This window comes from Ambystoma mexicanum, chromosome 6q (genome assembly GCF_040938575.1).
Source record: "Ambystoma mexicanum isolate Mex_15411 chromosome 6q, UKY_AmexF1_1, whole genome shotgun sequence".
Taxonomy (NCBI): domain Eukaryota; kingdom Metazoa; phylum Chordata; class Amphibia; order Caudata; family Ambystomatidae; genus Ambystoma; species Ambystoma mexicanum.
The window spans coordinates 1,617,546,448-1,617,618,536 of NC_090937.1; the positions used below are offsets into that span (position 1 = coordinate 1,617,546,448).

The 72,089-nt window shown below is 48.8% G+C and overlaps 1 protein-coding gene across 1 annotated transcript; it reads right to left on the reverse strand.

Annotated features, from left to right (window-relative positions):
• Positions 1–10,387: 10,387 nt before the first annotated feature.
• LOC138516914 (kazal-type serine protease inhibitor domain-containing protein 1-like) lies at positions 10,388–50,237 on the reverse strand. The gene is made up of 4 exons (XM_069632371.1): positions 49,455–50,237; positions 30,904–31,064; positions 14,464–14,611; positions 10,388–12,921 (listed from the first exon to the last, which is right to left on the reverse strand). Exons 1-4 carry the CDS (start codon positions 49,936–49,938, stop codon positions 12,791–12,793), a joined length of 924 nt encoding a protein of 307 aa, XP_069488472.1. The 5' UTR covers positions 49,939–50,237; the 3' UTR covers positions 10,388–12,790.
• Between the last annotated feature and the right edge of the window lie 21,852 nt (positions 50,238–72,089).

Sequence of the window (72,089 nt, forward strand, 5' to 3'; positions counted from 1 at the left end):
AGAGAGGCCGGGACTGTGCAGGAGGTAAAGGAGGTGTTGATGATGGAGGTGAAGATGGGGAGTAATGGTTTAACACATTCTTTAATGAGTGAAGCTGGGCAGGCATCTTCTTTGCAACAGGAGGGCTAGAGGCCTTTGATGTTGGCAATGCTGGTAGTGTTATCCCATTAGAAGTGGAAAGGGGGATAGCCAGCGAGTGGTAGGTGTAAGTGGGGTGGAAGGGTCTTCTGTTTGGTTTTGATTTTTTCTTGTAGTTGTGTGATTTTGCCTATGAGCGTGTCTTGGATGCTACTACAGCATGCATTATCTTTGAGGATAGAGAGAGGAGGGGAAATGGGGGTCTTTAATTCCTTGAGGATGGAAGAGAGTTTGTGGGAGCTGGAAGTGGCTTTGGTTATTCTCTCATTGTAGGGGGCAGCTTTGGATGTGATGATGGCTTGTTTGTAGTCACGGGAGGTGCTGGAGAGGAGAGCGTTGTTGGCTGTATTGGGCTATTTACGCCACATGACTTCTGCTTCTCTTTTAGATGCTCTGATGGAACAGAGTTTTGGTGTAAACCGAGAGTTGAAGTTTGCTGTTTTTAGCTTTCTTGGCTGTGAGGGGAGGCAAGTGGTTAATGGTCGTGAGTAGTAGGGATTTGGAGTGGTCCACTAGGGTTGTGATTTCTGATGTGGGAGGGATAGGTTGGTCAAGCTGGGTATCAGGTGATCACTGGTGAGGCTGTGTGAGCCTCGGGCCAAGATGGTGGCAGGGCTAGCTACTGGTTTGGAGGGTGCAACAGGGGTGGGTATGGAGAAGCTGTTTGTGGAGTGGATGGACCATGAGCATTGGAGGTTGGAGAGGATCTCGATATTGGTATTTTGATCAATAATCCAATCTAGGGTGCAGCCATGGGTGTGTGTGGGATGTAAAATGTGTTGAGTGCAGCCTAAGACTTCCAAGCTGGATGACAGGTGGGTGGCGTCAGGATCCGACAGGTCGCTAAAACCTAAGTTCAGGTCCACAAGGAGGTTTGACATAATAAATTGGGTGATGTCCTCTTCGAAGGTAAAAGTTGGGCCTGGTGGCCGGTAACTTAGGTGAATCGTAGTTGATGCGGTATGTGAGCAAGTGAGTTTGGCTGAGTGGAGTTCGCGATTAGGGGATGCTGTGGATTTGATAGCATGTAACGGGAGTGAGTCTTTGAAGATCGGGGCAAATCTCCTGCCTTCCTTTGTGTCTGGAACATCCACCTCCCCAATTGCGCTACCATGCCACCCATTCCTTCCTTTCTGACTTGAATGCCCACATCCCCCATTGTGCTACCATGCCGCCAATTCCTTCCTTTCTGTCTTGAACGCACATCTCACCCTTTGCGCTACCATACCGTCCATTCCTTCTTTTCTGTCTTGATCCCCCGCCTCCCTATTTGTGTTATCATGGTGCCCATTCCTTCATTTTTTTCTTGAGCCTCCACCTGGTCCATTGCGCTACCATGCCACCCATTTCTTCCCTTCTGTCTTGAGCTCCCACATCCTCCATTGTACTACCATGCCGCCCATTCTTTCCTTTCTAACTTGAACGCCCACCTCCTCTATTGCGCTACAAAGCCGACCCATTCATTTTTTTCTGCCTTGAACGCCCACAAACCGTGGGCACTACCACGACGCCTATTACTTACTTTCTGTCTTGGATGTCTACCACCTCTAGGGCACTATTATGCCGCTCTTTACTTTCTTCTATCTTTTGCACCACATCTTCGATTGCGCTACCATGCCGCCCATTCATTCCTTTCTGTCTTGAACTCCCACCTCCCCAATTGAGGTACCATGTCTCCCACTCACTCCTTCCTTTCTATCTTGATCTCCAACCTCCACCCTTGTGCAGCTATGCTGCCCAGTCCTTCCTTTCTCCCCTGAATCCCACCTCCCCATTGCACATGCATCAACAAATTGTCTACAATAACCTCCAGCAGGCCCACCAGAGCTGTCAACACAAACTGCCTGCTGGTACCAAGATTCAAATCCTCCAAAATTGGCGGCAACAGCTTCCCTGTGAAGGCTGCTAAACTCTGGAACTCATTGCCACACGAGCTGAGAGCCGATCAACCCTACCCACTTTTCAGAAAACCTCATCTCCCACCTCAACCTGACCGAAGACTAGTCACAATTCTATCCACTGCACATTAGTACACCTTACCTCCCTAGACTGTAAACTACTGTATATTGCAATGTAAATAACTTTTCTTTTAAAATTTACTACCCGCATATTCTCGGCCCCACCTCCCAATATTGCAAACTTTGTATACCACTGTACACTATGATGTAAATAACCTTTTCTTTGAAATCTATTTCTTGCACATGCTGAGCCCTACCTATTTTGTATTGTACGTGTCAATGTATTCTGTCTGCCACTGTGTAACCTTGTAAGCCTTGCATATCCTTTGCGACGCCCTGCTACTTCCGGGTCTGGTGCACATTATAAATTCAATAAACAAACAAACAAACAAACAAACAAACTACCATGCCGCCCAATCCTTCCTTTCTGTCTTGAACGCCCACCTCCTCTAGTGCGCTACCATGACACCCATTCATTACTTTATGTCTTGGACATCTACCACCTCTAGTGCACTAATGTGCCGCCCTTCACTTACTTTCTATCTTTAGCCCCCACCTCCCCCATTGATCTACCATGCCCCACACTCCTTTCTTTCTTTCTTGAGCCCCCACTTCCCCATTGTGCTGCCATGCCACCCGTTCCTTCCTTTCTGTCTTGAACCCCATCGCCCCCATTGTGCTAACATTCCACCCATTCCTTCCTTTCTGTCTTGAACCCCCACCCCCTCTATTGCGCTACCATGCCGCTCATTCCGTCCTTTCTGTATTTCAGCACTCAAATACCCCATTGTGCAACCATGTCGCCAATTGCTTACTTTCTGACTTGAATGCCTATCACCTCCATTGCACTACCATGCCGCCAATTACCTTCATCCAGTCTTGAATGCCCACCTACCACATTGTGCTACCATGCCAACCATTCCTTCTTTGCTGCCTTGAACGCCCACACCCCCCATCATCCATTGGACTAACATCCCGCCCATTTCTTCCTTTCTGTCTTGAATGCCCACCTCCTCCATTGTGTTACCATGCTGCCCCTTCCTTCTTTCATATCTTGAACCTCCACCTCCCCCATTGTTCTACAATGCCACCCATTCCTTCCTTTATTTTTTGATCTCCCACCTCCTCCATTGTGCTGCCATACTGTTCATTCCGTCCTTTCTGCCTTGAACCCCCACCTCCCTCATTGTGCTATCTGTGTGAAACCTGAGGGTATTCTCCCAAGTGGATCCCGGGAATCCCTTATTCAGGTGGCCTGGGAAGAACTGGCCCTATCAGGTCCTAACCCTGGGGTTAGACAAGTGAGGGAGGAACATCTGGTTAGGGGAACCCGGGGTTTTGCTCTGGGGAATGCCCCAGGTGAGACGCAGTATTATACCGAAGTTGAAGGCGAGGAGGACGAAATGCCTGAGGCTTCTGCAGGCTGTATCACATCTACCGCCCTTCCACCCAATGAATCTCTCTTACCTAGAGTCAACGACCCCTCTGTATATAGTAAATCCCCCAGAAACCCAAACCCCATTGCACTTGGAAATGATATCTCCCAGAATCCCTCTTTTCCTGTGTCCTATCTGAATACTCCCAGTCATTCTCCCTCCCGTCCCTCTGATTATTAATTCCCGAACTCCCAGTCTGCTTTGACGAAACACTACCATTCCCACAATCCCTCTTATTCATCTCACCTACCCTACAAACTCACTTTTCTGAGTTAATCAACCACCCCCTTCCTTATGACACCTTTCCCCCATCCTAACCGTAGATATCTGTAGACTCTACCACTTCCTTTTTCTCACATGAACACATTCTCACACTATAGCAGACAATGGACTAACACCAGAGCCGTTTACCTGACATGTCCCAACACACGGGTCAGGCAAAGTCATGTAATTGACAATAAACATGCAAACTTAACAGCCCTTTACCTTCCCACAGGGATAAAAGGCAGAGCACAAAAGCACCCTTTGAGCAAGGCCAACGCACGAGGAGACAGCTACATGAAACCAGCAATTCAAACCGAGGAGAAAGGTGGAGAGACTTGGAGGGATGACTAAGCGGGAACTACCCTTGCCCTTTTTAACTCGGACCCGAAAAAGCCTCAAGAAGGGAAATCATAAGACTGGAAGTTACAGCTGGCGTGAGGAACAGCCGTTTTCAACGGTACACAGGGGCCTCCTGCATTGTTAATGCAGGCCGAGAGGCAAGATGGCTACTGTGGTACTATCCTTTGATCATCAATGCCAACGGGTTCAACACGGCCAGTGATTCGGAGGAAGCTGATAGCAAACCAAACTGTGTTTAGCCCAAGGTAGCAAGTAGCAACATTTTTTTAACAAAAGGAATTTGAAATAGGAAAAACTTGTGTGTGTGTCTGAACTTTAATGAAAGCCCAGCTGAGGTCCAGGTGCAGAGCTGTCCAGTGCCACTTGGGCGCTCATTCGAAAGCCACTTACCGGGACCTGTTTTGAAAATACAAGAACCAGAAGACCCAAGAAAAGGGTGGCGTGCGGCGTCAGAGCGGTCCTATAAGGGTCACATCAAATCCTGTGCACAATTGTAAGTCTCTGACCAGTTGCCATAGGAAAGCTGGGGGAAGGGAAGCCCTCCTTTCTGATGAAAATGAGCAATACATGAACTGTGTTAGAAATACACGAACTGTTAGAAATACATGAACTGCGTTAAAGAAAGGTTGTAGTTATCCTGACAGAGGGAGGCCAAAACTTCAAGGTGGAGACTAATACACCGGTGAACATTGTGTTGACAAGAATATACCCGATCCAGGGTTGTCCACAGTGTGAAAATGTTCAAAAGGACATTAAGGGCCTCATTACACGGATGGCGGTAGGGATTTACCGGTACCGGTAAAATACTGGTACCGGTAAATCCTTACCGCCTTACTACGAGGTCCCTTTGCGGGTTGGGGGATTTAACGCCTGCTTTTTGCAGGCGTTAAAATCCAACCCGCTAAGGGACCTCGGAGCTAATTACGGCACCGCAATTTTGCGGTGCCGTAATTAGCGTCTTCCCCATTCCCATAGAGCCCTATGGGGCAGAAATGGGAATGGGGAAGGGCAATGGTGGAAGGGGGATTTACCGCCCCTCCAACCTTGGAATGGGGCGGTAAATCCCCTTTCCGCCAAGGCAGTGCCGGTATTTTACCGGCATGAGCCATGGCGCTAATAGCGCCATGGCTCACCGCCTACCGTGTAATGAGGCCCTAAGACTCTAGAAAATTGCAAGCTGCACTTGAAAAGCCGTAGTGAACCCAACTGAGGGAGGCCGAGTTGCAAGGAGGATCCAAGCCCAGCGGAGGGAGATCCTGGGGGTGAGGAGCAATTGTCCAAAGGTGCAAGATCACCAAGTGAACTTTTTATTTGTTTTGTCATTTTGAATGAACAGGCCATCTGGGGCAAGATAAGTTTGCAGGAAAGAGACTTGGCCTTTGATATCATTGAACGGGAACTGTGAACCTCGTGCTGATGAGGACAAGGAGGGTGCTGTGCTCAGAAGTCCTGCCTTGTCCCGTGCTTAAAACGCAGGGGAAGGGAGACCCAGCCTTACCATCCTGATCTATCATTTTGTGAACACTTCTTTCTTTTCTGGTGAACATTATACCACACCCATTTTGGTAATTTAGCAGTAAGTATTGGCAATAGGTTTATTTTAGTATGGCCACTTTTTATTTGACAAGACACCAGTAGGACTGGTTTATTATTATTTGGTGGTCGTAGATTGCTCCCATCTTAGATTTAGGTTTAGATTAGGCGTTTATCTCACCCTTTCTAAAGTTCAATAAAGACCCTTGAACTCTGTCTGTCTTCACTGTTGCCACCATGGGTTCGCTACATATCATGCTGCAAATTGCTTCCTTTCTGCCTTGCACCGCCAACTCCTCCATTGCGTTACTACGCCACCAAATCCTTCCTTCCTGTCTTGAAACCCCACCTCCCTCATTGTGCTATCATGCTGCCCATTCCTTCCTTTGTTTTTGAGCCCCCAACTGCTCCATTACGCTACCATGCCCCCCATTCCTTCCTTTCTCTCTTGAACGCCCACCACATCTATTGCGCTATTATGTGCCCCTTCCTTCCTTTTTGTCTTGAACACCTATCTCCTGCATTGCGTTACCTTATTGCCCATTACTTTATTTCTATCTTGAGCCCCCACCTCTCTCATTGCGCTACCATGTCACCCATTCCTTCCTTTCTATCTTGAGCCCCCACCTCTCTCATTGCGCTACCATGCCATCCATTCCTTCCTTTCTGTCCTGAACCCCACCTCCCCCATTGCGCTACCATGCCATCCATTCCTTCCTTTCTGTCCTGAACCCTCCCCCATTGCGCTACCATGCCATCCATTCCTTCCTTTCTGTCCTGAACCCTCCCCCATTGTGCTACCATGCCATCCATTCCTTCCTTTCTGTCCTGAACCCTCCCCCATTGTGCTACCATGCCATCCATTCCTTCCTTTCTGTCCTGAACCCCCACCCCCCCATTGCGCTACCATGCCATCCATTCCTTCCTTTCTGTCCTGATCCCCACCTCCCCCATTGCACCACCATGCCACCCTTTCCTACTTTTCTGTCTTGAACCACCACTTCCCCCACACTAAACCAACATGCCAGGATGGTAAAGTGACAAAGTTACTAACTCACTGCAATTTGTTATGTAATGAAACAGAAGTCACACATAAGTTGCGCTGATAACGTGGGCATCTTCTTATATACGGTTTGCTATAAGGCCCAGGTTGTTAGCCTTCCCCAGTGATAAGCAGCACTCAATACTGATCAGTAGGACACAAAAGAAGCAGGTAACTTACAAATCTAGGGAGGCGCTGGCAAGCACAGCCTAACAACCACTGAATCTTACCAACTTTAGAGTTGCCCAGCCATATTCACAGCTTGCACTGAGGGTTCACACCTTTTGGGGAGGAGCACACCATGGGGGGAGGAGGGGCCAACTTTTGAAAGTCATTAGAAAGAAGGGAGACAGGGCTTTTTTAAATATCAGATGCCCTCAAGGCGCTGAGCAATGGTAGGCACCTTGGAGGAGAAGGGGAATAATTGTAGGCACTCCGTGATTATTGAATAGTGGAATTTATAAGGTTTGGCAGATGCTGTGCCATGGCTATACTCACGGAAAGAGGGGTGGTTGTGATACCTCTGAAAACTCTGCCAGGAAGACCTTTTGTTGAGAAGTCCCTACATCCCCAGGGGCTTTGCCTTGAATAATTGTGCTCCAACATGTATGGACTCTACAGTATTGTGCTGTGCTCTTGATTTGTGTTACCTGTACATTCTAGAGAATGTTATCCAGGTATGAAGTCCACATCTGGACTATGACGTCCAGTATTGAAGTCCTATTTACAGCTTCATTTAAACCATCTATTCTGTAGAGTTTTCGACCTTTCACCCTGTCCCTGCTCTTTGAACTGATATAGACATCCACATTTCCATAAAAAGCATTGAGGACAAGGGAATGAAAGGGTTTCAACGGTATCAGCTGGCCTACCCACCTAATGCTCACCTTAATAAGAGGATGTACTTCAGAACAAACACATCTTGGAACCGAGGAGCATCTTCAGAAATAGAATTCATCTGCCTCCTGCTCTAAGTAGCTACAAGGTGTGAGTGAGGAGTGCAGATTAGTGCTATATAAATGTAATTCATGATGGCCCTGCCATTAGGCAACAGCTGTCACTCATTCTGTCATGCACAGAGCTCTGACCTGACTAATGTACTACTCTATGCAGGAGCTATGTTATGTTAAAGGATATTTATACCACGTACTATCACCACTGTAATGTTCCCCTGGCGCTAGGTGCAGGAATGATTTCCTACTGTCAGCAGGGGCAGAGTCCTTGCACACCCTTATGTGTGCCCTATTTCTGCAGCCAGTAGTTGGCACATAGCAGCACAGCCAATATATAGCCATGAGAGAGAGTCTCTAATGTGGACGCTCCTCTCATGTATTTGTATGGGCTGCACAGGCAGCGGGGCTTGGGTATGAACAAAGCCAATGAACTTCTTTCCCTGGTTCCTTCTTCCTGTTTCTGCACGCCCACAGAAGAAGGTGTGGGGCAGCACTGGGGGTCACACTGCAGGGTCAGGCCTCAACAAAAGGTAAGTGTCGAAAGAAATATGTTGGTGTGATTGAGTCTTGTGTGAAGTGTTCCTGTGTGAAAGTAAACATGCATATGAGCATTGGGTGAATGTGAGTACGTGTGTCTATACACAAGAGGTTGTGTCTATTTGTTTATGTGTCGGCAGATGTAATAGTGAGTCGTTGCAGCCCTCCTGAGTCTTTAAAGAACAGCAAATGCGGACTGTTTCAGGTGGGGTGGGGCGCACAGGAAGCCGGGGCTGGCTGTTCAATGGGTGGATTAGGAACAGCTATCTCAGACGTGTCTCCTTTCACTGGCATTATGGACAAAACCAGCATGAATGGGTTATTATATGGTCGCAATGGCATATGTTGGTGCTGCAGCTAGGGCATGTTTTCTACAGCGGAATCACTGTTATTATGAGAAAAGTCACTATATGCATGTTGTACATAACAATAATGGATTATATGGGCAAAACCAGAACGGACAAGTGTTCTTAAAGTGGCATTACTGGCATATGAACAAAGCCATCATGAGTATGTTCTTACATAGTACTACTGGGTTAAAAGGGTGCAACCAGCATGAACATGTTTGCTTCCATTAGCATTACTGGAAAATGGGCACAGCCAACATGATTTTGTTCTTAGGTGGGAGAACTGCCATTTGTGGCCTCAACCAGCATGAACCTGTTCTCTTACAGTGATATTACTGGCGCTATGGTGAAAGCAGGCATATATGCATTCTTGCGTAGTAAATCTGGCATATATTGACTCCACAGAATTAACTACATTTCCTTACAGTGGCATTAGTCTATTATGGAAACAGACAACATCCATGTTTTCTTACAAGTCATTGCTGTCATATATTGACCTTGCCAGCATGGGCATGTCTTCTCACAGTGCCATTATGGGCAAAGCAAACATGAATGTATTCTTACATTCAAATACCAGCATATAGGCGCATATCTATCAAGAAAATGTGTTCCTACAGTAAAATTACTAGCATTATGAACAAAGCCATTAAGCTGTGTTTGTACAGAGAATAGTGACATATATAGGCACAGATAAAATGGACATGATTTGGCATTAATAGCATTATGGGCAGGCTAATAGGGCTGTGATCTTATGTGGGTATGGTGACATATATTGTCATAGTCTGCATGGACTCAGTCTTCTTGCAGTACCATTGGTGCTATGGGCAACGCCAACAGGAATGTGTTCTTCCATGGCATTGCTGGCATGTATACTCACAACCAGCATGGACTATTTTTACTATGAAAATACTGTTATTGCAGCAATGTGGCAATGTGTTGGAAAATGCTCGTAATTTTTTATGATCTGGGATCTACTTGATTTTTTGTGCTGCCCTATAAACTGGACTATACATGGTATGGGTTCTTCCACTTTTTCCACAAACGTGCATTAAAACACACCATTTTAACCCATTATTTATGTAAATTCCCCTGGGGCAAAGGCCAGTCCCCTGATCATTTGGTTAGGCTTGCTTGGTCGTTCACGCACATTTGTGGCAAACAGTAGTGCCCCTCCAATGAAAAATATCACCAGCCATCATTTCTCCTTAGTCAACCAATGGAATATCAATTTCTAGCCAAAGATAGAATGTGGAGATATCTATACTTCAAACAGTTTCCCAGCCTCGTTCTCTCTTGGGTTGTCCACTGTTCAAGCCCTCTTTGCCAGCTTTGGATTGGAGGCTGTTGCTGTTGTTGCTATACCTTAAGATGTATCTTGTAATGTTGGACACTGATTGCTATTGGATGAAGTGTATCACAGCAGGTAATAATGGCATACAGTTCCTCAATGTGCTTAACACTGAAACTCTAGCCATCTCCTATTCCTCTCTAAGGAATGGACATCTCTTGTAGATGCTGATGACTGGCCTTGAGCTCTTCCATTCCCTTCCAGGGTCTTCTGGAGGTTCTGCACCTTTGGACTTGAGCTCTCCTCTTTCCTGGCTGACACCCCCTCTCCCCACCCCATTTTTCCCCGGGACGGAACTGGAAAAGATCCTCAACACATTAGGAGCAAAGCAAATTTGTTTGGCAACTGAAGCTAATTCCAAGTACCTCTCTTCCACTTGTAGTCAACAGTCTTGTTTTTATTGTTCACTGTGCTGTGTAATTAACTTTTCCTCTCTTCCCCATTTCCCCAAGAAATAAATATTCTCAGTCATAAAAATGAAAAGCATTTTATTTACAAATGTATAGTTCGTCACAAAGTACTTCGACCCCTCTTCCTAGGTGCAAGTTCCGTCTCTTGCACTTCCGCTCCCAGCTCAGAGACTCCACCGCAAGTTTGGTCCTTTTTTAGCAGGCACAGGTCTCCAATAGTTACGACCCCATCACGCACGCCCTGCTGTACCGCCATCTTAGAATTCCCTGTGCTCGGTGAAGATTGATCAGCGCTTTGTAAACCTCTTAACCCGAAGCGGCCACCGGCAATCAACGGCATTGAAACGGTGAGACGCCTGAGCTCTTGGCTACATGAGCATGAATATACTCCACTCAGAATTCCTCAGCTCATCAACCTAGAGTGGCGGCCATGATAACCGGGAGCTCTCCTGGAGACGTCCCTCCATTCACACATAGCCAGGCCGCTAGGATTCATGGACATGGTCGGACAACAAGCACATCATTCACAATGCCCTCTGCCTGGTGCAATCCAAACACTTTGCTACATTGTGATGGGGGTGGCACATTGTGAAGTGATGAAAGTGACATATTTCATATTGCTCGTCCGCACATTTCTAGACACTCATTTTGGGCATATAACATAACACGCGTGCGTGTAGAGCACACTTTGACCTGTAGAGAGGCATCTTGGTGCTAGTGTGAGATAACAGGTGTTTATTGCATACCGGAACTGCGGCAGGTAGAGATAAAAGAATCTGTACAGGAGGATATGCAGGAAATAACTGGTATACCTGAAATTATAAATGATGTTTCCAGAGCTGAGGATGGAGTATATCTCCCTTCATCGACCTTACTCAGTTTACTCCAGAACTGTATAGCGGTGTTGCCCTGTCCCCTTTATTTTAACAGCGTACATGGCTCTTAGCCTACAGGGTTATCTACCGGAAGCCTCTGGTATCTAAACAACCTCCCCATACCACTACACTGGCACATTTTAGCAGAAGTCACCCTGTACTGCCCCCACCCCATCAGTCGCTCGATTTCCCGAAGGTGGGCTGGAGGAACTTTCTTATTGGGAGAGAGATAGTGGAGTGGCGTCCATTGCATCGGCTTATTTTCAGTAGGGAAACCCCAAAAAAATCTTTGGAATCATTCAAATAACCAAAACGATTTTCACATTCAGTGACAGCAAAATATATGAATTTAGCGGCCTGCAGTGATTAAAAAAACACTACACGAGCAGCATGCACAGCAGTTTATCACACAGTACAAGCCCTGCAAGGATCAGCTGACACACGACCAGTAAGGCTGGGGTTCAGGTCGGTCTGATGGACAACGGGGAAACATATAAGAATGTCTTCACTCTTCTTGGGTGTACAGTCCTTTTTCATGTTGACCGCAGGTGTGGCTATGATATCTTTCCTTGCACCATCTTTAACGCTCTCTGCCAGGTGGAGCGGGGCACATATTCTCAGTCTCCCAGTCTATGGCACACCGCCAACAGTTCCCAAGACATCTTTCCTTGGTCTTCACTGGTCTGACCACTTTCTTCCTGTACCTTCATTCCAATCTGTCATTTCCTCTCTGACACACTTTGAGGACAATAGTTTTGCTCGTCCAAGTGAACAGCATTCTCCTCCTGTTGGATGGACCCGTCAGCTTTCCTGCACCCAGGAAGAGTGATATATCTCGGTTTTCATTCAAAGTCTGCGTCTCACATATTTTTTGCATCTCTGGAGCGGTCCGCCACCCTCGCTCATTTTACACAAATATGCATTCCACTAATTATGTATTGTTTCCTAGAAAACTGGGACAATGACACAATGGCATCCAGATTGTGTGTATTTCCAGCAATTTAAATAATAGCCCAAGATATTTTTGTAGCCCTGTACCTGAGCAGAGTACACTGCCAAGCATTAGTGGGTCCCAACTGATAACTGAAAGAAGAGGCAACTGTCGAATCACAATTGGGCTTAGACAGCAGTGCATTCCACTTGGCCCGGGTGGAGAAGTCATGAGCAACACCGCTGGGCATGATGGACTGGTGAAAGGAAGACCGCTTGCTCTGGTGTTGGGTTGTGTAGCTTGGTGGCCATAGGATACTTTGTTTGCCGTGGCAAGGGGTTGATACAAATAGTGTTTCAATTAAACCAAAAACTTCAGCGATTGACAAAGTCGGTATCTGGTGCCGGAGCAGCACAAGACAATGCTTAGAGTCACAAAGTGTTTAATATCACACAAAAAATATAATTATTACTGGAATGTAGCAGAAAGTTGAAAATGGATAAGGTGGTGGGGAGGGGATTTCAGGATCCAAGTACCGCGAGGGGTTTGCACATTTTTCCAGCCGTAAATTGCTGTTCGAAGCAGGCAGACCATGGGTGGGTCTGACATTCAGAAAACAGCGGAACCGTTGTCTGTTGTCTCTGTCGATGACAAGGACTCAATCTCTATCCAGAGTTCCTTGCTCAAAAGAAAAACTTGTCGAGCCTTCCTCCTGCTCGCTGTCCTCGTCATCAGAGACGCCGTAAACACCGACCCGGTAGGCCTGGACCTCAGCAGCCAATGGGGAATCTATAATCAAAGAAAGGGAGAAGAAAGGAAAACCAGTCAAAACTTGAGGCAAGTAGTCAACCATCCCTGGGTCTGATACCAAAGGAAACCCCTTACGAACAGTCGTATTCCCGCCGAACAAGTTTATTAAAACCACTAATACTGCCCTTGTTGGTCCCACATACTCTGCTGGAGGCATAAGACAGTAACCATTTCAGCATCAGCCATGAAGAATGCCACCCACATGTTCTTCATTATTAAGAGAAAGGAGCCTTTGAGATGTGTGAGTGTGGTGCCCTGATTGGCGGGTGATCATGCAAACTTTCTTTATGTTCCTGCTTTCATCCTCGGGAGGATAGCTCAGGGGCAACGTGCTTGCCTTGGAAGCAAGACGACATGGAGCAACACGGGTTCGATCCGGGGTCCACGCTTAGAAACCTCTGGGTATTAAGCACGTTAAAAATAACCTATCATATCATATATCCTCGTGGGCCAGGATCTGCTTCTTATCTCCAGCCGCTTGGATTGGAGGGAAGGGCAGGGTATACTTTGAGTTCCCTTCTGGGAATTCTAATGTGTAAAAGATGAGGAGACCCTGAAACTTTAGGCCCCCATAGCATACATGTTGTGAGGTGCCTTTTAGGGGCCCCACATCCGTCCACATGAAGGTTGTGATCAAGAACTAACATCTAATTGATCATGCAAGCAGAGAGGCCCTCTATATAGGACCAAAAGTGTGTGGACAGATCTCTCGAGGATGGCATGGTCAATGAGTCTTCCATCTTCATGGATTGGAGGGATTTTCTCAGTTCTGTTGAGGGAGTGGATCTGGCCAGTGTAGATGTTACAGAAGATGGCATTGCATCTGTGTCACACTTCTTAAGCCATTTGGATAGATGCGTCCACCCTAATAACAAAGCGCCACCAATGGCGACAATGTAACTATAATGTACCACTCCACTGGCCGCAGGCGTGACCACCCGCACACATCAGTATACAGCAAGGACTATGACAACATTCGGTCCTGCTGTTCACATGAATTATCTGCCTACTTACACCAGACTACGCCTCAGCACCTCTGACAGCAGAATGCAGCACAGACCTACGACCAATTCGTGCACGCTGAACACATAGCGATTCTCTTGCACTGACAGCACCCCACTCCTCTCAGCACCCATCCACATGCCTGACAGCATGGGTTGCTTTCTCTGCCGGTCCCGGGCCAGCCCTGTTAGGCTTTTTTTGGCCAAATGCACACACACATCCTAATCATAGACCATGACCTCGAACACTCTGAACTTCTGTCCCTGAGAGCGTTCTCACTAACAGCTCATTGAGACTATAATAATGGTAAAATGGCGCTATACAAATGACAAGTACAATACAGTATATAATATCAGGGAACCCAGCTCATATCTGGTCAACACTTGGCACCCGACGGCTAAGACTAAGCCAGGTTGGCTGGCATTTTGGCAACATTTTCTTGTAGGCAAATCAGTAAAGGAAAAATGACAGTTCAATTAAAAACTGGACTTATTTGTCTTCCAGGTACAGCCTGCTTACCTAGTGGCACCACTCGCAGGCGGGCGGACGACGAGGTCTCCCCAAACTGGTTGCGGGTATAGCAGGTGTACAGACCCTCGTCCTCTTTCTGAAGGGTCCTGATCTGGAGCCAGCTGGTGATCTCATAGCGCTGTGGCCCTCCGCGAGACTTGTGGGGAGAAATAGAAACATGGGTCATGATGGGAGGCACAGCCAATGAAACAGCTGGATGGTGAGGAGGGCGGGATGCCGCACAACCAATGACAGGGTATGCTTAGATGCACGTGTTCTTTCAACACAAAGGTAATGCCTTTTTATTTCTGATAACCTATTACCGGAGGGACGGACTCATGCAAACCATGTAAAATCACGTAACAGGTCCATGAACTCACATCCACAGCAACATTACATAGTGTAAGAGAAAAAAAGAACATTCCTTTGATTACAAGTGTATGAGCAGATGTCATTCCTCAGACAGCATCATTTCTTTAACTCAACTCTATTTTTAGCTGAGCAGCTACTCATGAGAAATCCCATCACCTAATAACACAGGCCCGAGAACAGATGGCATCTAATATAAAAGAAAGTCCGCTTGAGATCCCATATTTGGTGAGGGAGGATAGCTCCGGGGCAACGCGTTTGTCTTGGAAGCAAGACAAACGCAGCGGAACACAGGTTCGAATCCCGATCCCGGGCTTAGAAATCAAACTCTGGGATTAAGCGCGTTACAAAGGAACAATTATAATTATGTATAAAATGATAGTTGTGAGAGGACAACTTATACAGGCAATGATTCACGTGAGGTGAAAACGTATGGGCAAGAGAATTTATATGATACTAGGGTAGAAGCCTATGTACACAGGCCAAAGTGCAGATTTTCATTAACACAATAGGACCACTATATATTCTAAGGCAACAGCTCCCTCTATCAGTGACAGCAGGCAAAGCTATGCAAATTGGCATTGTCTCTATATATCCTAAGGCAACAGCTCCCTCTAGCGGTGACAGCAGGCAAAGCTATGCAAATTGGCATTGTCTCTATCGTAAAGCAACAGCTCCCTCTAGCGGTGACAACAGGCGAAGCTACTGCGTCGGACAAACATACATCTGGCCTTTTATTATATTGTTAGATGGCACCTTAAACAAGAGATGATCACCTTTACATGGGATGATCTAAGTGAGATGGCTTTTCATACAATGCTATCTATCATGACAAGGCACCCTATGCAAGAGGGAACGCACACCTTATGCACGATGCGTTCCACATGAGAAGACACATTTACCTATGGGACTATGGGCCTCATTAAAGAGTCTGGCGGTAACCATGCCGGAAATTCCGGCAGGTTACCGCCGGACTCGTATTACCATTCTGCCTCCGTGATTGCCGGAATTACCGGGGCATTACAACCCTGGAGACCCGGTAATTCCAGAGGCGGAATTCTGTTAATCCCCATTCCCATGGAGTCCAATAGGACTCCATGGGAATGGGGAAGTGGAAACACCGGCACCATGCTGTAATGGTGCCGGTGTTTCCATGTCCGCCTGCAGGCGGGTGGTGTTAAACCTGCCAGGTCAGACCTGGCGGGAGTGACACCTCCCGCCTGCAGGACTCTGAATCAGCCAATCCGGAAACAACGGTGGCGGCGGATTTACCACCACCTTTCTTTCCGGACCGGCTGACTCATAATGAGGCTCTATGCACTAGTAACTCCATGCGAGATGGCATCTTATATACAAGACTGTACATGAGATGATATCTAATGCACAAAATATCCCAGGTGATATGATATATTATACAAGAGCTACAATATCTTCGACACGAAATAGGGCTTTTATATTACGCTTCATGCGGAGCGAGTCCAGCCTCTGAGCATGGACAGGGTATCGAACCAATGCTGTTCAGTGTTGGCTTGCCTCCAAGACAGGCGCTTTGCCCCTGAACCATCCTCCTGGCTGAGACACTCCATGTGAGGTGTCAACTGTCATGAGGCTGACAGCGCGGACTAAGAAAGTGGTCAAAAATGTTACTTTTATTCCAACCATTTACTATGAACAAAGCCAACAGAAAAGGACGGGCGAAACGTTGTCAGTAAAAGGAAATGTATTCTCACCAATAAAACAACAAAATGAAGTCCCGCTAGGATGGGCTTCTGCCCACCAGTGGCATCAGGCGGTTGCCCTGGCCCTGCCCTTCTAGCCTTAGTTCATAGAGTACCCTGGGAGAACGGGGGGTGGTTACGGGGCCTTTCTTCACTCAACTGTTGCAGGCTCCCTGGGTTCCTACGCTCTCTTCTATGGGAGTCCCTTTTCGCTGGCAGCTGCCAGTGCCAGGCGCCTTTGCTCAGGGAGGTTTGTCCCAGCCCTTTGGTCGCACCTCTCTGTGGGGGTCTCACACACCACCCTAGTGGCAATCCTAAGGCAGAGTGATTGTAGAAGGCAGGGAGTGCTAAGGAGAGGGGGTCTGTGTGTGCATTTGCACCTGCAGGATGGGCCTCCCCTTGATCCACTCTAACCCCTCAGTAATCTCCTTGATGCTCTCTCATACCGCCTCCCACCATCTGGGCCTCTCTGTGCCCAGCCTGGGCCACCAGGACATATCTGCTCCTGGCTGGATACATAGGCCCTGGCAGCTCTCTCTCTCTCTCTCTGTCTCTCTCTCTCTAATGTCTCGATGGGTTCGGCCTCACTCCCAGAGTGTAGAATTGCCTTTTCCTTTGGTTTACTCTTGATGACTCCTCCTCCTTTGCCTCTTTGGTTTGACACTTCTTCCTTCCTCATCCTCGCCACTGGTCATCCTGTCTTCTGCTTCCCTTATGTCTGGGTGCTCAGTTCCTCCTTAGGATGTAGCCTCTTCCTCTTCCTTCTGCCCATCAAATATTATTCCTCCAAGCACCTCTTTCCTCTCCTTTCCCATTAATAAGCTCCTCCTCCCGATGTCGGCTCCTCCACCAATCCTTATACCTCCAACCACCTCTTACACAAGCCTCTTTCTTCTCCCAACCTAAGATCTTCCTCCAGGTGACACCTCATCCATCAAGAATGTTTCCGCTAACTACCTCTTAGGCGCACCTCCTCCCAAGGACTGAGGTTACACCTGCAGCAATCCACGTAATGGACGGAAAGCCACGTGACTCAAATTCAGCAGTTCCCATTGGTCTGGTTTTGCTAAGCCTCAGCCTTCTCCAGCATCAGAGATGTGCTCATTAGGCTGTCATTTTCGACCGTCTTTGCATATTTGCACAAATCAGGGGTCATTTATGCAAGTTCTAACGTACATCCTGAAACACTTGCGTATAGGCGCTTTATAAATGCCATATCATATCATATTCACAAACTGGATGCACTTTAAAACAGACTTAAAGCAAAGGAGGTCCTCAGTGCTTCTTTGGGAAAGACACATGGATATGCACGATGCATGCTAGGGTCATTCATGGCCCTGTTCTGTATGTTTTAAGTGCAACAACAGTGGCATCAACCACTTTTGCCACTTTGGCATTTCTATCCCTCAAACAGGGATAGAACTGTTTTTTTCTTTGCTAAGATTATTTTCAATGATGGGCCCTTCAATGGCCTTTCATTGTGAATTGTGCTCTCATCTCCCAGCGGGTGCTGGGAACCTGTAATACATGGTATTCTTTGGAAAACGAAGGAGACAAATAGAACCAATGAGGGTTCATAAATACTTTGCAAAAAATAAAAGAGCACGTTGTGACTATAAGACTGTGCACACATCTTTATACTTGCCAAATATGTCTGTAATACAATGTGTGTATGCTTGAATTACTAAGTACACAATGCACACTGGGCTTGGTTCTCATTTCATTTATCACAATACACATCCTAACATTTTGTCTGTGACAATGTATCAACTCTATTAATCCGGACAGCATAAGGCTTTCTATATGGGGAGAAACTTGCGGTGAGGTCTGGCACTCAATCGGGCCCTCAGGCTGGCTTGCTTCTTGTCTTGCGCAAATTTTGGAAGGGGAAGGTTGAGTCTCAGTGTGAGATTGCTGAGTAACAAAATTTCAAGATGGCCCTCATTACGAGTGTGCCGGTAACCTGCCGGTGCTACTGACGGGTTACCGGCAGACTCGCGTTACCTCTTCCGGCACCCAATATCCCGCTGTTACCAGGATATTACCGGTGCCGGCAACGGCGGTAAGTTCCCATTCTGGATTTGCCCCTATCCCCGGCACCGGTAGTAACGGTGCCGGGGATAGGGGCGATTCTTTGCGGGTAGGAACCTGAACTCCCGGCAGGTCAGGCCTGCCGGAGTTCACTGCCCCTACCGGCAAATTCGGAGTATGCTGGTCCGGGAACAATGCCGTATCTGGTATTACCGACCATTTTACAGGAATTTTTTCTGGACCGGCATACTCGTAATGAGGGCTAAAGTCTGTAAAGCGCTCCGTTGCTTCCGGGAGCTAGGTCCTTGCTCAATAAATACCCTAATAATAATAATAATAATAATAATAATAATAATAATAATAATAACCGGACCTGTGGTCCATGGGTTAGTGGCCCTATAGAAAATGCAGATAGATGGATAGATCTTGGACACAACTTATTCGATTGAAAAAAAGCCATTTCAGGCACTATATACTGAGTTGATGCTTTCTTCGATATCCAATCAATCTACTCATCGGGGCATGCGCCACTTTCATTTCTTTTCAGAACAATTGCTGAATTCGGATGTACGTTAAACAGGTAGACAGAGAGAAGTGTGTGGTGTGGGCGCCATCAAGCGGTTGATTTTCAGTAGTGCTGTTAAAAGATACCTCAAATAAAGTGAGCGTCAGCCGTTTGTAACATTAAGCTGGGAGAAAATGGGGTGCGGATTTCAATGGGTTAAGTGCCACTTTACCGTAAAGAGATAAAAACTTTATTCGTATAACGTACATTTTTTCTAAGCGTGGTGGAAAAGTATCTTCTCAAATAGCTCACAATTCCTTTTTGCTTATTTTTTAACTGTGGTCTGTGTCTGGCTAGCGTTGTATTTATTATTTTATAAGCACAACGAAATGTATTATGAGGGGTTAGGGGGAGTGGGGGCGGTGGGGGTGGGGGGGTGTTGAAGCCCGGTTAGCTCAATGGCGTTGCGCGCCTCGCTCTGGTGCACCCGTATATGGACACTATTTCTCCAGGGTAAACACCGCGCACAAGCACTCTTGCACTAGTGAAAACTTTCCGTCAAATGGCCCAGATCCTTCTAAACTAGTTGTCTGTAATGTCCGCCGACTTCCACCTAGAAGGAGAGAGCCCCCTTTGACACGTACTTGTAAAAAACACATTCTTACTTTCGTTTGCACACAAGAATCAACAAATAAAACTCGACTTTGCAGAAAGGATTCTATTCATCACGTAAGGGTGCTTGATTTGCTTGGGTTTGTTGTTTCTTCATCTTGTATAGTATAGGTGTTTTAACTAAATAGATGTGCGATTGTGAAGCTCTCCGATGCACCTTAGCGCCTTCGTTGACAATTTAAAAGAACAATAGTAACGAAAAGTGTATGAATGCATTGATGAAGTTCTTATAGGGTAGTATGTAAAACATAGGTGCACTTTCACACTTAAGGAATACATTAATTAGAGCCTTGTAACGAGCAGCTGTTCCATTTAATCGATTTTAGCGCTCTCGCCACAGCCTTCCTTGGTTAGGGGTGGAGATGGGGACATGAGAAAGGGTTTACCCATTAAGGCCAGTTTGCTGGCACCCCGTGTAACAGCAGGGAGCAGTTTTCACAGTGTAGGTCCCTGATGGTCACAGCCTCACCTCCATCCAGGGATGTACACAACTCCTGGATTGCAAATTGAATGGAGCCTGTGGGGGCCTAGACTTCCCTTACTGCAGTGGCGCGTGGGGGCGTATTCTGGAATGCAATTGCGGGTGAGAGTGGAGCCACTTGGTCATTGAGGGGAGGAGGTTGAGCCCCTGTTAGGTGAGGAAGAATGGGGTGCACTTGGGGGTCTGGAACACTACCAACCTGAATGCCCACATGCCACAGTGGTAGTGTATGCGAGTCGGGTGCCAGAATAAGACAGAGCTGTTCTCCGACCATACTGGTCCCAAACATTTTAAGATGACGGTGGAGAGATTTTCCTCTTAGTTGAGGGCCAATGATCGGGGTTTACCGAACAGGGCTTAAACGGTAGTTGCACAGAGGCGGGGAGAACAGCACTGGGTGTTTGGCCAGTCTACATGGGTCTCCTCGTCCCACCTCGACGTTCTTTGGGTGTCGGGTGGATAGCCAGGACCACTCCCCCGCGTGGAAGTATTGGATGGGTTTGGGAATATCTTGTGATGACATGAATTCTCTTCTGTTGCAGTGCAATGCCTTTCAAAATGAGAAATGTGTCTTGTCTCTCCTATTGGCCATGCACTGTTCCATGGTGGTTATGATATGATATGATATGGCATTTATAACGCGCCTAAAGACAAGTGTTTCAAGGAGCGACGAGGCAAGGGAGGGGTAATAGAGGGAAGACAAAGACAACGATCCTGCTAGGCCAGGTGTTATTCAGATCGCGCAAGTGCAGGGGAGGGGGGAAGGGATGGTTCAGTACATGGGCATAGATAACAACAATAAGTAAGTAATGGCTAGCAAGTGGCAAGTGCAAGGGTAAGTGCAGACATCAGGTGTCAAGTGCTGGTAGGAGACTGTAGGGATACAGAAACAGTCCCCAAGTGTGGGGGTTGCCAGGCGGGCAGTGCAGGGGTGTGACGCCGGTGGGGGAGGGACCCAGGCCCGAGATCACAGGGGGTCCAGGTAACCAGTGCAGTTCCAGCAGCAGCCAGGAGGTCAGCAGGGGAGAGGAGGAGAAAAAGCAGAAGCAAAGATAAAGGTTTTAAGGTGCTTCCCGAACCGGAGATGGTTCTCCTCAAGTTTCAGAGAGGCAGGGAGGCTGTTCCAGAGGGAGGCCCCGGCTGAAGAAAGAAATCTACCACCAACTCGTTGCTTGGAGAATCGACTCACCCTGAGGGAGTTGGAGGCGGATGAGTGAAGAGCTCGAGAAGGAAGATATTTAGGAAGAAAGAGTTGAAGGTATTGAGGCCCCGGGCCCCAGAAGGCCTTGTGGACAATGCAAAGGGTTTTGAACTTAATCCTTGCAGCCACAGGGAGCTAGTTCAGGGATTTCAGTCCTGGAGAGATACGATCCCCGGGCTTGAGGCCAAGGACAAGTCTTGCAGTCCTGTTTTGGATGAATTGCAAAGGGCGGAGAGTAGAGGCAGGAAGATTTAGAAAGAGGCTGTTGGAATAGTCCAGCCTAGAGAGAACCAGAGCTCTGGAGACAGTGAGCTTCTGGGGAAAGGAGAGGAAAGGAAGAATACCTCTGTGGAAGTGCAGTTGGTAGTGTGACTTCTTAGAGACGTCGGATATGTGAGGAGAGAAGGCGAGTGTGGAGTCGAAGATGACCCCAATGTTTTTAGCCTTGCAATTGGGAGCAGGAAGAGGGCCAAGAGAGGCTAGCCAGAGAGCTGCAGGGAGGGAGGGAGAGGGTGTGCCGATGAGTAGAATCGAGGTCTTACTGGCATTAAGGCAGAGGTCATTGGCGGCACACCACTCCTGGGTGGCAGACAGACAGTCAAAGATGAGGAAGGAGAGGAGGAGGCCGAGGGTAGCCTGAAAATGAGCTGGGTGTCATCCGCATAGCACTGAAAGTTGCTAGCCCAGCAGTCTTCAAGAGCTGCGAGCAGGAGGGCTCCCTCTGTCACAGGAGACTTGCGTGAGCAAATCGGAAGCCTCACATTACTGTGACAAGCTGTGCAAATGTGTATTAGCGTCTTGTGATTGACAGACATCCTCTGTGAGGATGAGTAGTGTGACAAATGAAAGGAGCAGAGACCCTCTGCTGATTACCTGCTCAGAAGGGTTTCACGCTGAATCACTACCGCAGACAAGTGTTAAGTATAACATTCCAGGTTCAGTACTTCTGGGAGCTATGTAGCCTCTGCTTCTACCCTGGCAGAACCCTGGTAGCCTAAAACCAACATCGGGAGTTCTTTTACCTCCCCAGTCCAACAGGTGCCTTCCAAATATGCTAATATGACATTAACTTTGAGTGTTGAGAATGTAACTAAAGAGGAATTAGGACACATTTAAATATCATAGAATATTTCATAATGGGCAGACAGTTAAAGTTTGCCTCTGATGTGGAAGTTAGATTTGCAATGCGCTGTTTACTCACTCCTGGTTCCCCAGCGGTAGCTCCTGCCTACTGGGTGATGCCAGACACCCAGGAGCTGGCTTTAGCTTCTGTGTACTCATTCCTGGTTCCCCAGCGGTAGCTCCTGCCTACTGGGTGATGCCCGACACCCAGGAGCTGGCTCTAGCTGGAGCTGGCTCTAGCTCCTGTGTACTCCCTCCTGGTTCCCCAGCGGAAGCTCCTGCCTACTGGGTGATGCCCGACACCCAGGAGCTGGATCTAGCTCCTGTGTACTCGCTCCTGGTTCCCCAGCGGAAACTCCTGCCTACTGGGTGATGCCCGACACCCAGGAGCTGGCTTTAGCTCTTGTGTACTCGCTCCTGGTTCCCCAGCAGTAGCTCCTGCCTACTGGGTGATGCCAGACACCCAGGAGCTGGCTCTAGCTCCTGTGTACTCCCTCCTGGTTCCCCAGCGGAAGCTCCTGCCTACTGGGCGATGCCCGACACCCAGGAGCTGGCTCTAGCTCCTGTGTACTCACTCCTGGTTCCCCAACGCAAGCTCCTGTCTACTGGGCGATGCTCGACACCCAGGAGCTGGCTCTAGCTCCTGTGTACTCGCTCCTGGTTCCCCTGCGGTAGCTCCTGCCTACTGGGCGATGCCCGACACCCAGGAGCTGGCTCTAGCTCCTGTGTACTCGCTCCTGGTTCCCCAGCGGTAGCTCCTGCCTACTGGGTGATGCCCGACACCCAGGAGCTGGCTCTAGCTCCTGTGTACTCACTGCTGGTTCCACAGCGGTAGCTCCTGCCTACACCAGATGCCAGACACCCAGGAGCTGGTTCTAGCTCCTGTGTACTCGCTCCTGGTTCCCGTGCAGTAGCTCCTGCCTAATTGGTGATGCCCGACACCCAGGAGCTGGCTTTAGCTCCTGTGTACTCGCTCCTGGTTCCCCAGCAGTAGCTCCTGCCTACTGGGTGATGCCAGACACCCAGGAGCTGGCTCTAGCTCCTGTGTACTCCCTCCTGGTTCCCCAGCGGAAGCTCCTGCCTACTGGGCGATGCCCGACACCCAGGAGCTGGCTCTAGCTCCTGTGTACTCGCTCCTGGTTCCCCAACGCAAGCTCCTGTCTACTGGGCGATGCCCGACACCCAGGAGCTGGCTCTAGCTCCTGTGTACTCGCTCCTGGTTCCCCTGCGGTAGCTCCTGCCTACTGGGCGATGCCCGACACCCAGGAGCTGGCTCTAGCTCCTGTGTACTCGCTCCTGGTTCCCCAGCGGTAGCTCCTGCCTACTGGGTGATGCCCGACACCCAGGAGCTGGCTCTAGCTCCTGTGTACTCGCTCCTGGTTCCCCAGCGGAAACTCCTGCCTACTGGGTGATGCCAGACACCCAGGAGCTGGCTCTAGCTCCTGTGTACTCGCTCCTGGTTCCCCTGCGGTAGCTCCTGCCTACTGGGTGATGCCCGACACCCAGGAGCTGGCTCTAGCTCCTGTGTACTCGCTCCTGGTTCCCCTGCGGTAGCTCCTGCCTACTGGGTGATCCCCGACACCCAGGAGCTGGCTTTAGCTCCTGTGTACTCGCTCCTGGTTCCCCAGCGGTAGCTCCTGCCTACTGGGTGATGCCCAACACCCAGGAGCTGGATATAATAGGTCTTCCTCATCGACCCTTAATTTCTAACCCTGCATTCTGTGGTCATTCTTAGGTTCCCATAATGCTCTTTGTTTTTATGCAAATTGCCAGGATTGTGTTGCTCGTAGTGATCTGCCTCTGCTCGACCTGGGCTGGGGCTCCACCCCTTAAACCACCCACATCACTCTGACAACCTGATCTCTTCCCTGCCGCAAAAGAATAGGGGCGGTGGGTTGCCAGGGTACATTTCTTCCATTACCAGCAAGGTTTTTGGGGAACGATGTGCTCAGATATTTAGGAATCAGGAGGTATTGGTTGGAGGGGTCACCACTGATCAGCTTTGTGGATTGGGTGAGAACAAGTTAATAATAACTCATATTTTTGGGGCTTTAGTGGTCTGGGAGACGGCTCTACTGGAGTAGTAAGTAGAGGAGGACGGGGATTTCTCCTAAAATGCTCCAATCTATGCACAAAAAAACGTGAGGAAAGGGTAACCAGGGATTGCTGTCCGAGCATTAGAGCAGAAACAAAATGCACACATTCGCAAACGCAAATTGCTTTGCCTGCCAATGATATGATATGATATGATAGGTTATTTATATAGCGCCTATACACAATGTGTTTCAAAGCGCTTCAAGGCAAGGGAGGGAACAAGGAAAAATACAATGACATGCTTACAGGCCATGAACAATAAGGATGTGAAATGAACTATCGTACTCGGCCCGACCACATTTCAGATAGTGCAAGAGCTAAGACATAGATAAGGAAGGGAGAGTGGGAAGGAAATGGAAACAGACAGGTGACTACCATACTAGGCCTGACGTCATTTCTGGTAGAGCCGGAGAAAAACAAAGGGTGAGGGAGAGGGGTGGAGAAAGGGAGGGGAGGAACAAAACAAGCGACTATCATACTAGACCTGACGACATTTCAGATAGTGCTGAAGGAGTGGTGGGGAGGAAAAAAACAGTAATGGGAGGGTGGAGGAAACAGACGAGGTTGCTATCATATTAGGTCCAGCGACAATTCTGATAGAGTAAGTGCACAGAAGAAAGTAAGGGGAAGAGGGGAGGAGATAGGAGAAGGGAGAGGAGGGGAGAACAGAGAGTAAACAGTCAAAAAGAGTGGAGAAGCAGGAGGGGAGAGTGAAATCAATTGCAGAAGTCAGGAGTAACACAATGTTGCAAGCCAGGATACAAGATGAAGATGGGAACAGCATGATTCAGGGCCACCATGAGTACAAGATGCAAAGGAAGTCCAGCATGAGAGTTGAGAACAAGTGACGCACCGTGAATGAATGAAGTCCATAAAAGTCAAATCCAGCATTGGCCACAAGAAGGTGATGGTGAAACCAGAATGTATCAGGACAGACTCCTGCAGAAGTAACGTTCCCCATACCATACATAACAGTATGGGGAGTTCTGCCAACTCAACACAAATAAGTGAGGGCTCATACCCCCGACTTCAGTTTCAAAATTATCTCACTCACAATCGTGAGGAGATCAACCGACAAATAGGCACACACTCACACAGACCCTCAACCCCCTACCGTGATGTAGTAGGCCATACTTGGCTGTGGTTGACCATCTAGTTCATATAAATGTTGGGATGGGAGGGGGGGAAAGGGAAGTTCCAATCCTACATTCAACTGTTGTGTTCATTTGGACATCAGGAAAAATGCTTTTGTTGGCACCCATTTGTGCTCTGTAGTCATCCCAAAAGCTATGGAGCTCTATCGCAGAGGCCCAGGTGAGTTTCAGCAAACAGTGCAAGAGGTTTACCTGTCTATGTGGCGTAGGGCAGGCGACTAACACAACAGGGTCTGCAGTTGTGTGAAGCTGGTCTTGGCAGGGGATGCATTAACCAACTGAGCTGCCTCTAATGTAGGCTGCATTCATATACCGTGGCGTGTTATGAAGTACAGAAACACCTCACGCACACAGTTCCCTAACAATGCGTTCCCCGTGTGCAACAGTACTAGCCACCAAACTGTCCATTTTCTGCTCGCCACTATCCCTCTCACGGGATCCATGTAGCGCCACACCATCGGTTTAACATGCGCTATAAAAACCTCTGTAGCACATACAATTATGTAAATGTGTGGCCACGGCTCGTGGATGTATATTGTTAGGTAGGGAGAAGCAGCAAGCAGTCCCTGCTATGTGGGTAACTCCAAACCCTTGATACATACATGTGAAGTTCCGCCATGACTGTGTGGGCAGCTCATCCAGAGGGACGAGTGATTGCTTTCAACTGGCCTCATGTCATGGGTGCGGTGCCAATTCCTTATAGTCTAGGCCAGGGTTCTGCGTCCTGTGGCTCCCCAGGTAGTTTGGACTACAACTCCCACGAGCTATAACCAGTATGGTTAATGGTTATGGATCATGGGAGTTGTAGTCCAAAACTTCAGAAGAGCCACAGGTTGCAGAGTCTAGGCTACTTAGCCTTCAGCACATTGCCTGCTAGGATGTATACTTTAGTGCTTTCCATTACACGCTAAAGAGTCAGGATTGGATGAAGTTGTCCCTCATGACATGAGCCACTCTGGGAACTATGTTATGTTAAGGGACATTTCCATAATGCCCAAGTCCCACAGCAGCGGCCTCAAATCACTTTCGGGTGACTGAAGTTCAGCAGACGCTCGTTTGAAAATGTTTGGGATTTATAAGGCACAACTTTGCTCTGAAAGAGTTCAAGTACATTGGGGACACACCTGGGGGGGGGGGGGGGGGTGCAAGCAAGGGGGTGGATAGGGGAAGCAGGAGGGGGGCTCCAAAGGGAGAGATTGGGAAATGAGTAGAGAGAAATAGATCACATGTAAGGGGCAAGACGTCCAGCATTTGTAATGGGAAGAGCAAAACTACAAGTCCCAGAAGGCAATAGAAAAGCAGCCTAGATAACCTACCCATGCTTGACATGGGACCACTTGAGGGTACTTCCTGATAATAAACGTTAAATATGCAGCTGTCCAGTTATAAGTCACCAACCTCACGGAGCAGTCATTCTTGAAGCACTTGCAGCTCATAAATCCAAGAAGCGTTTTTCTATTTGTAATTTGAAATGTGTCACCGTCAAACGATTCCCTCTCAGGCCATCTCATTGATGTAAAGCACTATGTGAACCAGCTGACCAGGAACACAGGCTGACCAGCAACACAGGGAGTCCTGGAACACAGGCTGACCAGGAACACAGGCTGACCAGGAACACAGGGAGTCCTGGAACACAGGCTGACCAGGAACATAGGCAGTCCTGGAACACAGGCTGGCCAGAAACACAGGCTGACCAGGAACACAGGCTGACCAGAAAAACAATCAGTCCTAGAACACAGGATGGCCAGGAACACAGGCTGGCCAGGAACACAGGCAGTCCTAGAACACAGGCTGGCCAGGAACACAGGCTGGCCAGGAACACAGGCAGTCCTGGAACACAAGCTGACCAGGAACACAGGCTGACCAGGAACACAGGAAGTCCAGGAACACAGGGAGTCCTGGAACACAGGCTGGCCAGGAACACAGGCAGTCCTAGAACACAGGCTGGCCAGGAACACATGCTGGCCAGGAACACAGGCAGTCCTTGAACACAGGCTGACCAGGCACACACGCTGACCAGGAACACAGGCAGTCCTGGAACACAGGCTGACCAGGCACACAAGCTGACCAGGAACACAGGCAGTCCTGGAACACGGGCTGACCAGGAAGACAGGGAGTCCTGGAACACAGGCTGACCAGGAACACTGCCAGTCCTGGAACACAGGCTGGCCAGAAACACAGGCTGACCAGGAACACAGGCTGACCAGAAACACAAGCAGTCCTAGAACACAGGCTGGCCAGGAACACAGGCTGACCAGGAACACAGGCAGTACTGGAACACAGGCTGACCAGGAACACAAGCTGACCAGGAACACAAGCTGACCAGGAACACAGGGAGTCCTGGAACACAGGCTGACCAGGAACACAGGCAGTTCTGGAACACAGGCTGGCCAGAAACACAGGCTGACCAGGAACACAGGCTGACCAGAAACACAATCAGTCATAGAACACAGGATGGCCAGGAACACAGGCTGGCCAGGAACACAGGCAGTCCTAGAACACAGGTTGGCCAGGAACACAGGCTGGCCAGGAACACAGGCAGTCCTGGAACACAAGCTGACCAGGAACACAGGCTGACCAGGAACACAGGGAGTCCAGGAACACAGGGAGTCCTGGAACACAGGCTGGCCAGGAACACAGGCAGTCCTAGAACACAGGCTGGCCAGGAACACATGCTGGCCAGGAACACAGGCAGTCCTGGAACACAGGCTGACCAGGCACACAAGCTGACCAGGAACACAGGCAGTCCTGGAACACAGGCTGACCAGGCACACAAGCTGACCAGGAACACAGGCAGTCCTGGAACACGGGCTGACCAGGAACACAGGCTGACCAGGAACACAGGGAGTCCTGGAACACAGGCTGACCAGGAACACAGGCAGTCCTGGAACACAGGCTGACCAGGAACACAGGCAGTCCTGGAACACAAGCTGGCCAGAAACACAGTCTGACCAGGAACACAGGCTGACCAGAAACACAAGCAGTCCTAGAACACAGGATGGCCAGGAACACAGGCTGGCCAGGAACACAGGCAGTCCTGGAACACAGGCTGACCAGGAACACAAGCTGACCAGGAACACAAGCTGACCAGGAACACAGGCAGTCCTGGAACACAGGCTGACCAGGAACACAGGCTGACCAGGAACACAGGGAGTCCAGGAACACAGGGAGTCCTGGAACACAGGCTGGCCAGGAACACAGGCAGTCCTAGAACACAGGCTGGCCAGGAACACAGGCTTGCCAGGAACACAGGCAGTCCTGGAACACAAGCTGACCAGGAACACAGGCTGACCAGGAACACAGGGAGTCCTGGAACACAGGCTGGCCAGGAACACAGGCAGTCCTAGAACACAGGCTGGCCAGGAACACAGGCTGGCCAGGAACACAGGCAGTCCTGGAACACAGGCCAACCAGGCACACAAGCTGACCAGGAACACAGGCAGTCCTGGAACATAGGCTGACCAGGCACACAAGCTGACCAGGAACACAGGCAGTCCTGGAACACGGGCTGACCAGGAACACAGGCTGACCAGGACACAGGGAGTCCTGGAACACAGGCTGACCAGGAACACAGGCAGTCCTGGAACACAGGCTGGCCAGAAACACAGGCTGACCAGGAACACAGGCTGAGCAGGAACACAGGCTGGCCAGGAACACAGGCTGGCCAGGAACACAGGTAGTCCTGGAACACAAGCAGTCTGGGCTTTCCAATGCTCACTGAGCAATATGGTAATTAAGTTTCAGTGGCTTACTTGAAGGGATCAAACACTACAACTCCCAGAATTCATTAGCTTGATCAATGAAAACCTGTTACTCGAGCAAAATGAGACCGGTGATCCAGAATTTTCATCAACCCTTAAATGAAACGTGTTTTTTTGTGAAATGTGGTCATTGCTGTAAGGCACCGTTTCACGCGCTTCAGGGTGCTCTTTATCAGGGTTAATAGCGCTCTTAGGCATAACTCTGGCGTGAAGAAATCCAAATACATATCTGGGCCAAAATGTAGGCATAGTATTGCAATGAAAGATTTAGAGACGATGATAAGCAGAGTGGAGACAGTGCATAGAGAGACCGGCAAATGTGTGGACAGAATGAGCCGCAAGTCCTATGAGAAGCACTACAGGCCCATAAACACTGGAGGAACTCCGGGAAGTGGGGATATGATAGAGAGAGAGAGAGATTCAGCTTCTGAGAAACAGGGCACTCCGGTGGATAGCATAAGACTATTCCCAGAACCAGAAGCCAAGATGTTAGTCTGGAGTGGGAGAGGACTGAGAGTACCACTGAGGACTTACTCTCTCAGATCAAAGATACTCACTGCTGGGAACAGCCTCCGTGGGGCACGAAAGCATATACTGATCTGCCACCACACTGGGAGACTGACATTACTGTGGGAGTAAAGCTGGAGACCATGGGTTGACAGAAAGCTGGAGACAGCAGAGTAGACAGACACACCAGTTCCCACGGTCTGCATAGCCTCCACCAGGCACACTAACCATGCCTTGACGTGTAGTACGCGGCAATGTCAAGCAATTGACCCATGTTAACCATTTATTTTTAGTGTAGCTCTTTAGCAATGCCAATATGTGAGCTAAATGAATGCTCTAGATGTGTATGGATGATGGTCAGCATTTGGGCGGTATAATCCGATTCTGCGTGTTGTACGGCTGCTAAGCCACAGCTCTGGGTTAGCAGGTATATGGTCATCTCATCTTCTAAAATTTCAAATATCAACAAGTAAGCAAGCAGTATGACGCAAACGATTCTATTTGGTGTGTGTTTGATAACATGGAAGTGCATTGGCCATAAACATACTGAGTAATTTACTAGAGATGAAAAATAAACAGCTTTTCACGTCTTCTTAATGGTCCTGTGGTCAGAACTGTGTTTCCATGATACTCTTGCCACCCCAGTATTGCTGTCTCTGAACAGGGTGGGGGGGTCAAGCACATGTTGGAGAGAGGTTTTAAGACAAGCAGTGAAGAGCAGTGGGGGCAAGGTGTTGGTAGATGAGGGCATTTGGGCAATGGGCAGAAGAGTTGGCCAACGAGCTCGACAGGAGATGGGTGAGCCATTAAGGAAGTGGCGGTGAGCACCCTTACCTGCACCGTGATGTGAGTGCTGTCCCCCGGCAGCGCTCCGCTCTCCCCGCCTTTCCTCCACTCCACGAACACCACCGGGAAGGAGGAGACCTCGCAGCCGAACATGATGTCATTTCCTTCCAGGCTCAGGATGTCACGAGGAGCCGTGACGATGACCGGGGCTGCAGAGGACAAAAAGAACTACCGTCAGAGACGCAAACCAGAACCCCCTGAAAAGTGAAGAAAACCCCCCTCTCCAGTTCCATCTGCAGACACAGACACAGGCGTTTCAATTTCACTCCATGTTATTGTTCTCAAGTCGTTTTTTCAGAGTCTTTTTGCACAGGAGTATTTGCCTCGAGTTGCCACACAGATTGCTATAATTGTGTCCTCCTGTATTTTTTCTTAAACTAGCCGCCCTTTTTTAAAGTTTTCTAATTCTATTTAAGTGGCACTAAAAATACATTGAAATATCATTTTATTGTATGTTTTTTAACGAATCCTTATTTGCAAAATATATAATGCATTAGTTAACATTGTAACTACAAATTAGGGGTGTGTCCCGTGTCCCCCTAGTACACTTACCGTTCTCTCCATTCACCCTCACGTCCCCAAACACCTGAAACCATCCATTCCTCCTCAAACCTCAATAGTTCCCTTGTGTACTCTGTTTTAAAAGCGGAGGAATACATTTAACAGTGTTTTACTTAAAAAAAAAAAGAAATTGCTCTTGTAATCTTTTGAGAAAGGCTGTACTTGCCCTAATTTTTTTTTCATCGCCCGACTCAAATGAAGAGCATTTTTAGAGAAAAAAATAATTATTCAGATAAACACACTCTTTTGAAATGGTCCTCGATGATTATGTACTCAGGGGAACCCGCCCCCCCCCCCAGGCTAGATCACCCAGCGCCCCTTTAGGTCAGGTGTTAGGGTAATGCCCAAGTGATGGCCGATGCAGGGGCAACGCCAAGGAGAGAGACACAACCCATGCTTTGGGCTGGCAGGGATTTGGACGCATCGATTTACAATGAATGACCTCACACATTTTTGGCTGGCAATATTATACAATATTCATTTATTATAATAACTTGCACGTAGGGGAGTGTTTTGTGGCCAGCTTCCCACACCCGTTTTCCTTGCGCTCTGTTGTGTTGATTTTGTATTACTTATGTCACGTTGTGTTTTGGAACATGTCATCTGCTACAATGGATCCCCCGGGCCCCCTCCTGGGTGTCTTACCTAGGTCATGTCCTGCCTGGGTGACTATAAGTGACACGGCCTTGAACAGAGGAGCATGGGTTGTGGTATATTTTCAGAACGGTGGGGCTTTTCCGTGGCCCGAATGACACCACCAAAAGAATTCCACAGCATGGCTCCAACACTCGAGCAGACCCTTCCACGAGAGCTGCTTTTCAGACATGAAAGTCCCACTGGCGAGCTCTCTACAGATGACCTCAGGATAACTGTGAGAGTGTGGCTCTAAAACGTGGAAGTCAGAAAAGTGTGGACCAGTGGCGTGGAAAGATCTGCGGACAAAGTTCTATGCGCTGGCGTATTCCTAGATTACTTCTAACACGGGCGTAGGCAGGGCTTTAAGTGGGCTGTGGCTAGCCAGGGCTCAGTCCCGGAAGTCTCCCAAAACCTCCATCGAACCGGGGCCCTGCCGGGGCTCCCTCCACTCGGCAATGCAATCCACTTTTTTAAGAATCTAATGTTTTGAATTCCCGCTACACTGTCGTGATTCTAACGCAAGCTGTGCCCTGACAAGTCTACTCTGCTATTTCGTAGGTTCTTGGACTGCCTTTGTTTTATTCAATAGACTGCTTGACACATACAACCCATTACGGTTTTATGAGGCACGCAGTCTATTGACTAGAACAAAAGCAACCCAGCACCTACCAAGTAGCCCAGTGTTGTGCTATGTCGTAGGTGCTGGATTTCTTTAGTAGACTCTCTGCCACATTACACCCAATTACAGGTTTTATGTGGTAAGCAGTTTATTGAATGAAACCAAAGAATTCTCCCAGTGGCTTTGGCACTGGCTGGTCACCATTAGGGCTATGTTTCAGAACCCCAGCATGTGGAAACACGATTCTCTTTTCTTGGTGCTGGGAGTGGTGGGTGATTACATTTAACGTGCATTTAAATGAACACCATTAGCGTGTCATTGTACCCCACAACCTGCAGCTTTATGCGGTCTCCTCTTTGAAGGCTGCATCGAACTGCATGTTGTGGGGCAAATGACACAGTGATGGGGGTCATTTAAAGGCATGTCTTTTCAGCTCCTTCCACTACTTGCATGACATGAAGAGCACTCTTCAGGCCACGCCCATCATTTAGACCACACCCCCTTATTGCATCCCTCCTTGAGACCCAGAATGCTGCAGGCTCTGGGAGCTGTGGTACAGCCAGCCACAGAAGGGCGTCCGGGGACGACGAAAAGCATGCTCCCGGCGACAGGTATTACAATTCTTCAGAATGAAAGCAGCGAGTACCAGTCACTCCTCTACCAAATCACAAGAATGCAGGTGAGGACACAAGACATCACACAGAACTGATCACCAATGTCTGGCAAGTAATTATGAGGAATGGGGAAAAGTAGTGGTGGAACGTTCCCTGAGATATCAGAAGTGCCCGGGCAAAGTAGTGGTGAAACGTTCCCTGAGATATCAGAAGTGCCCGGGCAAAGTAGTGGTGAAACGTTCCCTGAGATATCAGAAGTGCCCGGGCAAAGTAGTGGTGAAACGCTCCCCGAGATACCAGAAGTGCCCGGACAAAGTAGTGGTGAAACGTTCCCTGAGATATCAGAAGTGCCCGGGCAAAGTAGTGGTGGAACGTTCCCTGAGATATCAGAAGTGCCCGGGCAAAGTAGTGGTGAAACGTTCCCTGAGATATCAGAAGTGCCCGGGCAAAGTAGTGGTGAAACGCTCCCCGAGATACCAGAAGTGCCCGGACAAAGTAGTGGTGAAACGTTCCCTGAGATATTGGAAGTGCCCGGGCAAAGTAGTGGTGAAACGTTCCCTGAGATATCAGAAGTGCCCGGGCAAAGTAGTGGTGAACCGTTCCCTGAGATATCGGAAGTGCCCGGGCAAAGTAGTGGTGAAAGACTCCCTGAGATACCAGAAGTGCCCGGGCAAAGTAGTGGTGAAACGCGCCCCGAGATATCAGAAGTGCCCGGGCAAAGTAGTGGTGAAACGCTCCCCGAGATATCAGAAGTGCCCGGGCAAAGTAGTGGTGAAACGCTCCCCGAGATATCAGAAGTGCCCGGGCAAAATAGTGGTGAAACGCTCCACGAGATACCAGAAGTGCCCGGGCAAAGTAGTGGTGAAATGTTCCCTGAGATATCAAAGTGCCCGGGCAAAGCAAGGAGCACTCGGGAGGATAGCTCAGGGGCAAAATGCTCGCCTTGGAAGGAAGACAAACGCGGAGCGCAAATAACCAATAAATAAAAGAAATAAGAGCTGAGGAGTAGAGCAATGATCTGAATAGGACGCTGTAGGTTTATAAACATTGACAAGGGGTTGGGGTCGATACACGGATTTCTCAGCCGATCCACTTCATCCCTAATGTCGACCGATCGCCTTTGGAACCACTGGACTCACACACTACTTATGATTGTTATGTGCCGTGCACCGGAATAGTTTGCTTTTGAGTCTTATGGAGAGTCAGACATGATGTTGCTATGATGGTTGTAATGCTCATTGCTTTTTGGAGTGTTCATGTACATTTGTCTCAAGATTTAAGCTATAATGCATCATTCTGTGGGCCATTACAAGGAGCAATTGGCCATCGGCTGAACTTAATAGACCTGAGTGAATTGGGAGCCTTTAGTGAGTGCCAAGGGGTGCTAGTGCCTTGCAATGTTCTAATATCAGTAATGCCCGATGATCGGGGCATTATTCCTATTAGAACATTCGACCCAGTGTGTGTAAAATTCTCCATTTGAACAAGTAACGACAAAGGAGAAACATTAGAACGTTGAGTCAGAAGACTTCTGCCAGCCATTATTACCCTCTGCCACTAACTTAGCTGTAATGGGGCTCCCAATGGTCCAATGTTCCATGGAACCATTCTGATGGTTGTACTAAAGTAATAGAACCTGAGGAGGGGGGATTACTGGTCTGGTAATGCCCCCATGGCATCCATCACAGCCCTTAATGTAGTGAGGGCCTTAACGTGAGCCTCTTCTCACATACAAACAGAGCAGGCCAATTCGTCATCAGCGCTCCAGCTCTTGCGTGCATGTGCACAAGCCAGGAAGTGCTCTTTGCTTCCTGCTTCTTTTTCAAGCTACACAGAAGCTGGAGCGCTGGGAGGGAACACCAGGACCGGGGTAGAAGGTATGTTAATTTAAATATGTGCATTTATATGTCTATGCTTGTGTTGTGTGTAATGAGTGTGTGTATGATGATGGGTGTGCGTGTGAATGCTCGACTGCATGCTGCGTGTAGAGGTTGTGTGAATGTGTGTGCATGTGTGTTTGTACTGAGACGTGGAGCTTATTCTGGCAGGAGGGGGCTTGTGCAACAGCTAAAATCAGCTGTCTGTGGGAGGCGCCGGCAGGCCCATGTGGGCGGGCATAGTATATATTTTTTTCCGCCCATCTATGATAGATATTTTGAAAAACATACCATGCCTTCTCCTGGGGCCCCCCAGCACCACGCATGCACACACATGCACACATAATCAGATTGTGTACGAGGTGCTGGGGGAACCACAGGGCAGTCATACCATTCTTTTTACTGCCCATCTATGATGAGGCAAGCATGATAAGTGTTATGTAGCTAGACTGGCATTTTAATGCAGCCAGTCTAGCCATTTCTTACTGTGGCATGCCTTTTTGTATTGGGCATCTTTCATGAAGCAAGCAAGATACATCTTATTATATAGCTAAAATGGCATTTTAATGCAGCCAGTTTGGACATATGTTTATACTGTGGCAGGGCATGTTTAATGATAAAGCAACTGGAGTAAATTCTTGCGTGCGGATACTGCCATATTTTGGCAGAACAAGCGAGGACATGATTTCTTATTGTATCATTACTATCATTATGCGCAAAGCAAACATGAATATGTGCTTAAATGGGAATACTGGCATATATTGGTGCAGCCAGCATGTAAATGTATGGGCGCGGCCAGCGTGAACATGCTTTTATACTGGCATATATTGTGGGCAAAAGCAACCTGAACATGTGTTGGTGAACTGCTCCTCTGCACTGTTGGCGACTTGCACCTTGCACCTATTTGCTTTTTTCGTGCCTTACAGTACAAAAGTAATTGCAAACTACTTGGTGTTTTACCCAAATGTTTTACCATTTTAAACCATTATTTAAAAATAATTATCTGGGCGGGAAGCCCCCCAACACCTCTTAATTGGTTTGGGCTCCCTCGGTATGCTCCGCCACGCCACACTGGCATATTTGGGGGAGTTATTTATGCACCTCCAATTAAAAAATTCACCAGCCACCACTGGGGTGTAGACCCAGAAACCGAAAACTGTGAACAATTCTGCAGGGGCAACGTGTGGTTGCTGGAACCATTGCTAAAGAACCAAGGGAACAGTTGCCTCCTTTCCCCCTGTACTTGGCGCCTTTTTGTGTTATTTCATCTGTTAAAAAGACTGTCCTTGACTATCTTTTGAAACAGGTGTGAGGGATATCGCTTCTGCTAAACAGACTATATTGGTTCAGCTATCATTTAAAGCTGAGCCGGAAGTGATAACTCTTCTACTAAATACACCTCGAACTACACATTAGCCGAAGCGGTCCTGGCAGTGACGTCAACATGAAGTAACACAATGCAGTCTCTTGCTGAGTGCAGGGGCATGCTTGCAACTGTTGAACATGAGTTAACCTTTTAGGATGCATATTAACTTGATTCAAAATTTGTATTGCATTAAACCTTCTCTGAACCTGCTTAAACCAGATTGGTAAAATAGAGGCATACTTAAACCAGTTTGTCCCGTAGACCTTTATATGGCGTGCTTGTTATATTTTTGCCCCCCCCCTCTCCCTCCTTTGCCCCTCCAACACTGATTTCTAGTAATGCCAGTGCAGTGTCAGACCACGCCCCCTTATAGCTCCGCCTCGAGGGTAAAAAGCCCCCACCCCCCGCTGCCTTGACCCAACCATGCTCCAGTTTGCCATCTGTGATCCTGCTGATACCCGGGCAGGCGCACAGCCCACTGCGCTATCTTGCATCCCCCACGCCCATCCTCCTCATCTCTAGAATGGGGGTTCCTGGCTGCAAGAAAACGCTTCTGCCCCAAATCCCATCTTTGCCACCCCACTCGCCAGAACAGCTCTGTGACACCTCAGGGTCCCCGCAAGCTTTTTTAGGTGTCCCTCCTAGAGCGATAATTGCGCGGCAGTTCGGTGCGTTAAGGCGCCTGCTGCTGCGATATAACCTGGAAGTCGTAGCGCAGACGACCATCCATATGTTCAGCACAGTTGCAGTGCGATAATGACACCCGTTGCCGACAATACTTCCCTCTCGGGACCCCATGGCAGGACGCACTGCATGCATTATGGAAATATATCCTCATTCCGAGTCAGGCGTTAAGGGGTTAACGGCGCCGTGACCGGCGCCGACCCTTAACGCCTGATTACAAGGGGCCTCATTAGGACCCAGGCGGTAAGGGGTTTACGGCGGCGTAAACAGCGCCGACCCTTACCGCCTGATTCCGAGGTCCCTTAGCGCCATGGAGGTTTTAACACCTGCTTTTAGCAGGTGTTAAAATCCATGGCCCTCATTACGACCCTGGCGGAAATCGAAAAACGATGGCGGAAATGCAATACCGCCATCGAATAGCGCTCGGTGCGATTATGACCCGTCACCGCAAAGTACGAAGCCATTAGCGACACCGAAGTGAACGCCAACGCTAACTGCACCAAGCACGCGCGCGCGCGCCATGCCAAACCGCAAACACCACCATGGTGCAACGGTACGCCAATTCCGACCCAAGCGGACATGTACCTAACGCCATCAGGCATGGCGCAATGTACCATTCCGCCATGGCGAGAAGTACGGCATCGCGAATCAACCGTAAACGGCCCCACTGAGTGCCTGTACACCGCTCCCTGCCCACAAAGTACAACTCCCCGTAGGTGCAATGAAGCCACAATGCAACCAGTGAAATGTACAAGTCACCCATGCATGCCAACGAACAAAAGAAACACAAGAGGGGCCAATGGGAGCTGCAGGGCACAGATGGCACGAATACAGAAGCCATCCCAATGGACATGACCACAGTCCCCCACCAAGAAACGCACGCAAACACAGGCACCAGTGACCACCAACATTCCGAAAATCACATCATTCCACCAGTCCACCTGGCCGACCGGCATCTGTTACACAAAACCCAATCCCCCGCCCCTGAGCATGAAAACATTCAAACTGTCATATTGGCAGCCCCCATCCCTGACCTCACGGGCTCCGTAGGCAAACGCGCCCAGTACAGTACCACGCAACCAAACTCCGAAGCTGGAACCCAGTGCAGATCTCCTCACAATACATCGCCCCCCAAATAGGCATATGCCACATCACTTGCAAAGAAGAACGCTACACGGGCCAAATCAGAATAGAAATTTAATGCACATCAAAATCACCAAGCCCATACAGCCATCAGGCCATGAACTCCAAAACACCATTCACCATTGTGGGCTGCTTCCGCAAGAAATGACCAGCCACTACCTGTGTGTCGCCCTGTACCCCCATGGTACACAGAGCCACATTCACGTACGAAAAGGCTACATGGAAGCGCACAGAACCGCAGGGCCGTCCCAATGGGGAGGCACTAGTCCAGCTGAAAGGCCGAAATGTTGCACCGAGCCACCAGTACTGCGTAAGGGCATGTGGCCCATTGGCGATCGTCCCATAAGATCATAATGCTGCTCCACTGATTCACACGAAGCAGCAGGTGTCGGGAGTAAAAGCCATCTGCAGGAGTGGCATACAGATGGCAGTGGCAAAAGGGGAGGAGATACCTGTCAACCAAAAGAAAACAAAAAGAACAGAATGGCCATCAGAACTACATTCCAACTACTCACTTCAATGATCACACGAAATCCACAGCCATATGCATGCTAGCCCAACCAAAAGGATCATCACCACCCCAAAACCACTTGCGACTCATAACCATCTATATCGAGGTGCAAACACCATCACAAACGAGTGTACCTGTGCATGCGTCTGTCAAAACAGATTCCATCAGATGGGAATGTTAACGTGCATGGACACAAGTGTCTGAGGGCGCCTCGAGACAGGGAGGGCTCAACAAGGCCAGATGGACGATGGTCCCACTATGGCAGCCCTGCATCACATAGCGTAGGGGAGGCGGATAGATCCCAAGAAGCCCTGTACATGGCAAACTCTGTATCAAATCACCTGCCCATGCATCCATCCATCATTCCCTCATCCCGGGATCAAAATGCCTGAATAATTACTCACATAACATTAGAAACATCCATTGAGTCTGTGCGTTATGCAGCCTGCTAAATCCACAGTGCCCCAGCCCGTAAATCCAGTGTTGTGAAGTAACATGTATTTGGGAACGGACGGCCTCATCGCCCACGTAGCTATTGCGCATCCCCAACTATTCATATCAATCATTGCTCCCTCGCCATGGCCCCTGTCCCAAGGACATAGAACAATAGAACGTTACATTTGCAGTCAGACCTGTGGGCATCTCCTCGGCGCTAGCTGGAAACCGAAAGCGCCGCCCCTCGAATTCCTCATTTGCAACATCACGTCGAAAAGGCATCTGTGGCCGTTTGAAATCACTAATTATTCCATCGAGTGCGGCTGTGTGTGAAAATGGCAACTGCCTTCACCCACGAATGGGACGCCCCGCCCGTCGTTGCAACTCGGTACAGTGATGCATGAGGGCCCACCGTTACTCGAGTACTACGTTCCACTGACCCCTCACAAGTCAGATCGCGACTGCACAGATAGTATGTGAAACAATGGGACCACAGCAGAATGAACATATCAACCAATCTTACACGGCCATCGGGTACTAATACATGATCGTAATAGCAAGATACAATTCCCCGAATTGCAGCGTTGTGCGCGGGACGTGCTCGGCCAAAGGGGAGAGCAGTTTGCACAGGTGGAATCAATCACCACAGGTGGAGGCCATACAGCCTGAAAACACATAAATTGCACAGCCAGTCTCCTCCCACAACCACACCGAAATGCTACCGGCAGGACTCGCGATGTTGGCCCTGGGGGACCTGATAGCACTGCAAGTGCTCCAACTCCAAGAAGAAGACGAACACCAACTACAACCGGCCGCACGGAGGAGACGCAGGAGGAGGAGGAGGCCAAGGCAGGGCCAGCAAGGCCCACCAGCACAGCCACTACCACCACGCAGGCAGCCCGCAATCCCACGCCTCCGAGCACATCCGTTCAACCTCACTGATGAGCAGATCCACACCCTCTACCGTTTGGACCGGGACACCATAGCCGCCATTGTGGACATGACACAGGCTGACCTTGTCAGCATGATAGATAGCCCAACCGCCATCCCACCCCTACTGAAGGTGGTGTCTGTACTCCACTTCCTGGCCACAGGCACCTACCAGCACACAGTCGGACAGTTGCATGGCATTTCTCAGCCACTGTTCTCACGGACACTATTGCAAGTGCTCGATGCCCTCCTGCAGCACGCAGACGACTACATCTCTCTACCACGCTCGGAGCAGGAAATTACCAACACAAAAGTGGGATTCCATGCACTTGCCGGCATACCGGGTTGCATTGGTGCCATCGACTGCACCCATGTTGAATTGGTCGTCCCACATGCCATGGAGGCCCAGTACCGCAACCGAAAACAATTTCATTCCCTGAATGTACAGATGGTGTGTGACTCCAACAGGATCATTACACATTGTTGTGCCCGATTCCCTGGATCAACCCATGATTCTATGGTCTTGAGGAACTCTACAATACCACGCTACATGGAGCGACACGCAGGGAACAGATCCTGGCTACTCGGTGAGTCTCATTACATGCATGATGATGTGGGGTATGTGAATTGGCATTGACCTGCCAGGAAGGGGGGGGGGGTGTGCGTACGTATCAATGGCATTCCACATCATACGTTTCTCGTCCACATACAGGTGATGCTGGATATCCACTGAAGAGATGGCTCCTCACACCAGTCCGGAACCCACGGGACCAGCATGAGGAGGACTACAACCATGCCCACTCACGTACCCGTGTAGTCATTGAACAGGCATTCGGCCTACTGAAGACTCGTTCCGCTGCCTCAGCAGGTCTGGCGGGGCACTCCTGTACCGCCATGAGAAGGTTGCAAAGATGGTGATGGCATGTGTCATGCTCCACAACATGTGCGTACGTAGAAATGTGCCCATGCCCCCTGATGCAGAACTGCAAGCACCTGATGATGGTCATGATGAGGGTGGGGATGTGGCAGCACCTCATGGAGTCTGCGAGGCACCGGAGGCCCGTGACATTCGTCAGCATCTCATAGATGCATGCTTCTAGCACTCACGCCTGGTGGCTGATACATGGACACGGGACTCGTGGCACTGCGTGTGTCTGGGACATGCACAATATGGACTGTGCGCCTATGATGGCCTAGTACACAAAGATCAATGTCCACACTTCTCATTGGTTGATCGTGCACTTTTTATGGCATATGTGATATGTTGAACACCCTATCGACCCGCCACCCAAGTGAGCCCAACACACCCCCTCCACCCTCCTACCTCCCCCCCGAACACCAGTGTCCAGAGATGCTCATTGTCGGTGGGCTGTCGCTATTGCAAGCCCCCTCTGCGGGTATCAGGGGCACCCCTGCCTGTGGAGCGCAGGTTCCTTCCAGATCTACGTTGGGGGCTGCCCTGGACGGAACTTGCAACGGATGATGTGTCTGCCTGCTCACGTCCATGCATGTCCCTAAGGGTTTGCGAGAGCTCAGTGAGCACACGGCGCACTGCGGCAAGTTCGGCACATACGTCTTTGGACGTCGCATGCAGTTCCCCCCTCAGGCTCTCGGTGCTTCTCTCCATTTGTGCCCTTAGCGTCTCTGTACCTCTCTCTATTTCTGCCCTAAGTGTCTCAGTTGATGTTTCTATGTCTGCCTTAGTGCCCCCACATTCATCGGCATGGTCCTTGAGGAGTGTGGCCAGTTGCTGCTGTTGTTCGATTAACTTGTCCAGGGACTGTTGCCTCTGCTGGCCCATGGCCATTTGCGGGGGTGTCACAGAGGGGCTGTTGTCCTCATGTTGCCTTGCCACAGGGCTTGTGGGGGATGGCCAGTCGTCGTCTGGTGGGTGCCCCTGCGTGGTATCCTCATGTTGTACGGGATGGAACAGACAGGGGGATTGGGACAGGTCATGGATGGATCTGACTTCGGCATCCCCGTTTTCTGTGTCCGAGCATGCTGCCATCAATGGGGTGTCACCTATGGTGCTGCTGCCACCAGAGGCAGTGCCTTCTGTGGCATCCATTGGGGGGACCTGTGGTGGTGGTGTTGTGGGCATGCTGGCTGCTGGGGTGCCTGTTGATGTTCCCTCCTCTGTGCTGCCACCTGATTTGTGCTGCTGCCGTGTCTTGATGCGTGCAGCTGAGGTGGAGGGTCTCTGGCCGTTGGTCTTGGCCCTCTTTGCAGGTGTGCTGGTAGGGGTGTCCTGTAGCTCGTCGTTTGGATCGGACCCTGTGGTGGAGTAAAGGAGGGCGAGGGTTATTGATGGGTCTGTGGGAATTGGAATGGCATTGTATCACATGCATTGGGGTGGTACCTGAGGGTGATTTGGGTCGGGGCCTTGGAGGTGCTTTGATTTGTGTGTGGAGTGAGGGTGCAGTTGTCTGGCAGCCTGCAGTTAGGGTGTGCCTGCTGCACGTGTAGTGCGTGTATTAGGGGTTTTTAATTATTTATGTATTTATTGTGGGTTTTAACGTGCGCTTGCAGGCCGATGTGTGTGGACGTTCTCCTGGACATGTGTTTCTGTTGCACTATGTGGACGCATGGTACTTCACATGGATGGACTGTGTGGATTTGGCATTGTTTTATCTGGCCCACCTACCTGAATCTTCGGATGTCTGCACTCCTTTCTCCATCCCTCCGACTCCCTCTATGCTCTCCATTCCGATGGTGGAGGCACAGATTTCTTCCCAGGGGGTCAACTTGATGGGTGATTCAGGACCTCCCCCGGTGGCTGTGGCAATGTTGCGGTTGGCAGAGAGTATGCTGCGGACGCGTATCCGCAGGTCGTCCCATCGCTTGCGGCATTGCTGTGGGGTGCGGGGTGCGGTCCCCACCGCACTTACCCGCTGTGCCACCAGAGCCCATATGGCCTTCTTGTTTGCGAGTGCCGTCCTGGTCATTTGCGTGCAGAAGACGACGGCAGCATTCTCCTGGAGGGTCTCTGTTAGCACGGTGAGTTCCTCGCGGGAGAAGTGGACTTGCTGCTTGCGTTCGCACGCTTTCTTCGCTGCTTTTCCCATTATTCTTGGTTTCGCTAGGGTGGTTGACGGGTTGGGGTGTGTTTCAGGGTAGTGATTTTAGTGGTTGTGTGGTTTTAGTGTATTTATAGGTGTGCGCCGGGATGTTTCCCGTTCCGGGCCCATGTTTTTACTTCCGTTTCCGTATATTTCCGGCCACCGTACTTTCCGGGAGGCGCACACTGCGGTGACCGCTAAGAGGGGTGGCGGTATTGCACCTAGGGCGCCGTACGGCGGCGGTGTGGGCCGTTTTGGGGTCATTTCCGCCATCGCGGACTTTGCACTTCCGCCATGCCGTGGTGCTCGTGCCCGATGGGTCGGAATGGGCCGCACTTTGCTCCTTCGTGCAATGGCGGAAACGCTATTTCCGCTGTGGCGCTCCGGTCAGTCGCTTTCCGCCAGGGTCGTAATGAGGGCCTATGGCGCTAAGGGACCTTGGGCCTCATTACACGGTAGGCGGTGAGCCATGGCGCTATTAGCGCCATGGCTCATGCCGGTAAAATACCGGCACCGCCTTGGCGGAAAGGGGATTTACCGCCCCATTCCCAGGTTGGAGGGGCGGTAAATCCCCCTTCCACCATTGCCCTTCCCCATTCCCATTTCTGCCCCATAGGGCTCTATGGGAATGGGGAAGGCGCTAATTACGGCACCGCAATTTTGCGGTGCCGTAATTAGCTCCGAGGTCCCTTAGCGGGTTGGTTTTTAACGCCTGCAAAAAGCAGGCGTTAAAGCTCCAACCCGCTAAGGGACCTCGTAGTAAGGCGGCAGGGATTTACCGGTACCGGTATTTTACCCGTACCGGTAAATCCCTACCGCCTACCGTGTAATGAGGCCCCTTGTTGTTAATTACGCCAAAGTAATTTACGGTGGCGTAATTAGCCCCTTCCCCACTCCCATTATGCCCTATGGGGCAAAAATGGGAATGGGGAAGGGTAAAATGGGAAATGGGGATTTACCGCCCCACTCACCTTGGAATGGGGCGGTAAATCCGCCATCCACCATGGTGTAAACGTGTAAACATAGTTTACACCATGGTGGTAAGGGTACGACCCAGGCGGTAATTTACCGCCTGGGTCGTAATGCTGCTTTGTGCTGCAGGGGGCGTTAACGTGTCCCGTGCCCATTGGAATAGGTCAAAAGAACCCGTTATTTGCAGCGAATTTCGGTTTAGCACTTTATATAGAACATACATGGTGAATGTACAAGCCCCGCGTGCTGAGTGGGGTGGGCCAACATGCCTGCTGTGCTAGTTGGGCATCTCACAGCTGACCTGGGACACGTGCGGCTCCCCTGGGGTTATCGATTGTCCCGACGCTAATGATCTCACCGCGAGCCACGGGCCTTCCATCGAAACCCTTTCATCACAATGCAAAATGGTCGTCAATAGTTTCTCCCCCCACCTAGCTTTGTGTATGTTATTTAAATGGTATCCCTGGGGGTGGGAGGGCTGGTATGGACTCCCTACCTACGCACACCCCACCCTCTATTGTTTCTAATGTATCCTTTGATCCAAAGCGCCTGGAAAGAAATCTCGGGCTTCGAATCGCCCGACTGGTAACAATGAAGCCATGATTGCCCAGCCGTGATGTCACAGCCCCTGTTTGGTCCTCTCGGGCCCCATTAACATGCAGAACCAAACAAACACGAGGAGCGGGGAGGTCATCTATTCACACGCCCTCCCTTGTTCCCCAGCCCCTTTTCTTGTGCCTCCCCCCACCCCATCAACGGTCTGTTTACATCTAGAGCAAGAAGATGCCGCACAGCTGTGAGCACAAACAACTTTCCAAAAAGGGCGGGTTTGCTTGAGCGAGCACCCCCAACCCCCTACTGTGTGCGTGTATGGCAGGTCAGCTGGGGGTTCAGAGCGCCACCACCCCCCATGCGTGAATGTAAATCATCCCGCCGATCGATAATGGAATATACAGTTTGGGATCAGAGAGGTCACCCCAACCCCCGCCGCCCATCCACTTTACAAGTGGGGCCAACACCAGTCTAACCCGTTCTGGGTAAACAGAGATGGGATAACGAGAAAAGCAGCCTCATCAAGGTGAGGGGGCGAGGGGGGGCGGGGGTACGAGCAGGGCCTGCCACCGCCCAAAAGGCGCAGGATGACATGTACATGTTGCTTTGGCATTGGTGTGAGGACCCCCTCCCCTCCCTCTCTTCCTCCCCGGGGTTCAGGCTCCTGGGGTGGGAGTGGTCCCAGTAGGCCTGTGGCTCCATCATCTTTGCGATCACCGACTCTTCAGTGGACAATAACCTTTGTTAACGATTTAAGGCGCCTAGAAAAGGCACACGCAGTGCCCTAATCAAGAACGCGAGTGTTTCCGCGCACATGATAACCATTACTCTATATTACCAGTGTTTACCAAACAATTCCAGGTCTAATCTTTTTGATCACGAACAGTTAATTTGAGCACAAACTTTATTTCACAACTGAAAAAAGGAGTCTCTGGTCAAAGATTGTTTTCAGATGTGTTAAGGTTTATAAAAAGACTGAAAGGGACGTTCTGGGAGCATTTTAGTTACAGCGCCTACTCTTTTCAGGTTGGCAAATGTGAATTTACTAGGATGTGTACAGCGCTATGCTGCGATTTGCCTAACAAACACGCACGCACACAAAAGCGCACACACACGCACGCACGCACGCACGCGCGCGCTCAGGCACACGCGCCAAACATGACCAAACGCCGAGGTGGGATATACAACTCTGAAATCAACTCGTGTTTCCTTTTTAGGCATGGCGGGGCAGTGCCAGGGATGCGTGAATAAAGTGACACACACCAACGGAATGCAGCGATCTGGCTGAACACCACACAGCGCTGCCCAGACTTGCAAGGGCACCCCCACACCTCGCCCCCACAATTGGGGCAGAGACAGGCACCGCATAATTGTCACTGGGCAGGCTTGAGCGTTTATGTGCCCGGAGCCAATCACAATATTGATCAAAACTTGGGTGCATGTTTATAGGGAGGAGAGAGTAAAATGTCGAATTCAGAACCTGGACCCTGGCTACTACTCCCGGCTTCAACGCGTGACTGGCCGCACTGTGTGATTCATGACAAGGGTAGAATTCAAATATAACGCAATATACAAGTATCCGGTGCCGTGTACCCTCTTCCCCGTCCTCTACTCAGTCCACAGAACTAGCAGAAAGTGTAAGATGGCAACGAAAACAGGCAACATATGTAATTTTAAATACCCAACAATATTCCAAAAATGCGCCTTAATAGGCACAACACGTGGTATGTTTACCCGTATGCCACTGAGTGTCTTTGCGGTTGGTTATATCAATGCCAATTTCTGACACCCACGAAAACCGTGTCGCTAAAATGCACACAACATTAAATGCATTCCTCGACACGAGTTGGAGTGCACCCAGGAAACACGATAAAGACACCCAGAGCGGGCGTCTGCAAATATAATAACTGCACAATGAACATAAATAACGCAACATGCAGTATCGCGTGAGGCTCATTAATGACCGCCTGATTTGTGCCACAGAGCCCCGACAGCCACGCCCCATATGCCAGCGGCATGTATGGGCATGTTACAGAAACCTTCCTCCAGTGCACACGGGCAACCTTTCCCCAAGCGCCAACACCACGTTCTTCTGATCCATTGTGTCACCTGGGCGCAAACTCTACACTAGTGCAAAGACCAGGGGAACTGGCGACGGAGTAAAATAAAGTCTTGAAAAAAGGTGCTTTTTGTTTTTTTTTTGCCCCAGGACATTTGTTGCCCAAGTGCGCGTGTACCCGTCGATGAAACATTTCTTTAAAATCCGCCCATGCGTGCATTCCTTCTGCTACAACGCTGACCCCTAAAGCGTGTTTCAATGGGACGAACACATTGAAAAACACTAAGAAACGTTCCTGTAAAGCACGAAACTAAACCTTAGTCTAGAGAGGCGCACCAGCACTTTGACAAGTGAAAGATTTTGCACCAAAGCATTGTCCCGGGTACTTAAGCCCAGGGTTTCGGTGTTTAACCCTTAATACACTATGGGTTGACAGCCACTTATACCGAAACAACACGCAGTAGAAAAGTCTAGCGCCGAGATGCTTTGTGTAGTGAGGTAGGAATACACTTCTCCAACTTGCGAATGTTGTCCTAGTGGGTCTACCCCGCCCCCTCCCGCTTCACCCCAGCCAGCAGACTTTCCTGGACAGTCTGTTTTGAGTTGGAAAATAGTAATAGCCGATTGCATGGCAGGCAATAAAAACGGATTTATGACGAGGCTAAAACATACACGGGAAGAAATGTACGTTGATGAAATGCAGAGACATGCTGTGCGTGGAAGCAACACGAACCCCGACTGCACGGCCACACACGGTAACGTGCCCGTGCCATTCTGGGGCTGCACGTAGAGCCGGGTGTGTTTGTGTTGCATTCTGGGACTTGTAGTCCTAGATTTAGAACGTGGGAAAGTACAGCTAGAAGATGCAAAGGAAATAACAACACAAGCAGCGCTGGTTTCCACTGAATCGCAACCTGCATAATGTAATGGGCTTTCGGGACAGAAATGGTGGGATTTTATAGGGGACGGAGGGGTGGGGTTTGAGGGAGGGGGTTCAAACAAAAGATAGGGAAGAAAAGAAATGGGCAGGTATGGGCATATGGTAGCATTAGGGGCTACTTGTATGTTTGTTGTGTTGTCAATCAGTTGATCAGTTTCCGTTGTTTTAACAGTGTCATTGACTTGTTCAACGGCATATTTCCCTCAAATAAAATAAACAACTATTGTATTTAATTGACGATCCTGTGTTTCATGCACCCCCTCCCCCCCCACGCCTCCCCAGCGTTTCTCTCTGGAAAGGCCGAGAGCGTGCATTTCCCACACACGGCCCTCTTTAAGGCGGGTTGCCTGACATCTCCGAATTTAATAACGCGCCACAATCAATTGCCGTCACTTCGCTTTTTTTTTTACTTTGATGAAATGCAGTTGTTCATTTTTCCTTCCCATGCTACTCACTTTTCGCGAAAACCTGTGGCAGACGTCTGGGGGTTGTGGTGATCTGCTCAGGATCACACGGTCGGGACCGACGGGAAGCTGAGATTTCAACGTTTGATTTAAGGCGCCACAACATGGTCGCAAAAAGATGATTGCCCCCTAAACAAGAGTGGAATACCTATATTCCCGATCCCCCCTCGCCCCTAAAGGGATGTTACAGAGAGAGCAGGGCTCCTTGGGGTAAATACAAAGGGCACTCTCTGAGCAGGAACGTCCCGCCGAAGCAAGTAAGCATTAAACGCCGCCCCCTCCACAATTATCTCTCATGAAACATGTGTTAATAAAGGGATTTGTCTGTGAGTCCCACTTACGGTAGATGAGACACGTGTGATATAGGTGAACTGCTAAATCAACAAGCGCTATGTTGAATCCCGTCGGCATAGCGACACTATCAAAGCCCACCCACGTGCCTTCTTCCATCTACTCGATAACACATGTTAAGCGCTTATTTCTTGCGCTTCCAGGCTCTGCAAAAAAGCGGTCGAATAACACAGGAGCGAGGCCATTTGCCCAGGGTCACACAGTTACACTGTTAAAGTTAATCCAAGCGAGCAAACGGGGATTCCAACCCTTGTCTCCTACGTTCGGCAAACAGACAACATAAGGTCCGAGCCCCTCTCTGCCGCTAGCCCTCTTGTCACATCGCTGCACACACTACAAGATCACAAAGTGTTGGACCCCTAGTTGCCCTCCCGGGATTACATGTGCGGTGAATGAGGCTTGCCAAGTAGTGGCGGGTACCCGCCAGTGCGAGAGAATCGCCCAGTCTTGCCCTCTCCCAAACCATGGCCTCCCCACACCCGAAATGGGTCTAGTGCTGACTGGTGGGTCAGGCCCATGAAAGCATTACCCTGGCCAGGCCTGTTCATTTATTAAAACGCGCTGCCCTGTCCTGAGGCTGCAGGAATGTAAGGACCGTGTGATATTTAGGCCGCAAGCGATTTCTCTACAACGCTTCAGGTGGGCCACGTCTTTTGGCAATTAACACCTGAGTTACTTCAGATTTAAGAAAGAAAGTGGATGCTTACATTATGAACTGGGCAATTACTAAAAGGTGCACTGCAATAAACGAGCGAACGGTTCTTACCTGACTTGCAGGGGCCTCTGTGCGCCACAGCGAGGTCCGGCTCCGCCTGGCTGTTCCGCGCCTCCCGGAGTTGGCAACTGTTCCTGTAGGTTTTCTGGTCTGTGCCACACAGGACCTCACGCTTGGCACAGGCGCACCGTGGTTCCGGTGCCAGGCCGAAGGCAGCCTCGCCCTCTGGAGCCCGGCAAACCAGGCCCTCCCCGCAAAGGCCATAGACTCGGTCAGACCTTGGGTTGGCATCGCAGAGCCAGCCTTCGGCCCGGGCGCACTCCCAGCAGCAGCCGCAGACGTCACGCACCCTGCCGGCTGGGCACGAGGGTGGCACGGCGGGGCAGAGCTTCACCTGGCAAGCAGAGCACTCCTCCGAGTCCAAGATCAGATTGTGCCAGCCCTTGAAGGGCAAACGCCGGGGGAAGCTGGCCGCCATGGCAACTAGCAGGAGAGTGGCAAGGATCTGAAGATGGCAGCTCACAGTGACAGCCATTGCGCGTGTAGAGCAAAGGATTCTGGGACAGTGCCACAAGTTTAGGTGACCAGAAAATTAATTCCAATGAAATAAATATCTACATTAAAAAATCACTCCAGAGAGGTCTAAATCGAACAGAGGAAAGTATCGTCCAGCCGAACCATAAAAGGGGGTGCTTTGGGGTTCTTTGGAGAGGGACAAAGAGAGCTCAGGCTGGAAGGGGAGAAAACGGGCCCAAGGAGGGGACAGGAGTCCTAAAGGAGCGTGAGAGAAGAGGATGGGGTCCAGCCTCCTAGAGGGGGAGCGCAGCTCTACCTGAGGCCAGGGCTGAGCTGCAGGAGATATAACAGGGGCCTCCCCTGGGGGAGGGGAGGTCCGAGGCAAGGGGAGGAGTCCCCAATCAGCCCCCACTCTGCTCACCCCGAGGGGCCAGCATGACTTTCAAATTAAAAGCAAACTCTTTGTGTTTGCTGCCAGCCTGGGAGCCGTGGGACCCCGACCTGCGGTTTGTAAGGCGCAGGAGTGAATCAGCGACTTCGGGTTATTGGAACAGAAAAGCCCCCCCCCCACCCGACATCATAAGTTAATCATCCCCAGCAGTACCCCCTGCCCCCGCTGGCAGGGTCTCCCCAATTCTTAGGCAGCTTTGTTCCCCACCCCTGCTCCCCCCGCCTCGCTGATCGAATCCCATCGCCCAGTACACATCCAGACAGCAAGTCCAGCCCTTATCTCCGTGTGTGCGACCCCCAGCCTCCCCTCCCCACCCCCCCCCCCCCAAGGCGGTGGTGTGGGCTAAGAAAAAACCTGAAGGCAAACCTTAAACAAGGCAACGTTTAAAGTGAGGTATTGCAGTGGGTACACAAGACGACCGGCGGGCACGGATCAACATACAGGCGTGGGGCTTATGGGGGGCAGTGGGGATCTGTCCAATAAACTCATGAGGCAGCGGGGAGCAGTTGGGGAATTTCGGGGAGCACGCAGTGGTTCGGCCAGCAGTTGAACGAAGACACGCAGATGCTGTAAGAATCATCCACGAGGCCCACCTTAACGGTGCCCACCTGTGGAGGCCTCATACCCCCACACGATAAGGGCACGTTAGGGCCCGTCTAAGGGAGGGCGGCATCAAGAGAAGCAGGGGCTTCACAGGGTGTGGCCTGAAGGTCAGAGGGCAGAAGGCCACAGAGTAGATACGGAGATGGAGAAACACACCCCAGAGAACACAGGCAGCAGGCGCAAGAGCATTGAGTTATGCGACCGACAGGACATAACTTAGGGGACAACACAAACGAGGGGAGAGAGACATTTACGTACCCCGAGCATGAATGCAGCAGAGGACAAGGACAACGCGAGGGGCGTTTAGGAGGTGGTCTCCAGGTATATACATACAGTAGAGGAGCGAGAAGGGAAGCACGAAAGAGACATTAAATAACCAATAGAATCAATACATCAGAGGAGGGAGACAATGAGGGAAATGAAATAGCATGCCAGTACATCCGCGGAAGGAGACAATGGGCCTCATTCCGAGTACGGCGCTAACCAATGGCGCTATTAACGCCTTGGTTGACGCCGTACCCGGACCGGCAGCGCCTTGGTGGTTGGCGGAATTACCGCCCCATTCCAAGGTTGGCGGGGCGGTAATTCCCCAATCCCCATTTACCCTTCCCCATTCCCATTCTTGCCCCATAGGGCATAATGGGAGTGGGGAAGGCGTCAATTACGCCACCGTAAATTACGGTGGCGTAATTAACATCAAGGTCCCTTAGCGCCATGGTATTTAACGCCTGCTAAAAGCAGGTGTTAAAAGCACCATGGCGCTAAGGGAACTCGGAGTATGGCGGTAAGGGATTACCGCCACCGCTCTCGTTAGCGGTGGCCGCTATCCCTTAACGCCATACTCGGAATGAGGCCCAATGGGCCTCATTACGACCCTGGTGGTAAGGGGTTTACGCCAGCGTTAGCTGCGCCGACCCCTTACCGCCAATTACGAGGTCCCCTAGCGCCATGGCGCTTTTAACACCTGCTTTTAGCAGGTGTTAAAATCCATGGCGCTAAGGGACCATGGAGTTAATTACGCCACCGTAATTTACGTTGGCGTAATTAACGCCTTCCCCACTCCCATTATGCCCTATGGGGCAAAAATGGGAATGGGGAATGGTAAATGGGGATTGGGGACTTACCGCCCCGCCAAGGTCGGAATGGGGCGGTAAGTCCGCCAACCACCATGGCGTAAACGTAGTTTACGCCATGGTGGTAAAGTCACGGCCCAGGCGGTAACTTACCGCCTGGGTCGTAATGAGGCCCAATGAGGGAAATGACATAGCGTGCCAGAGCATCAGAGGAGGGAGACAATGAGGGAAATGACATGGCGTGCCAGTACATCAGAGGATCGAGACAATGATCGAAATGGCATGGCGTGCCAGTACATCAGAGGAACAATGAGGGAAATGACATAGCGTGCCAGTGCATCAGAGGAGGGAGACAATGAGGGAAATGACATAGCGTGCCAGTGCATCAGAGGAGGGAGACAATGAGGGAAATGACATAGCGTGCCAGTGCATCAGAGGAGGGAGACAATGAGGGAAATGACATAGTGTGCCAGTGCATCAGAGGAGGGAGACAATGAGGGAAATGACATAGTGTGCCAGGACATCAGAGGAGGGAGACAATGAGGGAAATTACATGGCGTGCCAGTACATCAGAGGAGGGAGACAATGTGGGAAATGGCATAGCATGCCAGTACATCAGAGGAGGAAAATGACATAGCATGCCAGTATATCAGAGGCGGAAGACAATGAAGGAAATGACATAGCGTGCCAGTATATCAGAGGAGGAAGACAATGAGGGAAATGACATAGCGTGCCAATATATCAGAGGAGGGAGACAGTGAGGGAAATGACAGAGCGTGCCGGTGCATCAGAGGAGGGAGACAATGAAGGAAATCACATAGCATGTCAGTACATGAGAGGAGGGAGACAGTGAGGGAAATTACACAGCATGCCAGTACATCAGAGGAGGGAGACAACGAGAGAAATGACACAGCGTGCCAATACATCAGAGGAGGGAGACAATGAGGGATATAACATCGCGTGCCAGTACATCAGAGGAGGGAGGCAATGAGGGAAATGACATAGCATGCCAGTATATCAGAGGAGGGAGACAGTGAGGGAAATGACATTGCGTGCCAGTGCATCAGAGGAGGGAGACAATGAAGGAAATCACATAGCATGTCAGTACATCAGAGGAGGGAGACAGTGAGGGAAATGACACAGCAAGCCAGTACATCAGAGGAGGGAGACAACGAGGGAAATGACACAGCGTGCCAATACATCAGAGGAGGGAGACAATGATGGATATGACATCGCGTGCCAGTACATCAGAGGAGGGAGGCAATGAGGGAAATGACATAGCGTGCCATGTACATGCCAGTACATCAGAGGAGGGAGACAATGAGGGAAATGACACAGCATGTCAGTACATCAAAGGAGGGAGACAACGAGGGAAATGACACAGCGTGCCAATACGTCAGAGGAGGGAGACAATGAGGGATATGACATCACGTGCCAGTACATCAGAGGAGGGAGGCAATGAGGGAAATGACATAGCATGCCATGTACATGCCAGTACATCAGAGACAATGAGGGAAATGACATGGCGTGCCAGTACATCAGATGATGGAGGCAATGAGGGAAATGACATAGCGTGCAAAGAACATGCCAGTACATCAGACGATGGAGGCAATGAGGAAGACATTGCAATGTTCCAGGTAAACAGACACGGCAGAGGAGGGAGAAGCGAGGCACGGGAAACACTTTAAATAACCTATATCGTCAATGTGGGCTTCGTTTTGCAACATTTAACCCATCGCATCCTATGCCTTACCCACACCCCCTCAGCGTCCACTTCCCGATGTTGCTGCTCTGGCCCACCTTCCAGGCCCCTCAATACCCCTCATAGGTCCTGAAGCCAGGAAAAGCTGCAACCAGGGTGTAGTGTCTATCTGCTCCCACACACTCACTTTATCCAGTGGCTCTGTGTTAAGTGCTGCTAGCTGGTACTGTGTGCCTTGCAGCTTATATGTTTTTAAGACGTGTGTTGCAGACGGAAGCGCTGCTACTTTTTCTGTGCCTGCTCTCTGGAACTGCTTATTCGATCCCGGCACTGCGAGCTAAGGAGCGAAGCTCTTGCCCGGATCTACATTTTCGCGATCCGCTTCCTGGAGGAGGCGGAGTCACAGCCGCCCACGTGAGTGGTCACGTGAGCCACCCAAGGCCTTATCCCTGCGACAGAGTCGCCCGAGTGGCGCGTGTGTTGCAGACGGAAGCGCTGCTACTTTTTCTGTGCCTGCTCTCTGGAACTGCTTATTCGATCCCGGCACTGCGAGCTAAGGAGCGAAGCTCTTGCCCGGATCTACATTTTCGCGATCCGCTTCCTGGAGGAGGCGGAGTCACAGCCGCCCACGTGAGTGGTCACGTGAGCCACCCAAGGCCTTATCCCTGCGACAGAGTCGCCCGAGTGGCGCGTGTGTTGCAGACGGAAGCGCTGCTACTTTTTCTGTGCCTGCTCTCTGGAACTGCTTATTCGATCCCGGCACTGCGAGCTAAGGAGCGAAGCTCTTGCCCGGATCTACATTTTCGCGATCCGCTTCCTGGAGGAGGCGGAGTCACAGCCGCCCACGTGAGTGGTCACGTGAGCCACCCAAGGCCTTATCCCTGCGACAGAGCCACCCTTGCGGCGTTAAGCCCGGCAGCGATAAGGGCGTTGCATATCTGTTAGGCTGTTGGGCGGTTGAAGGGTGAAAGGGCAAAACCAAATCATCACGCGTTTCCGCTTTGGTCTACAGCGCAAGAGCGTGGTAAGTGCCCAGCTGTTTCGTGCACCCATTGTATAGAAGCCACTCCTGGCTATCACATCTGTTCCTGATTGTTAGTGCCTGCAAAAATGAAACAAGGCTTTAACTCTTTAAAAACTGGAATGCCTCCTGCCACTACTGCTTATTTTACGAATAGCATACATGCCATGTCAAACGGGGCTGTGAAACCTTTGAACAAAACAAGGTTGAGTTCAACTCCCCGTGTGAGGACTCAAAAAGTGATGGCCAAAAGCAAAGCTGTGGTATCCGATGGGATGGACATCCGACCCTTTTGTTCCAAACCCACTTACGAGACTCCCTGTGATCCCAACAACAGGGATAACACTCTGAAAGTAACTGATTGTCTGGCTGAACCTATCACAGCTGTTAAAACAAAGAAAAATTCGTCATATGGCCAACAAAACAAGACTAGTGTAATGGATGATGTTCTGACGGCAGAGGTGGCAAAAACTGTCCCTTTAACTGAACCTACAGTAAAGTTTGCCAAAGAAAATGTCTCGCTTACAGATAGCATCTTGCTCAACAACGTACTGACTGGTGCGCCGTGTGACAAAACACCTTATAGTCCTGTAATATCTATAAGTGATGCATCAAACTTTAAGACACTTATTTCGGAGGGCGAGGCGCCAGTATCTGATTTTGATATAAATGTTTCTGGCCTATCGAATCACACTTTGCCTGAAAACCTCTCTAAATCACCCATCTTATTTACGAACATTAGTGTGGCAAATTCTGTAGCGAATCTATCCTTTTTAGCTCCAACTCCACGGAAAATACCCTCACATAACATGCCAGAGTGTGGACGGGCTGAATCACAGAGTGTAAACATAGGATTTGCGCTTACTTCTCTGAACACGGCAATCATAGCGTTAGCAAAGCTGTTTGAAGTCTTAGTTACAAAAGCCGATGCTCATTCAGATCTGCTGAACCAGCTATTAGCTGAACAACTTGCATTTTCTAACAAATTAACTAATTTAGAACTTGCTGACTCCGTCTTTAACAAAAAAAAAAAGAAGTCTGTAATGTCTCAAACCTTGGCTCAATTGTCATGTAACCCTCAACAAGCATATCAATCCTTACCAAGTTTCCCAGCACCTTTAGTTGACCCTTTCATCCCTACAAGCCAAACTCTAGCTAAACAGCAGAAAAAAACATTATACCCATTGTTTGATGTCAATACAAACCTAGCTGATTCAGCGAAAACAGGGTTGAACAAAGTTGTTTTTCAACCGAAAAAGACAAAAAACATCAAATCTGTGGCTAAATGTGCCTCACAGGCTAAATCTTTTGTGAAGAATCTGTCTATACCAGCTGCAACTACTCTAGCCGCAGCTAAAGCAATATCAAAGAAATATGCTCTTCAGGCACAGTTAAAAAAAAGCAAAACCAAATCCGGTGGTAGCTCCCCCGGTTGTAGACCACAGTCCCCTAAATGAATTGATACATGCGGCCACTGATATATCTAAAAATAACCCCAAAAATCGAACATCTAGTGATCCTACTCTTACATCTGCTACTTTGTCAGGAGCGGGGGTGAGGGATGAACGGCTTAAAGTACTAAGGCAAGCAATTGATGACTATATGGTAGCTAAACCTGTCCTCAAAAGTCTATCCTTTGCACCCTGTGAGACAGCTCTTCCTCATAAACCTGTAACAATGTTGACACAATCACCTCAAACAGCTAGTTCACAAACTCCTTTTAAAGCGAGCAGAGCTCTAGCTGTGTCTCAGCATCTGTCGTTAACATACAAAACACCCCGGTACCTGAGCCTTTGTCTGCTAGTGAGATCGAAAGGATGATTCAGTCCTCATTAATTAAATTTCTCGAGATCCCTCCCATGACTCAAGATAAAGTCTGTCCACCAGTCCAACCAATCTTGAATCCACAGCCTCAGGTCGACACTTTAAAACGTGTGCGCACGGGTGTTAAGCGGCCAGCGCTCCATGCTCTAACACTTAGCTGCCTGCCTGCACCAGTCAAGCAATATAACCTGAATCGTGCATCGGTGCTAGCTATATTTAGTGAGATCCCCGAGCTCGACGATATCAGGACGGTTGATATTGAGCTCGTTGAATTTGTTGAAAACTCTAATTGGACTGCATCCACTCTTTGGATTAATTCAAGGCTTGTAGCAAATACACTCTGGTCTGTTAAATCTCAACTGATGGACCTGGGCTTCTCTCTTCAGCTTAGATCTGACTTATCTGACTCCACCGTACACTCACAACAATCGGTTAATTCAAAACAAACATCAAACAAAAACCAAGTGTTGTCTCATTCCACATGCACTTGCGAGCTTAAAAACAATCAACGTTAGCATGCGGAAATTACAGAACCTTATCTATCATTTGTAAGCTGGAACTCGAGAGGGAACAGACATTTGCTAAATAACGGGAGTGTACAGCTATTAGAGTATGACGTAATCATATTACAAGAGTCATGGCTTACTAATGTTCCCACATGGAACAACTACGATGTCACTCTGATACCAGCTGAGAAGGGTCTTTGGGGACGTCCTACTTCTGGTCTACTGACGGGGGTGAAACAGACCGTGGGTCTGAAAATTGAACCTTGGTTCTCTCCAAATGCTTTTCTACAGATGACGAAGATCGGTGGTAAGGGTCTTGTGGGTGCCGCTATCAATGTGTACTGGAACCCGTTGCGTATCTCTGATGAGTGCTTCTTGGATTCTGTGGTTAAGGCTATTGACATTGTGATGCTTGAGGGTTTGTCTCATTTTATTATTCTTGCTGGCGATCTAAACCTGCATTGTCTAGGCCCTCCAGGTAAATTGGAAAAAAACCGCTTGAGCAAATGGTCAATATTAATCAAATCTCGAAATTTGTTTATGTTAAACGGTGCTTTCCCGCAAGACACGCCACCAAAACCTACCTGGCATCGTGCTAATAGCGAGGGCATAATTGACTTTATGTATGTAAATGCACAGATGTTCAATAAGATAACAGCATTCAAAATAATTGACTCAGACACGAGTGACCATAATATGCTAAGTATGCATCTGTCTATAAATGCCAGCATCGATCAACCAAAACCTGTTTTTCTTATGGGCTTGCATAACACAAATCCAGCTAGAAATAGATTAATATGGACCGAGTCTTCTTTGGAAGCCTTCAGAACACACTATCTTGCTCAATTTAATGATGGAGCATCCCAAAACTCTCTGCCAGTCATACCATACTATGACTTAATGCAGGCTTACCAACCAGGGTCCATCAAACAGAAAGAGAAGCAAACCCCCCACCTGCATTTATTTGATCACCAAACTAGACTTGAGAAAGCTAGGGTACGGTCTGAGAGGAGAGCTGCTCTCAAACTCCCTCTGCATATGCGGCAAACTGTCTTGTCCCGCATTAAAACTAAATATCGAAACTGGGCAAGAGGAAGGAGAGCAAAGCTCTATCAAATCGATGGAATCAGCATATTAAAAACTTTGGCTTCAAAGAACACTGCTCAGTCATGGAATATAATAAATCAGGTGACGGCAGGACATCAGGTGGCGGTTCAAACAAACGATGTGTCTGAAGCAAGGTGGATACAGCATTATACTAAACTATTTGCTGAACCTCCAGTGCATTCCTATAAAACCTCATTTGATACTCTTCCTCCTTTCCACATACACTTTGATAGAGAAGACATCTTGTATTTTATTAAGCGAGCTAATAATTCCAGAGCCCCAGGCCCGGATGGCTTATCCAACGCTCACCTCAAACGGCATCCAGATATCTGGGCTGACATTCTTTGTCTCGTATTTGATCACGTTAACACCTCACAGAAAATCCCCCTGTCATGGAAGCAATCTATTGTTGTCCCGATTTATAAAAAAGGTGAACGCGCCAACCCAACAAGTTACAGACCGATCTCTCTTTTGGATGTCCCGGGCAAGATCTTTTCTCAGCTGATCTTGCGTGAGTTGAAAAACTGGACAAAAAAATGCCATACGAGTGATCCTTTTCAATCAGGTTTTGTAAGTGGACTTGGCACACTCCCTAACATGATTACATTAAATATGCTGAAGTCAAAATATGCATTTAGGAAGCAACCCTTATATTTTGCGTTTATTGACTTTTGTTCTGCTTTTGACTCTATTAACAGAAAATTATTGTTTCATAAGTTAAAAGTTTTTGGTTGTCCTCTTTCTCTTTTATCAATCATCATTCAACTACACACGAACACGTCTATGCGTGTTAGGCTCTCTTTTGAAGGTCTTTTATCTTCCTCCTTCTCAACATTTTTGGGACTCAAACAGGGGTGTAGTTTAGCATCGATATTATTTAATCTGTTTATACTGGATATAGGGAGTCATTTCGTGCATATTTTGTCGGACGCCCCTGAACTTGGTGGTCAGCGCATACCATGGTTGCTTTATGCGGATGACCTTGTTTTAATATCGCAATCTCCTAGAGGTCTCCAGAACTTGTTGTCTGCACTAACTAACTATGCCAAGGAGAACCAACTCCTAGTCAACTTGGAAAAATCTCAGATTCTTGTCTGCAAGCCAAGAGGGAAAACTAAGAGTGTAAACACAGTGTGGTATCTACAACAGCAACCAATAGAAACTGTGTCAGAATACAAATATCTGGGCCTATATATTCAAAATACCATCATCGACAATAGATATTTGACTGTGCTACAGTCAAAACTGTTAATGCTGCTGTCACAGGCGAAAATGCTTGTTTATAAGTACGGGAAATTTACACTGAGGCATCTGTTTATGTATTATGAGCAAAAAGTCATCCCCATCTTGTTATATGGCGTAGAATCCAAGCTGTACACTAACGATCAAGCCTGGGATAAACTTGAGGCATCATTTTGGAGAAAGGTTTTAAATTTGCCAAATTGCTTACCTTTGCCTATGCTGCGTTTTGAATTAGGGCTTAAATCACTAGCGAGTAGGGTCAAATGGAGACTATGTTCCTTTTTTCGTAAATGTATTCTTGGTGGTGGTGAGAATAACATAATGAGCACGATCGCTGGCTACCTGACCACTTCCGGATTGGCTTTTCCTAGTCGATGGCGGGGGCTTGTAATAAACACCATGTCTGAAGCTGACATATCATTACAGCTGTTGATGGAGAACCCAAACCGTGCTAAAACTAAATATTATCAATGGGAGTGGATCCAGAATTACGAACGCTGTAGGCAATATAAAGATTTCAATCCCAAAATTTTTGGCATTAAACGCCTGGGTCAAGCGCCAAGCTACTTACTAAAATGTCCCTCTGCGAAAATTCGGTCCAAGTTTTTGCGTTTGAGAATGAATTTGTGGCCTACGAGAGAAGTGTTGGCAAGGCGGAAACTCATTCCTTCTGAGCTAAAGTTCTGTCGGTTTTGTAATTGTCACAGTGTCAAAGAGACCTTACAACATGTGATAGTTACATGCCACGCTCTGGAACACATACGGGTAAAACACTTCATGAATTTGCTGAATGTACATGTGCAACGGGATGAGCTGGAGATATGGAGTGCTCTAGTCAACAGCACTAGATTTTCGGTTATGAAGTCACTAGTGCACTTTATGGAATCTATATTACCTTGTGAACTTTTCCTTTATAAATAGTGATATTAACAAATGGTCGATGTACAGGAGCTGATGTAGATTTTTATCGTTTAAGATCATTTTTAATAAGGTAATGTGTGCTGATGCATTTACTTTATCTTGTAAATTGCGATACTTAGTGTCATTTTGCTTTTTTTATTATATGCTTTAAGTGTATGTTAACTATGTATTGACATCTTCTTTTCGAATCATTACATAATTTTGAAAAGTTGATTGTATTCAGCTATATCAAAATAAAAAAAAAAAAAAAAAAATATGTTTTTAGAATTTGGACTCGGGGATGGCTGAACTCCTTCCTATTGGACCGACCCTCCCAGGTCCAACTTGTGTCCTTTCTCTCCACCAAGTCTCTCTCCATTTGTGGGCTCTATCCTCTCACCCTGGCTCTTCAATGTCTACTTGGCCCCTTTGAGCCCATCTGATTTCCACCATCCCTTCCAACTTCCTGTGTTATGCGGATGACACACAGCTCTCTTTCAGGCTTCCCTCAGATTCCTCTTCTTCCTCGCTCATTCCTGACTGTCTATGCGCGATTCAGAAATGGTGCGTCTCCAACTATCTCTGCCTCAACTCAGTATGACTGAGATTCTGCTTATTGGGACCCCTGCTCCCACTTTCCCTCTCGTACTATGGCCACCCTCCTTGGCCCTCTACCCTCTCCCTCCTTCGAGGCAAAAAACTTTAGGTTAATCTTCGACTCCACTCTCTCCTTCTCTCCTCACATCACAGACCTTGCCAAGAAGGCCCACTTCCAGCTGCATCTCCTCAGAGGTATTCTACCCTCTCCGACCCTCCCCTAAAAGCTCACTGTCTCCAGAGCTCTGGTTCTGTCCAGGCTGGGCTACTGCAACAGCCTCTTTCTCAATCTGCCTAACTCTACTCTTTGCCCTCTTCAACTAACCGAAAACAGAACTGCAAGACTTGTCCTTGGCCTCAAGCCCAGGGACCACTTCTCTCCAGCCCTGAAATCTCTGCACTGGCTCCCAGTTGCTGCAAGGATCAAGTTCAAGACACTTTGCATTGTCCACAAGGCTATTTGAGGCCGGGCCCTCACTATATCCAACTCTCTCTGCCTAAATACCTTCCTCCTAGAGCCCTTCACTCTGCTACCTCAAAATCCGGCATGGCTGCCATCAGAGTCATTTTTATTCCAGCACCTGGTAATGGGGACTTACCGGGGCATTACAGCCTTGGCAGTCGTAGTAATTCTCCATTGCCAGAAAATATTACTCCCCATTCCCATTAGAGTCCCATTGGTCTCAATGGGAATGGGGAGGACGGATGCACTGGCACCATTAATGAATGGTGCCGATGCATCCGTCGATGTCGGTGGGCTGAAAGGCACCCACTCACAGAACTCGTAGTTTGCCGGTCTGGAAACAATGGTACCAGCAAGCATACTGGTACCGTTGTTTCCGGACCGGCAAACTTGTAATGGCTCCCCAAGGATTTCAGAAACAGTCAACCAAGTCGTTATGGGCGATACCAACACACTAGGTATGAATTTTAGTTTCAAATTCGAACAACATTCAACCAGTGATTTTCTATATGGAAATTAATTGATTTACTTTAATCCAATGTGCTAACGATCTACACAGCTTCCCCCTCCCCACGCTTTAATGGAAAGGTTTAAGGATGGCTGCTCCCAACACAATGCAATTTCAACAGAGACGCTGGTTTTCTATGGTGAACTTACTTTGAATGGATTTTAATAAATTGTGCGAAGGGCCTATCCAGTTTCACCAGCTCCTTGACCCACCAGTGGAGAAGGATAAAGGCAGGTGACTCCCCATACAATTGATGGCTTTGGGATATCTACTTAGATGTGAGGCATTGGTCAGGGAAAACAGCAGGGATCCTCTGAGGACAGCACAGGTCTGGTCAAGGGCTTTCCATCAGTGATTTTCTTCTGCACCCAGACTCCTTATGCTCCTCTGGTATTAGTTCCAGATAGCTTCTCTATGTCCAAGCCACTGTCTCCAATGCAAGGAATGAGGCCTCTCTGCTAGTTGTTCCTGGCAAGAGTCCAGAAGCAGCCCCACCCCCCAGAATTATTCACAAAAGCCTAGTTCTGATGCAAACCTGCCCTTTTGTAGGGCTCGTGACACTACAATCTTGTCATAATTCCCGTAGTCAGGATTGGCTCGCTTGCTCCATTCACCTCCCACCAAGATGCCCATTTTCTGCTGATAGGACCAGAAACTGGGAGATATGTATGATGTAGGCTGAGAGAGGGAAAAAGATACATCATTTCAAATTGACAAGGATTCCTGCATCATTTGTCTTAAGAAATCTCATGCTGCAATAACTCCCTTGGTCTTTCAAATAACCCAATGAAGATATATATATATATATATATATATATATATATATATATATATATATATATATATATATATATACATATATATATGGGCTCTATATTTTACGGTGAATCATGCCATACTAATTTTACTAACGCATGCTCTTCCTGAGTGAAGTTACAATTTTTTGCAGTTTTCTACAGTGCCAATATAGCTGAAATTCAGACAATTTCCAATTTAGGCCTTATTTTCATGATCTACCCCTGGGCCAACGTTGACATTGCTCAGGTGTACAAAAATGGCAAAAATCATACTTTTCCACATAACTTAAATTATGCAGGGTCACACTGTGCTTTTTCTCCTGTTAATTTGAACCCGAGGTGGGCTCTATAGAGCATGCACTGCTCCTTTTATGAAGGAAAAACTGTATTCAATGTTTAATCCATGGCAGGGCATAACCTGTTTTATTTAGTTTAATTTCTCCTTAAGTCATGTGACCAGCCATCTGGTTTATCCGTGTCTATCTTAACATTTCTCCTGCTTGCCTTAAAAGTCTTGCTCTGTGCTGAATGTACAGTTTTATGCGTAGCTTGACCTCAAGGTTACTTCTGCAGGACATGTTATCAGCAACTAATTGACAACCAGACATTCGTCTTGGTAGGCCGAGCTCCAAAAGGTCTGGAGTTCAGAATTCAAAGGGTTTTTGTTCAGAGTTTAAAGCTTCTTTTTATGGGGAACCTGACCTTAAAGGTCCTGTCTGTTGGCTGTGTTATCAACAATTACTATTTTACTGAAATTACAGGCCTTTGGTCTTGGTGAACCCAGCCCCCAAAGTTCGGGGTCACAATCCCAGATACCCAGCAGCTCAGTGGAGGAAAACAACAGCAGTCAGTTACATATCAGGGATCAGTATTCAAATCTACACCAAACGAAATAGGCCTTTCTTTGTCCATGCTGTCATTTTATATGATGAAACCATGTCTCGTCCCTGCCGATGAAAGTAATCTCACCTTCACTTTATTTTTGGATTGCAAATGCATTGTTTCTCCTTTTTAGCTCCCAATTTCACCACTATTTCTTTTCCTCCCTTGTGTGCTGCGGCAGTCTTCAATCTGTCCATGTGTAATGTCTTTCTTTAATATAACAGTTGAAATAACATGAGTATCCCTTTTGTATTGTACACGCATAGACCATAGTTAACATAGGAAACCAGTGTTCACTTCTACCACAAGTAGGCCTCTCCTTTTAGATTATGTCATTTTAAATGTTGACAAGTAAGTGTTTTTATTTGTGACAAACACAGAATGCTTGGCTTCACTTTAGATTTCTGGATCACAGTCTTTCGGCGCTGCCTTTAAGTAAATGTAACATGCTGCTATCTGTCACTTTAAGTAAAGTTGTAGCTTTTCATATTTTATGAAAACTGCATTTTCAGCCGCATATGTCTTTTGCCATGCATTGGGCACATCTAGCAATTTTACATTTTCATGGCCATTTTCCTTCACTTGAGCACCTGTCCATTTTGGTAACATTGAACGAGGCCCATTCTGTTCATATCCTAGGTCTTAAATCAGTAAAAGAAGTGTTTTGGTACGACTGACCTGCATTTTCAACTGCATAGCACCAGTCAGCTTCGCCTTTAAATACTGGCCTGGCCTTGTCTCTTTATTTCTGACATTCAGGGGCTATATCTTACCCCACACCTGGAGGTGCCTCTTGAGCTTTTATTCCCTATCGTAGCTGGCTGATACTGGAGAGACATGCCCAGAGCAGAGTGGGGAGAGGATGGGAGAGATATTCAAATAGGTTGGGGGTACACCTGTGATGGAGAACGCAGTGGTTGGCATTACAGAGCTATGTAAGTACCCCATGGGTACACTTTCCATGGAGATAATGGTCATTGCCCAGAAGAGAAGGATTGGAGGAGGGTGGGGGGAGGTGCTGTGTAACAAAGAATCCCCCCAAACAGTGGTAATTGTTTCTGAGGTCAGACCAAAAATGTAATATTGGACGAAGTGTGATCTGCAGATGTTTTTCTTCTCAACAATTGAGAATAGTGTTGTAACAGGTTTATTTGGATTTGTTTATTAAAAATGAAAAGTGCTTTTACAAGAAGCACTGCTCAAAGAGCATTGCAGGGTATTTTATAAATCTTTACAAAACCATAATGTGGTAGTTAGTACATTGAAGTGGCCAGCGGTAAGTAAATGGGGAGAGCAAAATAGTGACTTTTAAAACATCTTCAGTATTTACAGACATACATGAATATGCAGCCCAGTCAGTGGTGACCATGGTTAGCGGTCAATGTGTGAGGGAGAGGAAGATAGCACTTTACAGCTGTGTAGCTTCCTCCTGGCATTGAAGCTGGTCCATAAGATGATCCTTAAGCCAGTTGCTCTTGGGATGTCCTTAGTGTAAAGCGTAGGTGAGGAACCCAGCAGTCATCAGGGTGCTAAATGATGTAATCACTCCTTTTGTTTTCAGTGCCTTGCTGGAGCCAGAAGGATAAAGATGGGCAGGCCCAAAAGGAACACTTGACAGTACACATTGACACATTAGTCTCCCCTCACAGTGATCGCATACATGCATACTACACTTTTGAGCTAGACCTAGTTACTTGGGGCCTTCCCAACAAGCGACACCTATGCATGCACACAAATGCAAACTGTGCTGTAATTGAACAGTCTATTTTCCGATAATGTATTCCTTTCACGGTTTACACAAACATCTTCCATAGACAAAAACGAAAAGGAATGCAATAAAGAATGAAATACATATTTGTAAATGTTTTCTTGTCTTAAAGGACCAAAGAAATAGTGAGGCTTAGAACCACAAAATGAAATACGCCAATCACGGGTCGAAAGATACAAGTATCTTTATTTTCTGTACAGAATTCAAAGCAAACAGATAGCTATCTGGCTCCCAACACCTTGTAGTGTGTACCAGCAGACACAGTGAGGGGCGAGAGTGCTGGACATCTTAATGCAAGCTATTTTATACATTTTTTCAATCATTGTCCAGCCCCTCTCCAAACTAATAATTTACATGCTAGGGTTCGTGCCCAGTTCACATGACAAATATTACAATATTATTTAACGGATTTACCAAGTTTGCATCTCCATGAAGTTACAATGGGATTATTGCGTCTCCAGTTTATAGTAAGTCTAGTTTCAAGAAGGAACACAATATATTACAACCAAAGCACACGGTTTGAGTTTGCACTACATTGTCTAATTGTTTATTTGAGGATGAGGCTTGTGAGAGCAGACAACACTTGGATTGAAGTTCATTCGAATCACAAGGTTTCTTTGCACACAATAAACAGTCTGCTATCGGTCAGCCTAAATGTTGACACAACTCAAAGGTCGTTCGGCTCAGCTGTAGTTGAAAACACAGTCCACCATTTTAAGACACAAGCAAGAGTTAAAATCAAAATGGCGTATAGTTCCTAAAATGGCGGCAAAGTTGATCAGAAATTGGAGCATTTTGAACGCAGTTTTCTGTGCAACGCGAATGGGCTTAGGCCAATATTCATAACAAGGTGGTATTATGTGAATACGGTTTAACAAACCCTCCTTTTGGCCTAAGCCAAGAGCATTACTCAAACATTCGCTTTATTCAAAACCCCACGCCTCAATGTCCTTACATCCTGAATCACATTCTTCAGAGATATCAATCGCCATAAGTTCCTTGATAGTAATATCCTTCATCACTAAAACATTAGTAGTTTCCTTGGGCGCATGTACCTTTGTTCCTAGTATACTTATCATTTGTGCACAACATCCTCCTAACATCGAACATATGACAGGGAGACATTGTACACAACAACAACAAAACAATAGAACACCAAGAACTATCATTAGGACTGCAAAGAGTTTCCAACCCCATGATCGTAACAAATCCCAGAACCAACCACAAAAATTCCAGTTTCCCTCGGGGGCATGTACTTCAGTACTCAAGATATGCAGATTTTGTATTGCCTTGAATATGGTAGGGGAGTAGTCAGGTACAAAAACACAGCACTTGGATCCCACTAATTTGCATACCCCACCACGCTCAGCTAGGATGACATCTAACACCATCCTATTTCGGAGGGCCACTAATCTAATTGCCTTTTGCTCCAACATCATGTTGCACAGAATATCGGAGGTCCTATTGATGGTTTTTTCCAATACCCTTGCTAGTCTTCTGATATCCTCGGAATTCATTATATGTCCCCAAAATGGCACAAAGGATTTTGCTACATCACCCATAACTTGTGAAGGGGTGTCACCATTCTCATCCCACCTTGAACAAGCTCTAGAGACTTCAGTGGTAGTAGCCACATATACCCCTGGTAACAAGATGGCCCAAATAACAAGTACCCTGCCAATCCCTGGGTAACCAAGGATAAGCTTCATTGCCACAAATAAAGTAAATGGGATCTCCTCCATACAGAGGTTTGTGCTCACTGGTTAGATTCACAATGTTAGTACAACTCTTGAATGTACCCGTTGGCTGAGAACCTTCCCTTTGTATACAGAAAGAAAAAGAGTTAGTAGGACTATGATTAATAGTATAGGAAGGAGGCATGGCATCCCGGTTGCCTACGGGAGTCCTCTTGAAAGAAATCAATGATTGAAAAGGTCTAGAGAGTCTATCAGATGGCCTAATAGAAGCAACATTAAGTTTGCTCCTATTTGCAAAGAGAGAACATCCCAGAGGTGGTAGGACCCATTTTTCAAATTCATTTAGATTAGTCCAATCAAAGTTCCCAGAAATACTATCATTCCAATGACCAAAGAATAGTGCCCTGAGCGAGGCATAGCATGCAGCAGTTAAAGGAAGTGGATGAATATAGCAGCCCAGTCCCTTTTCCCCGTGTTGTGGCAAGTGTGAACACACCTAGCAATTAGTTTTGTTCAGAATCGCATGGTTCGCGTTCGTGATCATTAGGAGAGTGTTATTGTGATAACCCTGTCTATGGGCCTCATTACGACCCAGGCGGTAATCGCCCGTCATTACCGCCATGGCGTAATGAGCGTTTACGCCGTGGGCCGATGGCGTAAAGAGCGCCACATTACGACCCATCGCGCACGAGCATTACGCCATGGCGGTAATGCAAATAACGCCATGGCGGAAAAGGCCCCTACCGGCATCGTAAAGCGAGCAAGGTGCACTTCCGCCACCGTAAGTAGCGGCCACCGTAATTAGCGTCCACCGTAAGTAGCGGCCACCGTAAGTAGCGGCCACCGTAATTTGCGGCGGCCGTAAAAAGCAGAACCGGAAATAGCGTCATCGCGCCGGAACGGGAAACAGCCCGTCGGCCATCTTTAAAAACACAATCCATTGCCATCCTACCGAACAACACCAGACCCAACCCTGACACCTGTCCCAACCTATCACCCACCCATCCAAGTACCCGAAAATGCCAAAAGCTGTGAAAAAGGCATGTGACCGCCAGCGCCAGGAGAGATTCAGCCGGGAGGAACTCTGCATGCTTACGGAGACCCTGCAAGACAACGCAGGTGTCGTTTTCTCCCCGGAAATGACCAGGACAGCCATAGGGAAGAAGAAGGCCACCTGGGCCATGGTGGCTGAGCGCGTCAGCGCGGTGGGGACCGTGCACCGCACCCCACAGCAGTGCAGGAAGCGCTGGGATGACCTACGCATACGGGTCAGAGCCGTCATCTCTGCAAACCGCAACCTTGCCCTGGGTACCGATGGAGAGTCGGAATCCCCCCTAAAACTCCAACCGTGGGAGGAGATCTGTGCTACCACGATTGGCATGGAATCCATTGAAGGCGTCGGAGGGATGGAAAGGGGAGCTCCGACATCAGGCGATGAAGGTAGGTGCCTCAAACAAGACATGCCATAGTCACTGCAGTCCAATCATGTGTAGCACAAGGTCAGAAGCCCCACTGACCTACTACATTCCCCCTGTTTCTCAGACGCCAGCCCCCATGAGGATCACACACAGGGGCACACAGAGGTAGAGGAGTGGCCTTCCACCCCATGCCCTGCCCACACTCCACAGGAGGGGAGCAGCCCCTCCATCACTCCACCAGCACTGGCCATGGGCCATCAGGGCCAGCAGTCCCTCGAGGACATCACGGAACAGCAGCATCAACTGTCCACGATGCTGAATGAGCATGCCGCGGAATGTGTGGGGGCTAGGTCTGCCATTGCACAGGCCACGGAGACCCTAAGGGCCGAAGTAGCACAGAGCACTGCCACCCTGAGGGATGCCATGCAGGCCATGTCCAGGGACATCTGTGCGGAACTTGCCGCCTTGCGTCGCGCGCTCACTGGGCACACACACACCCTACCGGATGTGCATGCACAGGGGCAGCCAGGGACATCCTCCACTGCCAGTTCTGCACAGAGCAGCCCCGTGCGACGTTCTGGACGTAACCTGCGCTCCACAGCCAGGGGTTCAAAAAAAGTAATGTGTGAACATTTTCATTGCGTATGTGTGCTTTATTGGTGTACAGTCCACAGTGTGCATGTCCCAGAGACACACAGTGCCCCAAGTGCAGTCTCCATGTGATAAACACCAGCCGTGTGTGCTAGAAGCAGTGGTCGATGATACTTTGGCGCATTGCACGCCCCTCCTGTGCATCGCCTCCTCCATGGATTGCCGCCCCATCTGCACCCTCATCATCCTCATTGTCAGGTGGTTGCAGTTCTGCGTCAGGGGGCAGGGGCACATTCCGTCTGACGCACATATTGTGTAGCATGACACATGCCATGACGATCTTTGCCACCTTCTCATGGCCATACAGGAGTGCGCCACCAGACCTGCTGAGGCTTCGGAACCGTGCCTTCAATAGGCCGAATGTCTGCTCTATGACCACACGAGTACGTGTATGTGCACGGTTGAAGTCCTCCTCGTGCTGGTTCTGCGGGTTCCGGACTGGTGTAAGGCGCCACCTCTTCAGGGGATAGCCTGTATCACCTGTATGTAGGCGAGAATGTATGTGTCAGTCATGTTGTCTGATCAGGAACATGATGTTCCACCATGGCTCGCATCCAACTGTTACTTTGGCTCACTTCTACATGCACTGATTGATTCACACAATGCAACCAGTATATGCTCATGGCTCCCATGGCCTGTTTTGCATGCCATCACCCAATGTATGCAGTGGGGTTGTGTGCATTGTGGGTGTCCATCCTCTGTCTCCGTTCTCTGTGTTACTCACAGCCAGGTGGAGTATGCATCACCCCCCCCCCCTTTCTGCCAGGTGGAGTATGCATCATCCCCCCCTTTCTGCCAGGTGGAGTATGCATCATCCCCCCCCTTTCTGCCAGGTGGAGTATGCATCATCCCCCCCCTTTCTGCCAGGTGGAGTATGCATCATCCCCCCCCCCCTTTCTGCCAGGTGGAGTATGCATCATCCCCCCCCCTTTCTGCCAGGTGGAGTATGCATCGGTACGTCATTCACCTGCCCACTTCCATGACATTGGACTCACCGAGTAGCCAGGATCTTGGGCCTGCATGTCGCTCCATGTAGTGTGGTATTGTGGAGTTCCTCAGGACCATAGAATCATGGGTTGATCCGGGGAATCGGGCACAACAATGTGTGATGATCTTGTTGGAGTCACAGACCATTTGCACGTTGATTGAGTGGAACTGTTTCCGGTTGCGGTACGGTACCTCCATGGCACGTGGAACCACCAATTCCACATGGGTGCAGTCGATGGCACCAATGCAACCGGGTATGCCGGCTAGTGCATGCAAACCCACTTTGGTGTTTGCAATCTCCTGGGCAGTCCGTGGTAATGAGATGTGGTCGTCTGTGTGCTTGAGGAGGGCATCGAGCACTTGGATGAGTGTTCGTGAGAATAATGGTTGTGAAATGCCATGCAGGTGCCCCACTGTGTGCTGGTAGGTGCCTGTGGCCAGGAAGTGGAGTACAGACACGACCTTCAGTAGGGGAGGGGATGGCGGTTGGACTTTCTATCATGCTGACGATGTCGTTGTGTGTCATGTCTATGATGGCGGTGATGGTGTCCCGGTCCAAACGGTACAGGGTGTGGATCTGCTCAGCAGTGAGGTTGAATGGATTGGCTCTGATGCGTGGGATTGGGGGCTGCCTGCGTGGTGGCACTGGCTGTGCTGGTGGGGCTTGCTGGGCCTGCCTTGCCCTCCTTCTCCTCCTGCGTCTCCTCTGTGCTGCCTTTTGTTGTTGTTGCTGTTGTAGCACATGCATTGCTATCAGGTCCTCCAGCCCCAACATTGCTAGTCGTATTGGCATCATTGTGGAGTGTGACTGGGTGTGGGAAGGGGTGGGGTGTGCTCTTTTTGTACTTCCCTGAGTCTGTATTGCCTTCACCTGTGCTGTTTCTGTGCACCTGTGGCAGCTGCATTCACTTAACATGGCCCTTTACGGTTGGTTCGCGATGGCGTTATTTGCACCATGGCGGTAAGGTACTTAACGGGCTGGGTGATGGCGTTAGGTGCATGTCCGCTTGGGTCGGCATTTGCGTACCTTTCCGCCATGGCGCTAAGTACGGTGTGGGCGGTCGCGTGCGCGCACCCTTAGCGCAGTTAGCGGCAGCGTTAACTACGATGCCGCTAATGGCATCGTAGTTAACGGTCACGGGTCATGATCGGACCTGGCGGAAAACGATGGCGGTAACCATTTACCGCCATCGTTTTTCACTTAGCGCCAGGGTCGTAATGAGGCCCTATGTTGAGAGTCTTGAGAAAGAAGAGTGTGCAGATGCATGAAAGGTGGGGACACAGTGGAGATAATTTCAGTGGGTAACAAAGTCTCAAACGGATGCACTCTTTCCATGTACCAGAACCCAAGTGCAAATATAATTATTAAACAAACCAGTACTGTGATTAAAAAACAGTGGGTCCTCAAGGACCATGATCTCTGATGAACAGATTCTTTGTCAGCCACAAGACCAATAGCTTGCTCCGCACGAGTTCATTTAGGAAGGGACATTGTTTCTCAGAGTCTGTTTAGAAGCCTCTCCGTTAGGCTCTTTTAGTTCATCCATCGGTGGCTCCTGACCACGTGGCCTATCTTGCTTGAAGGTCACTTTGCCGGTCCCTACCTCTTGTTTATTTTTCAACAAAAGTGTGACAAGGGACTGGCTCAATGATGATTCCTTGAGGGCACAGCTGATGCTGTGCTGCAAGTTCGGTGTCTCGGACGCAGATCGTACCTCAAGACTCCAGGTATGGTGTGATCTGCGAACAGAGTGTTGTTGCTTCCTGAAGGAAGTGTTGAAGCAGAAGCAAGATTGCTCAACGGTGAAGAAAGATCCAAAGAAGAACTAGAAGGCAAAGCAGCAGTCTCCCCAGGCCCCACGGGCTCAGGAATGATTCCTTAGGCAAAACAGGCTTGTGATGAGCATCAAAGTGAACAATCTCCTTCTCTTCCCATTTGTCGTAGGGCAGAGGAATAGGTATCTTCTTGGTGT

Bases quoted from the DNA above. Each gene is read 5' to 3' on its own strand.
- LOC138516914 (XM_069632371.1), bottom strand. From the start codon at position 49,938: ATGGCTGTCACTGTGAGCTGCCATCTTCAGATCCTTGCCACTCTCCTG. The intron at 31,065-49,454 runs GTAAGAACCGTT...TGTCCTCTGCAG, and splicing joins CAGAGGCCCCTGCAAGTCAG to CCCCGGTCATCGTCACGGCT. The intron at 14,612-30,903 runs GTAAGGGTGCTC...TCTCCCCACAAG, and splicing joins GCACTCACATCACGGTGCAG to TCTCGCGGAGGGCCACAGCG.